The 72,089-nt window shown below is 34.6% G+C and overlaps 4 protein-coding genes across 5 annotated transcripts; all 4 read right to left on the bottom strand.

The window, feature by feature from the left end:
* Positions 1-24,486: 24,486 nt before the first annotated feature.
* Positions 24,487-26,434, bottom strand: LOC111900385 (glutathione S-transferase T1-like). Its single transcript, XM_052764545.1, has 7 exons — positions 26,201-26,434; positions 25,768-25,841; positions 25,633-25,693; positions 25,487-25,540; positions 25,302-25,381; positions 24,919-25,121; positions 24,487-24,832 (listed from the first exon to the last, which is right to left on the bottom strand). Exons 1-7 carry the CDS (start codon positions 26,263-26,265, stop codon positions 24,653-24,655), a joined length of 717 nt encoding a protein of 238 aa, XP_052620505.1. The 5' UTR covers positions 26,266-26,434; the 3' UTR covers positions 24,487-24,652.
* Positions 26,435-29,645: 3,211 nt separating this feature from the next.
* Positions 29,646-31,599, bottom strand: LOC111900388 (glutathione S-transferase T1). The gene is made up of 7 exons (XM_023896274.3): positions 31,466-31,599; positions 31,029-31,102; positions 30,854-30,914; positions 30,710-30,763; positions 30,378-30,457; positions 30,077-30,279; positions 29,646-29,958 (listed from the first exon to the last, which is right to left on the bottom strand). Exons 1-7 carry the CDS (start codon positions 31,528-31,530, stop codon positions 29,782-29,784), a joined length of 714 nt encoding a protein of 237 aa, XP_023752042.1. The 5' UTR covers positions 31,531-31,599; the 3' UTR covers positions 29,646-29,781.
* On the bottom strand, positions 31,466-33,669 carry LOC111900387 (glutathione S-transferase T1). 2 transcript variants are annotated; one of them, XM_023896273.3, is made up of 8 exons: positions 33,602-33,669; positions 33,094-33,167; positions 32,897-32,957; positions 32,731-32,784; positions 32,567-32,646; positions 32,245-32,447; positions 31,939-32,153; positions 31,466-31,599 (listed from the first exon to the last, which is right to left on the bottom strand). In XM_023896273.3, the coding sequence occupies exons 1-7, from the start codon at positions 33,664-33,666 to the stop codon at positions 31,962-31,964; spliced, it is 729 nt and encodes a 242-aa protein (XP_023752041.1). In that variant the 5' UTR covers positions 33,667-33,669; the 3' UTR covers positions 31,466-31,599; positions 31,939-31,961. The 2 variants fall into 2 exon arrangements, with proteins under 2 accessions (XP_023752041.1, XP_023752040.1); XM_023896272.3 differs by having other exon boundaries at positions 31,466-32,153.
* Positions 33,670-33,814: 145 nt separating this feature from the next.
* LOC111900386 (glutathione S-transferase T1) lies at positions 33,815-36,718 on the bottom strand. The gene is made up of 8 exons (XM_023896271.3): positions 36,547-36,718; positions 35,762-36,347; positions 35,186-35,259; positions 34,921-34,981; positions 34,770-34,823; positions 34,567-34,646; positions 34,246-34,448; positions 33,815-34,146 (listed from the first exon to the last, which is right to left on the bottom strand). The coding sequence occupies exons 2-8, from the start codon at positions 35,824-35,826 to the stop codon at positions 33,952-33,954; spliced, it is 732 nt and encodes a 243-aa protein (XP_023752039.1). The 5' UTR covers positions 35,827-36,347; positions 36,547-36,718; the 3' UTR covers positions 33,815-33,951.
* Positions 36,719-72,089: the final 35,371 nt, after the last annotated feature.

Genomic DNA, 72,089 nt, shown 5'->3' with positions numbered 1-72,089 from the left:
ATAGTATGCAAATATGAGTCTTCAGCCTGACTGGATCGCCTCACAGGGCCTACAACTTATTTGGACCGCTCTACGGGCCTTCGACATGACTGGACTGCCTCACAGGGCCTACGGCCTCTCCGGACCGCTCGAGGTGTCTTGGCCTTCAGCACAAAGCAGAACCACCTCAACCAACCACCATATGTCGACATATGTAACATATAAACATAAACACAGAATTAGCAAATACAGATAATCATACATATCTACTAATCAGTCATAAACTAGCATAGCATACATAATCTAGTGTTTCGGCATTGTGCCTTAAACTCACGAGTACAGTGAGGAAAAACCACCTCTTAGTCGGAAGAGCATCAAAAAAGTACGTAGCATCGAGTAAAACTCCAACACCAACTCTACCGATCACCTAAACGAAACCGGTGACCTAAGCTTTGTTAATAATCCCAAAAGACCTAAAATACCTAAACTACCCTTAGGTCAAACTTGGTCAAAAGGTCAAGGTCAATAAACCAGCTTAGTCAATCTAGTCGAGTACGTTGGGCGTACTCAACTCTATGTCGGGCGTACTCCTCTTGACCAAGAAGCCAGGGATTTGACCGCATACGCGCAGCATACGCACCTAGTCGCCTCAACTTCTTATTAAGAGCTTAATACACTAATTCCTTACGTCTAAATCCAGATTTAAGTCCAAAATATCATTATGAGTCATAAAGTTTCCAACTTTATGACTTTGTATGACTAGAAGTGCGTAATACCAACAAACCCTAACTTCTTAATCAATTAGGACATCCTAGCACATGCATGGGGAAGAACTAGGAGCCAATATCATATTTCATGCTTCTAGACCTCTCAAAATGTCTGAAATGACAACTTATATGGGCTGGAGCATGCCATGCTCATAAAGTTCAAGACTTGGGACCAAAATGCTTCATGAATCAAGAACTAACAAGATCTAAAGAAATGCAAGCCAAGTTCAGAAGTTTATACCTCTTAGAGGTTACTAGGTAGATGAGAATTCCAGATCCAGAGCTTCTTCAAGCTTCCAAAGTGATTCTACTTCCTTCCCTCTCCTTCAAGGTTACTAAAATGCACACCAAAGGTCAAGAATGCTTAAACAAGGGACTAGGGTTTTCTAAGGTCGAATGAGGTGATGGAGGCTGATGAGAGAAGAGACTTGGAGGCCATAAGGATGCTTAAAGAAGGTCCAAACCCTAAAAATTGGGAAGTGATTCTACTTCCTTCCCCCTCCTTCAAGTTCACCGAAATACACACCAAATGTCAAGTGTAACATCCTAAAAACTTCAACAAATTTTGACTTTTCAAAACAACCTATTTACTAAAGAGGTGTTTACAAAAACCATTGTTTCAAAAACATTATTTAAAATCAGAATTGGTTACAACATAGTTTTCAAAACATCTCCATTATCAAATTTTTCCCAGAAGTCATAAGTTCCAAAAGCACGAGGATGTGTACGGTCACGCCTTCACCTTGTCATGGTCCACTGAGTACGTGAAACCATACACCAAAACTATAAGCACGAAGTTTAGTGAGTTCCCCCAAAGTACCAACACCCAATCAAATAGCGCGAGCACACACACACACACACACACACACACACACACATATATATATATATATATCAACATTAGTCTGGCTTACCCCCGGGGCCCACAGCTTATGTCTGGATTGCCCTCGGGGCCCACATCTTATGTCTGGCTTGCTCCCTAGCCCAATGAATTATTAGAATGGCCTACAAATGTTTAGCCCTCAGTACGATTCTGGCATACTAAACGGTCCTCAACTCGTATCTGGAATGCTACTGAGCCTTCAGTATGAGTCTGGCATGCCCTACTCGACCCTCATCTCATATCTGGAATGCTAATGAGTCCTCAGTATGAGTCTAGCATGCTCTCCCTTGGCCCTCAACTCATATTTGGTATGCTCTATGGTTTATTGGCTACATCACCAAGCAGTACAGCCTCAACCCAACTCACACAATATGTCGGCATATATCAGATAATATCATATACAGATAAATGGTCAGTATCACAGGTAGTCCTACAGATCTACCAAACTAGCATGCATATCTACTCCATACTCAACATGTTCACAATAACAAGTTATCAAACCAATGGATCGACCTTGGTGCATTCGACCTGAAAATACAGTGAGGAAAACTCACCTTTCGATCTGATCCACAGCTAATGAGGTCCTAACTCTAAATCTCAACTCCAACCAATACCTATCTATCCAAGTGACCAATATCCATCACAGTCCCAAAATAAAAAATACCTAAAATACCCTTAAGGTCAAAATTCAAAGTCAACAGTCCATGTTGACTCCAACACACCGTGTTGACTTGCAAACGTGTCGTGTTCCTCCCACACCCAACCAGTCGGGAAAACCCCAGGCAGAACGACGTGTTTGCCAGAGTTCCTGCAGCTTAACCCATCTAGCTGCTTCCTTCAATTTCGAGAGCTCCCAAGCTCATATCTAGACCAAAATGATACTAAGAAGGATAAAGTTTTCAACTTTATCCTCTGGGACTACTGTAACGCCCATAGATCCTGGTTGTTCAATTTAGAGACGATAAGCATCAAAAATGACTTTTTTATGGAAGATTATTTAGAAGGGGTAATCTTAACTAAGTTGTAGTATATGTTACAAGGATTCCGTACATATAAAGAACGCCGAAATCCAAGTTATAACGAAGAAGTTATGACCTGTCGAAGTTTCGCGACAGAACCGGCACGACACAGCGCGACGTAAATAGTGAATTTACGTTGGAGCAATATTTGGCCTTAGCGATCTAAATGAAAGTCATAGAATACGTTAAACCGAGAGCGTGCATAAAAAGAATGTCTAAATCTGACTTCGTATGAGGAAGTTATGATTTTTCGAAGTTTCAGCATTAGCAATATGCAGCCCGAATCCTCGATTTGAGATCAAGTGATTTTTAGCCGAAACAATCTAAATGATAATCGAAGATCGCATCTATAGTATTGAAACGATAAAAAGATAGGCGGAAACGAACGTCAGATGAAGACGCTATGAATTTATAACATAGTTTTCTTATCCCGACCTACTAAAAATAATATAAAAAGTAATATATTATAAATAAAGTCAAAATTAGCTAACGGAGTCTAAACGAGAGTTGTAGAGCATAATCTCACCTTCGCGTCGATATAAAGAACGTCGAAAACGGAGTTTGTATGCGAAAGTTATGAATTTCTGAAGTTCGGGGCACGAAATCTGATCCTTTGTCAGAACTCACGACGTGAACACTGTGTTCACGACGTGAACTCAGAAAAATGTCACCTCGGCTCTGTCATACCCCACTTGTGATAATGCATGCAGTGATGATCAAGCCCCACGACGTGAGCACTTAAAACTCAAGACGTGAGACCTAAAAATGGCCCTATAAATAGAAATCGAGGGGTCAGCCGAGTTTGGGTTGCTCCAGCTCCTCTCTCTCACTCCCGATACCCTCTATAGCCATCCCGAAGTACCCCCGAAGCCCCGGTTTCATCCTGAGACCCGAATCAAGTCCCGAAGCCCGAAGATCCCGAGAAGAAAAGAGTTTATGAGCCGAAGCTCTGCCTGCGAGAAGCCCGGTGTGTGAAGATCTTCTAGTTTCACCGAGGAAATACTATTTGAAGAGTCGTAGTGTTGTCCGATCATCGACTAATCAAGTGAGTGTATAGTCCCTTTCATAAACACGATTTTAATACAAGTATTGTTTGAATGTATTAAGTATATGTTTGGTGTGAGTGTGTGGTTACTTTCTTCTAACACATAAATATGAAGTATTTGTTATGAAATACGTGTTATGTGTTTATATATTGTTTTTTATTTGAGATGAGTGTGGAATGGATGTTTTATATAGTTTTTAAATGACTTAAACTGTATATGTATTTTATATCTACAAATACGTTGGGTAGAACATGGGTAGATGAGATAGTTGGCGTGTGATAAAAGGATGAGTTGGATAATGAGATCAAGAGGTTAGTTTTAGATCCGTGAGTAGGGATCAGATCAAGAGGCTAGTTTTAGATCTGTGAGTATGGATTAGACCAAGAGGTTAGTTTTAGATCCGGGAGTATGGATCAGGTAAAGAGATAAAACTTGTTATTAGTCCGGGAGTATGGATTAAGACTAAGTTAATTGTCCCTAGTCCGGGAGTATGGATTGGGCACAGTTATTGATCCGGGAGTATGGATCAGATCAGGATTAAGGTATAGTTAATTGTCCCTATTCCTAGAGTATGGATTGGGTACAATTATTGATCCGGGAGTATGGATCAGATCAGGAGGTTAGTTTTAGATCCGTGAGTATGGATCAGGTAGTTTTAGATTCATGAGTATGGATCAGGTGAAAAGGTTAGTTTTAGATCCGTGAGTATGGATTGGGTGAAGAGGATAGTTGTAGATCCACGAGTAGGGATCAGGTAAAGAGGAAAATTTTAGATACGACACTTTAAATCGTGTCGTTGTGAGGATCGATGGGGTGGGATAAGAGTTGCCTTTATATGGTGAAATTGTACAAGTTTGAATGTTCTATATTTATAAGTATATGATATAACATTGTGGGATGAAAACCCTATATGCTCACCAGGCTCCCAAGCCTGACCCACTCAATTTTCTTTGTATCATAGGTATCGATACGAAGACATATTTCACAGAGGGATTTAAAGGAGATATAAATCATTAGTGTAATTGAATGTAAGTTCTGTTTATGCTTGTATGTATGTATCGGAACATGACATCCCGAGGTTTTATTATTAAATGAAAATACATTCTCTTTGAGAAATATTTTGATAAGTTATTATCATATCTTGTTTTGGGAACAAATTCCGCAACCGCTTTCTTTAAAAGATTACTCTAATTTTAAAAACAAAACATAAATAAATCGGTCTTTTCTGGCCGTGAAATTGGGGATGTCACAACTACTCCAAAGGGTCCAAAACCCATCTACAAGTCTTGAAGATGCAAGGACTTAACCAATAAGCACTTAATCCTTAAAGTTGAAGCCCACTACTTCCTAGAAGAGGTTCTATCACTAAAACCATCCCAAAGGTCGGTGCTTTATAGACATGCATGTCTAATGCATGTTTTGAACCCAAATTAGGCCAACACATGGGATTACGAACTAATCTTTATGCATGGCATCAAAACTCAACTATAAGCCAGATCTAACACTCTACAAGTTCACTTTGACCTGGAGATTCATAAAGTTGAAAACTTTATGAGATCTAACCATTCCAACTTTCAAGAACAAGAAGCAAAAGGGAAAAAAACCCAAGATCTAGCAACATGGAATGATAAAAATTGGATCTTGGACACTTACAAAGGTCTAGAAGAAAGCCAAACTGAAGGATAAGGGAATTGTTTGTTGGATCTTGCTTCCTTCTTCCAACTTCTTCCTTCTTTGGCTCCAAAAACACCACACTAGCTCAAAAATGAGAGGGAAAGATGATTAGGGTTTCCTCAGGGATTGGGGGCTAAGGGTGAAGAAACCATAGCCTCCACTTTCCTTTAAATAGGGAGCAAAACCCGAAAATTAGGGTTTCATATCCAGCGACCAACACGCTGTGTTCCAGGAGGCAGCACGTTGTGTTGCTATTTATGAGACATGCGCCTTTCTTATCTCCACACGCTGTGTTGGTGCCTCCAACACGACGTGTCTAATTCCAAAAAGGAGATTTATACCAAAGTCGATCCTCAAATTTTGGATGTTACATCTGTTGGATTAATGTCTAAGTCCATAACTATAATTGGTAAGACTTGACCCGACCCGGCATGGTTCATTTGGGTTGCATGGCATCATGCACTTGGATAGACTAAATGAGAGAAATAAGACACTTATGGTTATTAATATATTATAAGTTCTAGTATATTAATAATAAGAATAATAATATTTAATTAGTATTGATCAAGAGTTAATTTAGAATTAATTATGTGATCAAAAGAAGACTAATTAAATATATGGGTTGATTGTGTAAAACATCCATACTTGTATAGTGGGCTAATGCTTTATGGATTGTCAAGTTGGGTTAAACCCATAGGATACTCCATGGATGCTCCATGGAGGTTACATAACCCATGGGTCATGAAAATGAAAGGTCATGACAATTAGGGCTTACATGGTGTAACCCTAATTGTAACACACTATATAAGCATCATATTATTCTCCAAAATCGGCCACTAGTGTGTGTAAAAGAAGGGCTAGCCGATTTCATGAGTTGTGGATTTCTCTCAATTTATTCCAAGTGTATTTGGTGTTGTGTGAACCATTTGAGGTGTCACACTTGAGGCACTAGGCACTCAAGCTTCATGAAGACATTATACATTAAAGAGGTATGTATTCTATCTTGTTATATCCATTGTTTTATATGCTATATTAGGATAATACCTTGGATGTTCATATTTGCATGCATAATAGAGAAAACATAGATCCAAGGTATTTAGGGTTGCATGTACACTTAGGAGTGTTAGAATGCTCAAAACCCAACAGTGGTATCAGAGCCTAGGCTTGCTTTCTCTTATACTTGATGCAAATAGATTTTTCGAAGCCAAGAAACTATCAGAGCCTAAAACTCGATTAGTTCTGGTAGAAAACTCGACGAGTTCATGTATTAGAGCATGAACTCGACGAGTTCCATGAAGAACTCGACGAGTTTGGCCTCCAGACAGCATGTCTTCGTGTTTCTTGGCTAGAATTGGACTAGGAACATTACCCTAAGTTGTTTTGTACTTATAAACTTGTTTTTGATGTGGTAATGTTCATGCTAATCCAATTTCAAAGATAACTGTCAATAGATTCATGTTTTGTATTAGTTTAAGGTTTAGACTAATTACATGAAAAAGTTTGATTTGAATTATCTTATTCTTATGAGTTGCTTAGATTAATAGGAAGTTATGTGAAATTGTTGTTTTCAATCAAATTAATCTAAGAGTTGTTTCTAAAATGTGTTTTTGTAACTTCTCCTCAAGTTATATGAAAAGTCACATTTAAGTTTCATAAAACTCATAAAAGTTGGCAATGGTTACAACAAAATGAAGAGTCTTGTCCTCAAGTTATGGAGGTTTAAGAGTCACTTCATTAAGTAATAAAATATGTAACCTTAATTAATTCCATAAGTTACAAAATAAAGAAAAGTTACATTCTTTAATAATTTAAAGTCTTCCATAACTTGTCCTCAAGTTATGGAACTTGAAGAGTTTTTGGATTAAAACTACTTTAAACACATAGGTTATGGAATTAATTAGTTTTGAATAGTTTCAAAACTTGCCATCAAGTTTTGGAATTTGAAAAAGTTTTCACTTATGAATACTTTAATTCCAAGTTAGCCCTTAGAATTTTAAAAGTTAAAAAATTCAACCCTTATACTTTATAATATTATAAGTTAATAATATATATATATATATATATATATATATATATATATATATATATATAAGAGTAAAGTCAGTCTTACCGTTAGTAGGCCTCATTCACGAAGCCAATCTATAAGGGGGGTATAAGGTTACTGCCTATAAAATGGCAGTTTAATGGGTGTCCACTCTCACCCACTGCTTCCTTGACCGGTGGAGGGTCGTTAGCCGAACGGGTTTGACAAGACTATAATTCTCCCTTCATTAAAAGTATTAATGATAAATACTAAGTAACTAAATCTTTTATTAATACCCAATCTTAGTTACTTAGGAAAATGTGAATAAGGTGCTAATCCATGAAATTACACTTTGCACTTTGTTTAATTCGGTTAGTGGAGCGTGTGTGGTTAACCGGCACACTAACTCGTATTTAACAAGGTAGGCAAAGGGTAACTTAATGTTTATCATAGTATCGATGGAGCGTGTGTGGTTAACCGACACATCGATTGAGGGGTAAACACTTAAGGGTACCAAGTAATTTGCATGGTTACTTCACACCTTGTTTTGTGATCCTCGGCATCCTAGTCACAAAACCTGAAGGGCACACTTGAGATTGAAACATGCCATTGAATATTTCAATGAATCTCAAAGATCTAGGAGTTTCAAAACCAATTAAAACCTAATAATACATTTCGTTTATCTTGGTGGAAATTGGTGAATCGTCATTCACCTACCTTCAAATATTTTATAGCTTGGATTACGACATCCCTCTTCTAAGTTATAAAATAGTTTGTTGGGTCCTAGCCTTAATATTTCATATTGGGTGTCATATTAAGGACTTTAGATCAACTATCTTGAATATCTCCCAAAAGATATCTGGTTTAGACATCTATGATCTTCCCAAATCTCTTGAAACAAGCTTTCCTAAATGAAGATGATGTCCCATGGAAATCATACTTCTTTCACCTCCTCCAATTATTCTCCCTAACCCACAAGTTCTTGAAAAGTTTAAGGTCACTCAAGCCCTATTGGCAAGTAAAGGTCTATGTGTGGTCACATCTTGGAGATATAGTCACATATTGACAAGCCGGGAGAGTTGGGTGTCAAAGTCTTGAGAAAGTTGGTGGCTCAATCACTTTCTAAGTCACATAGTGAGTTCCATTGGGACACCTATGAAATAGACTATGACAAGACCCTTAATGATCTTATCTATTTGCTAAGATCAACTTCCTAAAACTTTATGGACATTGACAATGATGACATTGGATATCCAGTAAAGCTCTCTCTTCCTAATGGAAAGAGATCGGCCATAGTCAACTAGGTTGACCAAATGGTAAAGAGAGAGGCTAAGTCTCAGATAGTCCCATTATCAAGGGTCCATTGCCAAAGGAAGGGGCATTAGTTGCGAAGCTGCCAAATTTATCTAAGGATGTTAACGTCAACAAGTTTGACTCTACTTCAGGTAAAGTCCACTATCTAACTCTGCTAAGTTTCTGTTCTGAGATTCTTGATACATGATGTGACTGGGTCACATGTTGATGTTTTATGAATCAAAGAGAACTGAAGAAACTTAAAGAAAGAATATGTTGAATCTGATCGCGTAGATGGATTTCTATCGCATAGTTTGAAGATCGTATTCTTGAGCTACTTCTTAGGAGTTATGATATATTGCTTAGGAATATATAACAACGAAGTTTTCATGTGCTTTTGCACTGTAAGGATAGTTTTTCCGCAAAGTTTTAAAATTAAAAAAAAAATTTGATTTTATTTATTTTAAAATATCCTTACAATGGCATTTGTGGAAATTTTTGTTGCTTATAAGATTCCATTAAGAGAAAGAGTGGAAATATGAATTTGATTCTTTCATTTGTGGTAGTGTCTAAATTTACCAAATAAGGAAGATTCTCATCACCCAAGTTTCAATTGGATAGAAACTTGGAATCATGCAAGTTCTATAGCATGATGGATGAGAACTTTCAAGCATTGGAAAAATTAAGACTAACTACTTGTTCACATGGATGTGTGAGTCAAGTAACGGACTAAGGGATCGAGTGCACATTCTTGTGCACTGATTAAGTCCACCACAAAATATAGATAAGACTATTCGTCATAATTTACTATAGCTCAATAATATGGTTATACTTACAAGGTTAAGTATAATTCTGAAACATTGGAAAAGTTTCAATGTAAGGCAGAGCGAATAAGAAGAATCAACTTAGACATAATGATAAAAGTTTCTCAAATCTGAAAAGATGGGAGAGTACTTTAGTATCAGTTTTTGTGATCATCTTAATGATTAAGAAACCATATCAAAATTAGTTCTCTAAGGAAATCTTAGTGCATTCTTATGACTAAGAAGAGGAACTTGAATTGTTGAAATGGTTAAATCAAGAAGATGAGTCATACTTCGTTCCGATACAAGTCTTAGAGTCATACTCCAAGATTATAACTTGAGTGACATGTCTTAAAGAAGGTTTAAAACACTTATCAAATGTAAGAGTAAAAGTTTTCTACTCTTGTACATTTGAAATTGCTAAGTTGTGATGTTTTGGATAAAACAAAGACCAACTGAAGTGTTTGTCTTGATTAGAATCCACACTATCTCTTGAATATCTGACAAGGAAGTCTTATATGTCAAGAGGACAGTGGGAGTCTTAAAGGTCTTGAAAGTCTCAAGAACTAATCAAGAATAAAACCTGAAGTTCTTCACTAACACACGACTTGAGGTACATAACCTATCATGTTGACATATTCTGTGCTCATTCCAATTAAAGTTGGTTTGCATATGAGTTCTTAGAGTTCTCAATTGGGTGCACAACAACTTGGAAGCAATGGCATGCCCTTGGGATGCCAGGTGGCAAGAAATTAAGATTGACTTCAGTCCATATGAGTTTGGATTTGTCATTATCCTTGTCTTGTGACTATGGTTTTGACAATTCACATGGATAAGAACACATACACCATTAAATCTAAGTGTCATAAGGTTTCTCTCCGATTCATGAAAATGATGGTGAGGAAACACTTTCACTAAGTAGATTTTAGTTAGATAGCAATTCTGATATTTGCATTCTCTAAGTCGTTAGTGGAGTTGTGTGGTTAACCGGCACACTAACATGGACTTGTGAGAAGTGGCAAAATGGTCTAAACAATTGAGACTATGATTACAACATCCCTTTTCATAGTTCTGAACACTACTAGAAAAAAGGCCTTTTACGACGCGCAAATTATGACACTCATTAATTTATGTTACGCAAACGAGAGTGACATTAAAAGAGTGTCATCTCTTCAGAAAATTTAAGGATTTAGGTCACGCATTATTGCGTGCCTTTAAATTAGTGTCAAAAGAAAAAAAATTAAAAACACGGAGGGCGCTGTACCTTAAATGGGCGCCCTCTATATGTGTCGCTGTATAATTTTAATGAACGCGCGTTCCTTAGTTACAAGCGGGAAAAGAAAAGCCAAAAAATTAGAAAAGCCCGCTACCCTCCTTACCCTAAGCATTATCACGCATCTTTCATTCTCCTCACACTGTTGTGCAACTTCTCAATCAAAGATCGAAGGTTACGATTTCATCTCCATCTCTCGACTTCATCATCTCAATCAAGAAAAAGGGCTTCTGATTTCCATTCATCTACTTCATCGTTGCTGTAATTTCACCTTCTTCATCTCTCTGCTGTTATTGAGAATACTCGCCAATAGTTTTCTTGCACTATTCCTTGACCTGCTTCCTTCTAGATACGCTTCTGATCGAGAGATTCAGGTTAGGGCTTTCAAGGCGCCGTGGAAACTGTAATGGTGTTCATTGTGGCGGAGGGATTAGGGTTTCTAGAGTGAGAGACGAAAGAGTAAATTGGGGTAAATGTCCGCAGAAGGAAGCATGTAATGTTGTTCTCTATTAACTGATGACTTAGGGTTTTAACTGATGACTTAGGATTTCGTATTTATGGAATCCAAGTTCTTGATTCCTGAATTTGATTTCCCTTGACCCTCCTTACAGATCCGTAGAAAATTCAGAAGAGCCGCCACATATCTCAAGCACACGGTACCATCTCTCTCTCTCTCTCACGCACCTTCTATCTGATTTTATTTTTGCTCATCTATTCTGGATTATATTGCTTTCGAAAATAGTGGTTACTTATTAACGGGCATTTTGGTCAGCTTGTTAATTTTGATAGAATTCGGTATTACTGGGAAAAAAAATGGGTGCACCCCTGTTCCTTTTTATCGCAGTAGCCTCTTCTTTGATATTTTTTTTCTTCTAATCTCCTTGGTTTGAGAAGCAGGGGCTGCTTGATCAAAAGTTTTTTTTGTTATTGGTCCATGATTGACAAATTTATGGAAGGGTTTCTTGTTCTTCGCTGATTTTGATCCTAGTCAAGACTATTGAGTTCATTGTTATGTCATATACAAAGGGCAATACTGGAATCTTCTTGTTTGGTTTGCGGTTGATCAAAATATTTTTTTTTCCTTTTGAAAATGTTGCTGCTGAGTTTGATTCTTGCCATGGCTGCTGGGTTAACTTTAATTTTGAAAGGGGCAATTTTGGAATTTTAAGAGGGTAAAATGGGATAAACCCCAAATCTCATAGAGTTGACATCACAGATGCAGTGGAACTAGCTGTTTCAACATCAGAAGCATTAACAATCCACACATGTATGTCTATTTTTAGTTTCATGGATCAGCTTCAAAATGTGGCCTTTAAATTTGCACGCTAAGTGTTTGTGAAAAGTCCTTATCAATGATTTGGCATTTAGAGGCACCTTTTGGGATTGAGAAAGATGGGCCTTCTTGAGTTGATCTATTATAATGTTAGAAAGGGTTAGAATTTAGAAGAATGAACTCAATTTATATGAATGTTTGATTTTATAAAAAAATATGAATGTTTTAGCTTTGTTGTTTCTCTCTCAATTTCAGATGATTCATTATGTAAAAAAAAAGATAGAAATTAAGTTTACAACAAAACTGTTCCTTTTTTTTGCTTTTATGTTTATCTGGTTTTACATAGAAGTTTCAATTATATCGTATAAACTTGCCATACGAATGGCTCCTAATATATTTCCTCTTGATATAACATAAGAATAAAATTAATTTTTTATATTATTTGATATGCTTATTTTGCTTACATAATTTTTTTATTTTTTATTTTTGGTATTGCAACGTGTTGGATATGCATTCCAGCAAATTTACTGGAGTGGGTTGGGCGCTTGGGCTGACGGAGTTCTTGGGAGGGAGGTCATGTTAAAATTATTTTCTAAAGAAAGAGATGAAAGATTGATACACCATCTCATGGCTTCAAAGGAGCTTCATCCATCCTTAATATCTACCCAGAGTGAATATAAGGTGTAAGATGAGAGTTCTGATGAAGATTATCACAATCTTCATTGATGTTTTGTGAATACTTTCATTAATGGTTCTTATCTTGTGGTTTGTTAAGCAGATTATGAGTAATCGAACAGTTGTTGATAAATCTAATTACCTTTCATCTGTGCAGATTGATTCCTGTGAGGCAGAGTAACTTCTCATTAATTAAACGAGTTACTTTACTCAGCAAAGATGAGCGTAGTTGGATTTGATCTTGGGAATGAGAGTTGTGTTGTGGCAGTTGCTAGACAAAGGGGAATTGATGTTGTTCTTAATGATGAGTCAAAACGTGAGACTCCTGCTCTTGTGTGTTTTGGTGATAAACAGCGTTTTCTTGGAACAGCTGGTGCTACAACCAGTATGATGAACCCAAAAAACACCATTTCCCAAATTAAGCGGTTAATAGGGCGTCCTTTTTCTGATCCTGAATTGCAACAAGATCTCAAGGCTTTGCCTTTTTCAGTTACTGAGGGACCCGATGGTTTCCCATTGATCAATGCAAGGTATCTTGGGGAAACAAAGTCATTCACCCCAACACAAGTTATGGGAATGGTTTTCTCAAACATGAAGACAATAGCTGAAAAGAATTTGAATGCAGCAGTTGTGGATTGCTATATTGGGGTACCTATCTACTTCACTGATCTTCAAAGAAGAGCTGTAATGGATGCAGCTACTATTGTCGGTTTGCATCCTCTACGGTTGATGCATGAGACAACAGCCACTGCTTTAGCTTATGGAATATACAAAACTGACTTACCTGAAAATGAGCAGCTCAATGTAGCCTTCATTGACATTGGACATGCTAGCATGCAGGTATGCAGTGAAGCTCAATGCCCTTTAGTTCAATACATTACAGAGAGCTTTTAACATGCTTAATAATGGAACATGTAATAAGATTCGCAAGCCCCGAGTGAGTATTCAATTGCTTTTTTATTATTCGGGTAATTAATATCTCTACCTTTTTTTATTTAGTTCACTAATCTATACATATACATCTATATAAAAAACCTTTTTTTCTATATTTTGAAGGTATGCACCTGTTCGTAGCGATTCGGTTATTGGTGAGTTGAAGTTGTCAGAGCCAACTGATGTAATTCTCCTAGGTATTACTTTTGTATTTTTCAAGATTTATTTTATATACTTTTCTTAAAATGCAAATTTGTTAAATATTATGTTACATTTAAGAGATTACAAGAATTGAGATGCTTGCGGTTACTGGTAAGGATTTTAATCCTTCTACATTATAAAACTTACTTTGTTTCATATTTTCAAATATTAAATACTTATTTTATCATACCGTATTAAAAAATAAAAAAGATAGGTACATTTGTTCAGAAGAGAACAAATCCTTTAAGCCATTACAATCATAATGTTCTTGCCCATATAAGTTGTGATTTGATAACATTGGTAATTTCTTCAGATGTGAATTCATTGTAACAGATACATTTGGAAGATCGAGTGAAACTGCATATCTGAAACTGCCCTGTTTCCCCTGGTCTTGTCTTCTAGACTTGACCTTATTTCTCTTCTTATCTATCATTTTTGTTACTTTGTAATTTCAATTAATATATAAACAGGTTTCTTGGATTTTTTTTTCAGGAATTCCTAAAATAGAGAAGCTAGAAATTGAAGGGAAAGCTTTCCATACAAACTTATATGCAGTTCGTTGTAATTATAGTGGAGGAAAAGAGGGTAAGAGTAAAATCATGTGGCTTAGATCAATGGTTGGAAGTCCAAATCTTATTTCCATTCCCGATATCTTTTTTCTTTTAAAAAATTTTACCACTTTATGAGAAACAAAGTGAAATGTGGGTCTATAAATTGTTTTTTTTTTATTGTAGGTGAAACAGAAAGGATCATCAAACATATGATCAACCTATTTGGGCTAGTATTATCTGTGGCTCCTTCTCCTGCTCCTGCTCTTCCCCCATCATTTTCTTCCATTATGCAAAGATTTAAATCTTACTAGCTTTTAATCTTTCCATCATGACAAGAAATTTGTATTCTTATCTTGCTGATAGGTCCAAAGAAACTTGAATGGGATTGAACCATTGTGCTTCCTGATTTGCTGCTATCAATGGATGTTGTGTGAATCCTCATTGAAGTCTTCATTTTGGTTTAAGAGAACAAGATGGAGAGTCTAAAAAGAGACAAGTTAGCAACAGAGAATCTCCTCCAAGAAACAAGTTACAACAGAGAATCTTCTTCCCCTTTGTTCACACTTTACATAATCACTTTCAATAATATTATCTTCAGTCTTCCTATAGTTTCTTCATTATTAATTTTTCTGGAATCTTTTCTAGGTAGTCTTTGGTAATGGAACCGTGGACGTCGTGGTGGTGGTGGATATCGTGGTGGTGCCCCAGTCAACCAAATCCAAACCTTAATTTAGCTGCTGCTGGGCTTACCCCTGGGTAAATGAGAGTCAAAAAGACGTTTTTGCCCCTCTGTTGCTAGGTAACCTTTTCAACAACAACATTCTACTTAAGCAGGTGAGTAATCAAGATTAAGGGAGACTTTTTAATCATGTTTGGCATTCCTTTCTAGTAAGAAACAGAGTTGTATGATTATTTGTTAGTTTTATAGGAATGTATAACACATGTTAGCAATGTATTATTTTTGTTTAACATTTGAATGATTCTTTGTATGACATTATAATTTGTGCAATTTATTTTATTTTTTGAGTATGAAATTTTATTTTATATTATGCAATGGATTGTATTTTTTGTATATTGTATTTTATTTATATTATAAGAAATTAAATGCAAATTTAATTTAAAAATTAATAAATATACAATTTTTTTTTAAACATTTAAATTTACGATACGCAAAAATGTGTGTCATCTTCATTTATGACATGACCTTTCTTGACAGGGGCTTTCTTGATACGCATTGCGTGTCATTAACACGCGCGTCGTAAGGTTACGACACACGAATGCGTGTCGTCTTCCTTTATGACAGGGCCTTCCTTGATACGCATTACGTGTCGTAAATGCGCGTCATCTATAGACGACGCGCAAAAGCGCGTCGTCTCTCTTTATGACAGGGCCTTCCTTGACGCGCATTTGCGCGTCGTCTGAGCCTTTTACGACGCGCAATGAGCGTCGTAAAAGGCCTTTTTTCTAGTAGTGGAAATTGTTTAGACACACCTGTGAGCTATCTAAGATAAGGTGTATGATTATGATAAAGTTTTATCAAAGCAATCTAGTATCAGAAATTTGAACTTTGGTAAGAAAGTCAATAAAGTATTGATTTCTAGAAGTCCAGCTGATTTCTGGGTACATGTCAAAGCTAGTGGGAGCATAAGTGTTATGCTAATAATCATCATGTTAGTGGGAGCATGACAATTATGATAAGTATTGCAAGTTAGCAATGTTAATTATAGAAAACAAAAGGTTTTAATTGGGAAAAAGTTGTTTTGCTATAATTAAGGGAGAGGAAATTATACTTCATCTCAAATCTATAAGCTTAGATCGTGAGGTTTTAATCATTTAGTCAAGGATATATATATATATATATATATATATATATATATATATATGAATTTCATGTTGGAATGGCTCAACATAAGGAAATTCTATATATGGGTCCATTATTTGCGTTCTAAAATTCGATTATGATTACGGCATCCCTTTTCATAATCTGAATTATGAGAACTTGGCAAATTGAAATGGAAATATTATAGCAAAAGACTGGTTTAGTCTTTATGTGAGACATCATGAATCGTGTCCCATATGCTTCGGATATATGATCGATTCCATGTGCTATATTCATCCTTTCTAAAATTTTCCAAATGTCTGGGGCATTAAGAAGGGAAAAGGTCTAGAATTAGATATGACTAAAAGGATTAAGCAATTGTCGAGGACAATCTAAGGTTTACCAAAGATTGGTTGCTCAAGGACAGTTGGAAGTATAGTGATAATTCTAGAAGGACCATATTGACATAATCTGTAAGGAGGCAACTCTTGTTCAGAAGTGATAGTCAAAATGGAATATGGAAATGTTTCAAAGTTAGAAATTATTCAATATGTGTAAGATTAGGAAACTTAATGCAAGAAGGATGTTTCCAAGGAGTTGATCTCCGTTGGAATGCTCTGTAATGGTTGTTGTCAAGTCTTGCTGACTTTGTGCATAATCATTACAAGAGGATCAATGCATATAAGTTTAGAATCTAACAGATTTCAGTAAATGGCATGAATTTGGAATTCTTGCATTTGCAGTAAAGATTTGGGACTGTGAAATGAGAATCATTAGAGTTATGTTCAATTGATCTATTTCACAAAGTAAAGATCATAGACAAACATAGTATGCATACTTGGTGTGTGGCATGACTAGTGTTTAGAAAAACATAGTGTACATGCTTGGAGCATGGGACAACTATTGTTTTAATTCAAGAATAAAGTTGATAGATGAAACAGTATATAATGAATAATGTGTAATCATATGGTGATAAATAAAAGGTGTTTTATTTATATTCATAAGTTCTGAGACCATATTAGATTTCATTATTATTGTGTTTCATTTTGCATGTTTTGACTTCCAGAATAAACTAGGTCATTGTTCTGGATGACTAAGTTATTCAAACCATCCACATTCGGTCATATGTTGGAAGTAGATATGAATCAAGACTGTCATGGGTTGAGCTTGTAGAGGTCTAAGATGTTGGACAAGGTGGTGCTACAACACTCATGAGTGCTCATAAGTTCTGAGTATTGGATTCAACCCGTGCTCATAGGAATCACTTCATGGATTTTATCACGAGTGATCATGAGACGATAATATCTTATATTCTTCAAACCTAGATATATGAGTTGTTACTATGAGTTGGTTATACATTGATTGCACGAAAACACATTGGTAACTCGATGTTATAAAACGTGCCTTTGTGTATGATTCAACAAGTAGTAGAACAAGCCATATGAGTCGAAGTTTATCCATTCCTTTTACCTTTGGGATAAAAGCGATATCTGTGGGCCCCTCGATGATTTGATGAATGGAAGTGCTCGGCCGGGCCAGGACTGATTTGATTTGTTCAATTAGTCAGTCGTCATAAATCGAAAATCGGGAAACAACAAATGGACAAAGAGAAGGATTATAATCCATGTCTCAGTCCATATGATATCTAGAATGGAGGAATATATGATCCCTTATCTAATGGACAAATCATTGACAAAGGTCAGAGTTCATCTACAAGGTCAGAGTTCAACAGAAGCTTTTGAGAGCTACGATTGTCAGTCGGTTCTTGAAGTCATACGCAATAATAGTTTTAGACTTATCCAAGTGGGAGACTGTTGGATTAATGTCTAGGTCCATAACTATAATTGGTAAGACTTGACCCGACCCAGCATGGTCCATTTAGGTTGCATGGCATAATGCACTTGGATAGACTAAATGAGAGAAATAAGACACTTATGGTTATTAATATATTATAAGTTCTAGTATATTAATAATAAGAATAATAATATTTAATTAGTATTGATAAAGAATTAATTTAGAATTAATTATGTGATCAAAAGAAGACTAATTAAATATATGGGTTGATTGTGTAAAACATCCATACTTGTATAGTGGGCTAATGCTTCATGGATTGTCAAGTTGGGTTAAACCCATAGGATACTCCATGGATGCTCCATAGAGGTTACATAACCCATGGGTCATGGAAATGTAAGGTCATGACAATTAGGTTTTACATGGTGTAACCCTAATTGTAACACATTATATAAGCATCATATTATTCACCAAAATCGGCCACTAGTGTGTGTAAAAGAAGGGCTAGCCGATTTCATGAGTTGTGGATTTCTCTCAAGTTATTCCAAGTGTATTTGGTGTTGTGTGAACCATTTGAGATGTCACACTTGAGGCACTAGGCACTCAAGCTTCATGAAGACATTATACATCAAAGAGGTATGTATTCTATCTTGTTATATCCATTGTTTTATATGCTAGATTAGGATAATACCTTGGATGTTCATATTTGCATGTATAATAGAGAAAACATAGATCCAAGGTATTTAGGGTTTCATGTACACTTAGGAGTGTTAGAATGCTCAAAACCCAACAACATCAAGAATGCTCAAACAAGGGACTAAGGTTTGCTAAGGTCGAATAAGGTGATGGAGGCTAATGAGAGAAAAGACTTGGAGGACATAAGGATTCTTAAAGAGGGTCCTATCCCTAAAAATTAGGGTTTGGGATCTCACCACGTACGCCCGGTGTACAATATGTACGCCTAGCGTATGTGCCTATGCCTCATAATTCACAAAAAAAATGCCACTATGGGCCATTTTGCAACATTTCTCATACAAAAGGGCTAAAATGCAATAATCTTCATACTTAGGGTTAAAATTTGGAATTACCTCAACTTCAGGATGTTACAGTTCTCCTCCACTTGAACTAGATTTCGTCCTCGAAATCAACTGTCGTGAACAAGTCAGGGTAATGCTCCCGCATCTCAGACTCGGGTTCCTACGTCCATTCAAAACCTTTCTGGTGTTGTCACTGCACCTTGACCAAAGACACCACTTTTTGCGCAAGGCCTTCGTCTTCCGATCCAAGATCGCAACTGATCTCTCCACATAATTAAGGTGATCATCAACCTGAATATCCTCCAAATGAAACAACCATTGAATCATCAACCACACACTTCTGAAGTTGCAAAACATGGAAAGTGTTTTGGATCTGGTTGAGCTCCTCAGGCAAATCCAATATGTACACTACCTTGCCAGTCGTAGCTATCATCCTAAATGGCCCAATATTTCAGGGCCCCAACTTGCCCTTCTTCCTGAAGCATATTACACCCTTCCAAGGTGATACGTTAAACAAGACCATATCCCCGACTTGGAACTCCAACTCAGATCGACACTTGTCGGCGTAACTCTTCTGTCGACTCTGATATGTCTGAAGTCTTTGCCTAATCTGCTAAATGAGCTTTGTCTTCTGAAGAACTATCTCAGTCCTTCCCATGACTAAAACATCAAAGTGAAACTTTATATAATGATGCTCACAAGTTGTTCGATCTAATGTCTCAAAGAAACCATTTCCTAAAAAAAGAGAATTCTTGAACATTTTTTTATTATTTTCATGTATTTATATGTTATAGTTACTGATGTAGTTGTTTATAACAATGATCAATGTTTTTTTCTTGACATTAAATTGTTAGACATTTTTTGCCATTGAATATTTTCTTTAATTTTGTTACTATAAGGTTTTATGTTTTGATGTTGTTTGGTTTTAAATGCATGTTACTATATAAACTCATGATTGTTATGTGGATTATATGTAAAATTTGTGATCATAGTTCGTTTAAAGAATTCTGATAATTTTGTTTTCGTTACTTCATGATATTAATAAATTACAAGTTTTGGTTTGTCTGTTTATGATTTGATCATATGCTTATTGTGGATCATATGTAATTTTGTTAAAATTAGTTCATAAAATTAGATATGTGTGTTTTGTTTTCTTACTAGATCATATGATTAAGTTTTTATTTTCAGAATCATAGACTGATGCTTGTGTCTTATGGTTATTTGTATCATAAACTAATTATTGATCATTTACTTATTGTGGATCATATGAAACTTGTTATTTCTAGTTCATTTAATAAGTTCTGATAAATTATTTTGTTACTGGATGAGTTTCATACACTTTTTTTTATTGTAGATCATATGTTGATTGGTGTATCATATTGTTAATTTGGTTATTTTATATCATATTCAGATTGTTTATTTTGGATCTTATGTTGACATTGTTTTGCCTATGTACAAATTCTTCAAAGAAAAGGCAGAGATTTTGTGACAACTACATTTTTTTTTGTAAGAAAGTAAGTTGTTATAATCGGAACACCATTACAAATCTTTTGTAAAAGTTTATTAAATGGGACTTAAGCTTCCTTTAAACTCTGAAATATTATGAACTAAATATATGGTATAGTGGTGTTGAAAAAGTGGTGTGTTACAAATTTTTTCTACCAAAAGAACCAACACATATATACAAAGAACTTTCCTATGGTTTGAAACTTTATGCCACTCCCATGAAAAATAATCATATTGACTATGTTTTGTTTCTTATGAAGTATATCATGGTAACGGAGCTGATAATGTTGAGGTTGATTTAGAACATGAGTCTTATGCTTAAGCCCTATAATTGGATGAGATACTGAAGAAATATGTTGCAAAGATGTTTTCTTATTTTATTCTATAAACACCTATCTTTCTGACAACTTTGGAGTGTTTTGATAATTTGTGAAGTTAAAAGCACAAGATTTATAGTGAAGCGCATTTGAAAAAGTTCAAGTTAGGATTACAGGCATTAGAGTTTTATGATTGTTGGTCAGGGTGTATTTGAAGACATGTTGTTCTTTTGGTTGTTAAATAATGGCATATATGTTTGTTTTTGGTTTCCATTTCCATTTTTAATGGTTTTCATGTCGGGTTCTTTAAGAAAACAATGTTAGGGGCTGTTTGGCAGGATCTGGATTTTTAAGATCCGAATTTTTAAGAGGTATGAATTTCTAAAAGGGTCTGAATTTTTAAGATCTGAATTTTTAAAATGTTGTTTGTTTAGAACATCTGAATTTCTGTGTCAAATGATAAAAATGACCATTTTACCCTCCTAACAAAAACAACTTGAAATACATATAAAATTGACATGTTCTGAAATCTAATAATATATATAAGCAATTTTTGTCAATTGAAACTAAAAACAATATCAAAGCACACACAAAAATCATATCCATATGTAAAGTTATAATTTCTTCAACCATAACATAAATAACTTCTCTCGAGCATTCCATCGAACACCTCATGTGAAGAATTCATTGTATAAAATTCAATAGTCCTGCATACACAATCAACACGCCAAATACCTTCAAACAATTATGTGAACGCTAAACACCTTTATAAAAAACACTTTAGAGATTCTATCCTTTAATCTTTGGATAATGGAAACAATAAACGAATGAAATCAATATGAATGAATGAAATCATCATAAACTGTTATATGTTAAAACTGGTTCCACGTTTTTGTAGAATAAACAATAAAAATTTCACTGTCATAGAAATTTTAGATCATATTTTTTTGCATGGTAATGATGAAAAATTTATGATAAATATTTTACAAACCATTTATGATAAATAATCAAAAATGTATGAATCGTATTATTATGGATCACGTTAAGTTATGTATCAAATCATCATCTAAAAAATTATTCATATCATATTTTTGGGTCATATAAATTGTGTCATATATTTTCTAAACCAAATACCTTTTAAAAGATAAATGTTCTTTATCCATGCATTACAATGGACAAAATCTACATAACATAATATTATACTTCCACTGTTTTGATGAAAATAATCAACTATAATCCAAACATGTATAAACTATGTAGTGTACTTTTCTCGAGTTATGCATTGTAAAATCTATACACATTTTATGTCATATTATTCAACCTTCATATTTAATTATTATGAACCAAAACTTGTTATGATCCAAAAGTTGTTATGATTCAAAACTTGTGATGAACCAAACATGTTGTGAACCGATACTAATGTGAAAAATCTGACACGAGTTAAAATTTTATGATTCAAATTTAATATTATTTTAAATGATATGATTCAAAGCATGCAACTATTTAGTATGTATTCAAGTTTGTTTCATAACATATTGAAAAACATGATAGAAACAAAAGTTATGTAACACATGATATAATTCAAAGTATAAAACTATTTGCATCATAACAAATTAATAAGTGGCTATCTAAAATCTATTAGAAAATCAAAAATTGTTTATGAACAATAACTTATGTGAAAATTTTAACTTGATTAAAAATGATATTATTTAAAACATATGATCCAAAAGATATGATCTATAATCGGATTATTCAAAATTGATATGACTAAAAATGATAGATATGATTTAAAATTATATGATTAAAAATATTACGATCCAAAATGATATGATTTTAAGAATATGATTATAGTTATAAAAAAAAATTGTTTCCAAAAATCTGTTATATGATTTAAAATGACATGATCCAAAATGTTATGATACAAAATGATATGATTCAAAATATTATAATTTCAATTATATGATATAAAATGTTAGGATCCAAAAATTTATGATTTCAATTATACGATTCAAGTTACGAAGAGTTGTTTCCAAAAGTTTCTTATATGACTGAAAAATATTATAATCCAATGTATTATGATACAAAAAAAATTATGATAGAAAAACTAGATGTCAACCCAATTTTGTATGGACAACCAGAACCAACCTTGTGTGGAATTTTGTGCATAATATTACAACATATAACTAGTTGGAGAAGTACAAATACAAAAAGAAAAAGTAAGAAAAAAAGAAGAAGATAAACATCACAAAACTAACAAGATTACATAATATCACTAGTTATATGTGTAAAGATCAGCAACAACTTGATCAAGGATAAATATAATTGGATCATAATTTAAGAAACCTATGAGAGGCCAACTCAACCAATAAGATTGATCATAATTGAAACAGCAGGAAAAAAAAACCTTTTAAAAGGAACTGTTTATCAGAAACCACAGTTTGTTTATATACTTGTTCTGAATTTTATGTGAAAGAAATCCAATAGCTACATCAATGTACCTTATTAAGAAACAAATTAGATGCGACACCCCTTTTTAGGAAAGAAATCCAACAACACCAACACTCAAAAACTCTAACCATATAAAAAATACCAAAATCCAGAGCGGTTAGTCAAAGCCTCCACACAAGCTGAGTCGATAAAACAATAAAACACAATTAACATCCTCCATAAAATAGGTCTTTTATCAACTAATCTGAGAAAAAACAAGCACAATAAGGTCTTTTTAGATTTAACTCAAGTTCACCACCCGGAGAAAAAACAAGCACAATAAGGTCTCTTTAGATTTAACTCAAGTTGACCACATGGTCATTGAGAAATAAATTAAATCCAATTGATTTCTAATATAAAGAATGGAAAATTAAAATGGTAGGAAAACAATTGATCCACCCTTTTGAAAAATGAGTGTCTTCACCTCTGAAATAACTTTGTTTTAAAACGTATGTTTTTGTGTTCACATTCCTTGGCCCGAAAATGTTTAAAGTCTATGCAAATTGCTACATATAACTACTTTAATTTTCTCTTAAATAATCCCCAACTTACCTTTGTTTGCATGAGAACATGAACTCTTTTAGGCATTTCATCCAACACTTGGTAGGCATCAATAACCATAAGTTCACAACCATTTTATAATTTAATTCATTCCCTCTAAATCTTCCTACCATACTGATATGGCTTCAAATATTAACGAATCTAACTATAATTCATCATTTTTAATAGAAAATATAGATAAATATGTCAATTTCTTAAAGGATTTCATTATGATAGAAGCTGATTTTGTATAATTTGAAACACATGATGATGATAACCTGTAAAATATCTTTTCATGTTCAAATCTAACATGAGTTTACGTTATTTGAATCGTATGTTGAAGCTTTCACTAGAAACAATGATGATTTCAATGTCTTTGAGGTTTTCTTCTTCGATGGATGAACGAAGAAGAAGACGATGAACAGTGAGCGCCTGATTTGGTATAATTTGAAACAGATGATGAGGTTTTCAAAATACAAGTATTGACTTATTAGTAATTTGCATGGACAGTTTCAGAGGAATAGTAATCTGCATGAACTTGACAACTAATTAAAATTTTCAAAATATGACATATGAATGTTTGAATTCAAGAGGCATAATTGAAGAAGTCCATTTGTATTAAAATGCAACAATGATATTGCATAATCTTATAACAGTTTATTGCAAGTTACAACATATGATATAGCAATATTACAACCTATATTATACACAAATCAAACGGATTTATTCTTTAAAATAGACAAAGATTAAATGATCTTGACATTACAACTTTGACTTCAATTCATCTTTCCCAGATTCTGTTCGAATCCTTTTCTGGGCTCTAAACAGAATCCCATGAACTTCATCAAAATGAGGAGCAGTCGCTTTCTTTGTATCTTCAATCCACTCAACAACTTTCTTGAAAGGGCTTAATATTCGTTCGCATTCCTTCTCACTCAAAAGCTAAACACATGAAATTTTATCTTTTTAATTAAGGAATTAGCCAAAAACATGAAGATCATAAACATATTAAATAACATGTTGATTACCTGAAGTTGCATGATTTCACATACTAAACTGATATCTGCAATTGAAGGTTGAGAGCTTCCAACCAAAAATCTTCCATCTTTTAGCCAAAAAGTTTCTAATTTATTCAAAGATTTCATGAGTATCCCCTCAGCTTGATTGACTACTTGAGGGTATGCATGGTGGGCATCATTATGTGCCAAGATAGTGTTGAAAACAAGTCCAGCTGAAAGTATAAAACCAATCAATTTTCAGGGTTTAAGATCTTATTAATTTATTATTTTATTTAATAGTATATAGCTAAAGTGTAATACAGCTACATATATATATATATATATATATATATATATATATATATATATATATATATATATATATATATATATATATATATATGTATTATTACCTGAACCACGGCGTAAATTGGAATGATGCCAGTCTAGAACAGAGTGGATCTTAGCTCTTTTGGATAAATCACCAGGATACCTATGGATGTGATTAAGCTTTTATATATAAATGTGATAAATCCATGGAGTTTAATGAAGTTTGGAATTTGTATAAAGATATGGAAGATGAAGAAAATTGACTCACCAATGACTAGCTACTCCTGGAAATGCACTACAGATGTAGATAAGAATTGCATGACTGAAAATAACAAGAGTTCATTTACAACATTTATGAATATTAATAGCATAAGGAGTAAGGATGTTGGATAAGAATTAAGAAACAGAAAGAACCTCTCAAACAGCTTGAAGCGTCCATCAACTATAGCTGGAACTTGATGCATGGGATTTATTGCTGCATAAAACATAAGCAGTTAAAAGTTGTTAACTAAATATTGCAGAGAATTTGATACAAAATCAGTATCAAACCTTTATATTCAGGGCTGAATTGCTGGTTTTTCAAGACATCTACTCGGATTTCCTCGAAATCTATCCCATTTATCCTTCAAATAACATCCAAATAAGCCATAAGAAAGACAAGTTTAGACAATCATCAGATAGACTTATGGATAAAGAAAGAACACAAGCGCAACCCTAACTGCAATAAGTAACAGACCAACAATAACCCCAAGTCCCAACTGAATTTCCACAAATTAAAAGAAAATGGGTAGAAATGTTACTGTAAGTGACGAAAGAAACCCTAGAATGTACATTCGAAGAACAAATTTCAATTCAACAAGAATCTGAGCAATCAACTAATCGTTTAAATTGGGTGCACTCAGTCAAAAGTCAATAAAAGGCAAAGAAAAGGCATTTGTAACTAATTTAGTAAATTATCGAAAAGGGGAAGAAATTCATATACTTGCAGAAGATGAGAACAGCACGAGATGGCTGGGACATCCGATCAGCATATACCTTCAGCGCCATGATTCTCGAGGAGCTCAAATCGAAATCGAATCCTGGGAATGTGAAGACTCAAACACCAAGATTTTCAAGTATAGACACCATCTTTGACCTTTTTGAAATGAAAAATCCAATTGTCACTTTGTCACCATGGCCTCAGCCAACCTCATCTTTTCTTTTTGTTTTTGTTTTTCTCAAGTAGGTATTTTACAGGAGGGTATTTGGTTGATTATTTAAAAACTTCATATCAACTTATTTACTTCTTCAAAAATCGATAAGTTATAAATGTTAGGCAAAAGAAAAAGATTTTTTTAAACAACTCCTTTTTAAAAAGTTAGGATTTGTAATTTTTGTAAATTCTTTATGATTTTTTAGTTAACAGTTTCTCCTTGACCCTTTTAAAAAGAGCCCAACATTTTTTAAAAAAACAAATTATTGATTTTTGTCATTATAAAACTAATCTAACTGTTTTTCTAACCTTCATAAATCAATAATTGAGTAAATTAAACCAATCGTCCTCATGTATATGTCAAAAAGCGTGTTTAGTCCTTATTTTCAAAAATTAACTCAGATTATCCATCGCTTGTTTAAAAATTGAACATTTCATCCCTCCAAGCATAAAAAGACCATTTTGCCCTTATTTATTTCTTTTTTGATTTATTTATTAGTTATTAACTATTAGTCTATTAAATCAAATGGTTTAATTAAATATATGGTTCTTTCACTATTTCCATTGACCAACACAACCATTACTATCGTCGGGTACAAGCACTGCCACCAGGGTTTGATTTTTTATGTTTATAGGAAGAAGCCACCAACTCCAATACTCCGGCGAGTGGAAGTCATCTCCAACGACACTCTTAAGATTCTAACAACCCTCTATCTCATCTCATTTGCTCTCTTGTACCCCTTTCTCTCTCAAATCTCCAACTTTTCTGGTGAATCTAGACTGAAAAGGAAGAACAGATCGGCGAACCCCAAATTGAAAAGGAATAAATTTTTTGACGTAGCCCTAAATCATCGGCGCCATATGAAGTGTCAAAAACAAACCCTGGATACTCGTATCCCTTCATCTTTTATGATGTACATCTGGAAGAGTCATAGCCACCGCCATCGTAGAAATACATAACCACTACCTCATATCTATATGCTTTCGAATAGAGATGGCGATAGTTAGGGTTTCAGACAACATTAGGGTTTCAGTGTAGATCTATAATGGCGATGACAGCTCACACCACAAGTGATTTCGATGCCAATCTACTGTGGTGAAGGTGGCTATGGGAAGCCAACCTTCTTTGGCGAGGTGATGGCCTCAATTGTTGTTGGAAGTGAGGGAGTTGGTTGGACATGATGATAGATGAAGAGATAAGGTTCGTCGGAGGATGGAGGCAGTGATGATGGTTGTGACTTGTTGTTGACATGCTGACGAGCTTTGTCTCATTTTTCCCTTTCATCGAGTGTGTGCATGTGTGTTTCCGATTAGTAAAAATGTGAGGGTGGAGAAAGTGATGAGAGGATGGTATAATGGGCCCTATTTTTTTTAAATTTTGAAAATAATAATAATAATAATATCAAATTAATTGAAAAAATAAAAAGACAAGGGTATTATTGTCATTTTAGTTTTGGCATGGACTAAGTTTGCAACAAAATCGTCTTTCTGGGATGAAGCATGCAAGGTTAAACTAAACGATGGACGGTCCGAGTTATTTTTTGAAAATAGGGTAAACGTGTTTTTTGGCACCTGCACGAGGGACGATTCCTGTAATTTACCCTCAATAATTTTTTGGGTAAAAATCACTTTTAACTTCAAAATAAAAACGTTTTTTTGTTAAGTGTATCCTTATAGTGTTCGACTCTTCATCATGTTTGATTTTTTATCTAAGAATATATATATATATATATATATATATATATATATATATATATATATATATATATATATATATATATATATATATATATATAATCGTTTATTTACGTCTTTACAAGAAAGTTGCAGTTGCAAAAAAAAAATAATAAATAAAAAAAAAGTCTAGATATTGTATTAATTGATTGTATAAACAATACTAAACCACAATAATCATAGATGATACTAAACAAACAAATCAGATAGTAGTGGTAAAAGCTAAGGTGCAAGTGTTAGTGGTGATGATAATGGCAGTTGCTAGATCTAGCAAACGTGTTGTGTCATATCAAAACATTAAACGGGTTAAGAGGGTTTGACCTTAACCCGATCTATTTAATTATTAGATTGGGTTGGGTCAACCTGTTTATTTTTGTATTGAGTTTTGGGTTAAGGTTTAGACCTTGTAAATATGTTCTGTCATATTGGTTTGAAACATTTTAAAAGGTTGGAAAGTAGGAGATGTGAAGGTGAAAAGGAAAAAATGAAACACTAGAGTTAGGAGGTAGAATGACAAAATTCATAAAAAGTTTAGAAAGCAAAATTAAAAGAGTTAGAATTTTGGAGCAGAGCAAATGGGATTGATGGTGAGGAATGAGGATAAGTAAAAGTAAGTCATTTTGAAAGCTTGAATTTTACTTTTGATTATTGAATCTGGCCCACTACAAGTTTATAATATATAATATATTTATAAAATTATGAAATTTATAAAAAATGATATATAATTAAACGAGTCATATTCAAGTCATCTTGGAGTTGAAAGTCGTAACCCTAACTTTACCTGTTTAATTATCGTGTCGTGTCGTGTCAACATGTTTATATAAACGTGTCAAAATCTCTTACCCAAACCCACTAATTTCGTATCGGGTTTTGTCAGGTATAACAATGGCAATGGTGGCAGAAGTATCATAAGTTTTTTATTATTTTTTTTTTCTAAAAGATGTCACTTACACATATACGTCTGCAGCCTTTTAAAAAATAAACGGACTTTTATTTTAATGTGTGTCCGACCGAAAACATAAAGATGACAAGTGGTGTTTGGTTTGCATTGTATACACTTTTCTTAAAAGCAAATGAATTTTGTGAAAGAACTGAAATATAAGAGAATTGTGAAACAATGATTCTTAAATTTTCATTTATAAGTAAATCATAATATGTATAGAGCAACAGAGGTAATGCTCACTTTTGAAAACAAAGCCTACATTGTATGTCATGTCAAGAAAGCTGGTTTGTGTGAGATTTATCTTTGTATCAAATAATAATAATAATAACCATGTTTTACATAAAGAAAACAATTTGTATAACACTAATAATATATTCTCCTAAACGTTCTCTTATACATTGGACAAAAATTTCTAAACCAAAAATAACATCACTTGTTTTATTTTTTATTTTTTGTCAAATGTCGGTTGGGAAGAAGTGTAAGAATATATATATAAGAGTAGTCTTTTAAAATAACACCATCACCTGTATTCTTCAATAATTTATGAAATCCAGCTAATTAAAATGCAACAACGATTACATACTTTATTTCAACTTAATACTACAGTTCATATAGCAGCAACATTTTATACAGAAATCAAACTGAATTTAGTCTTTACCAAAAGAAGATTATGTTTAATTTTACAACTTGGACTTCAATCTTTCCCAAAAGATTCTTTTGCTGTCTGCTCTCGAATTCTTTTCTGGGCTTCAAAGAGAAACTCATGAACTTCATCAAAATGAGGTGCAGTTGCTTTCTTTGTATCTTCCATCCACTCAACAACTCTCTTGTAAGGGCTTAATATCCGATTACAATCCGTCTCACTCAGAAGCTAAACACATAATATATATATATATATATATATATATATATATAGATATATTTTAATTAAGGATTAGCCAAAAGGATGAATGTAATGAAATACTACTACTTTGATTTAATATGGTTACCTGAAGTTGCATGATTTCACATACTAAACTTAGATCTGCTATTGATGGTTGAGAGCTTCCAACCAAAAAGCTTCCATCTTTTAGCCAAAAAGTTTCTAATTTATTCAAAGATTTCATGAGTAACTTCTCAGATTCCTTGGCTGTTTGAAGATTTGAAGGGAGGCCAAATAATGGTGCCAAGATAGTGTTGAAAACAAGTCCAACTGAAAGTAGAAAAGTATGATATATGATAAGATCATTCTCCAACAAATCTGTTGTTTAAAAATAAAAATAAAAAATAAAAACAACATATAATTATCACCTGTCCCTCGGCGTAAATTTGAATGATGCCAATCCAAAACAGAATGGATTTTAGCTCTTAGGGTTAAATCACCAGGATACCTATACATCTAATAAGTTAATAACCTTATAATCTTATATATATATATATATATATATATATATATATATATATATATATATATATATATATATATATATATATATTTCAAATAAAGTTAAGAATTTGTATGTATATATATATATATATATATATATATATATATATATATATATATATATATATATATATATATATATATATATATTTCAAATAAAGTTAAGAATTTGTATGAAAATATGGAACTGACTCACCAATGACTAGCTACTCCTGGAAATGCACAAGATAAGTAGATAAGAATCGCATGACTGAAAATCACAACATTTTGAGTTTATTTACAGCATAAAATAAATGAATCCAAATAGAATAAGGACTTTCAAATCATAAACAGAAACAACCTTTCAAACAGCTTGAAACCTCCATCAACTATTGCTGGAACTTGAGACATTGGATTTATTGCTGCATAAAAATTAAAATAAGAGCAATGTATTTACATTCTTTTAGTAATAATATCAATATGTCTACTTTTTTGACTAAATATGCAGGATTTGATACAAAATCAGAAACAATTACCTTTGTATTCAGGGGTGAATTGCTCGTTCCTCAAGACATCTACTCGGATTTCCTCAAAATCTATCCCATTTTTTCTTCGGAAAAAGCCATAATAAGAATGATGAATTTAGACAAGCATAATCAGATAGAATATAACTTGTGCATAAAAAGAAACACAAAACACAACCCGAATAGGATTAAGTATCAATTTAACAATAAACCAACTCAATTTGCACAGATTAATAGAAAAGGGGTTTATCCTTTGAAGGACGAATTTCAATTCAACAACCAGAGAATCCGATTAAAGATCACAGTAAGCCTGAGCAATCAAGTAATCGCTTCAATACTTGCAGTCGATCACAAAAGCGGTTGGTATTTATTTAGAATCCGATCAAAAAGCATGAATTTGTAAGTAATTTACTAAATTATGGAAACGAGGAAGAAGATAATTAACATACTTGCAGAAGATGAGAACTGCACGAGATGGTTGGGACATCCGATCAGCATATACCTTCAGCGCCATGTTTTTCGAGCACAGACTGAATCTTCGGAGTTGCAAAAAATTTCAACTCCAATAAACAATCTTTCACCTCTTTATGATTAACAAAGTAATCGTCAGCATGAGTTTAAATTAGTATTTAATGCTCCACACCACTTGTACGATACTAATAATGTATTCTCCTAAACCTAAAATAACATCACTTTTTTTTATTCTTATTTTTATCAAATGTGGGTTAGGAAAAAGTGTAGGAATATATAACACCATCACCTGTATTCTTCGATACTTTATATGAAATCCAGGTAATTAAAATGTAACGATGATTACATTACATAATCTCTCATTAATGGTTTATTTCAACTTAATACAGTTCACATAACAACATTACGTGGTGAATTAATTATACAGAAATAAAACGATTTTAGTCTTTACCAAGATAAAGATTATGTTTAATTTTACAACTTGGACTTCAATTCATCTTTCTCAGATTCTTTTGATGTCTGCTCTCGAAATCTTTTCTGGGCTTTAAAGAGAAACTCATGAACTTCATCAAAATGAGGTGCAGTTGCCTTCTTTGTATCTGCCATCCACTGAACAACTTTCTTGTAAGGGCTTAATATCCGATTACAATCTGTCTCACTCAGAAGCTAAACACATGAAAAAATTTATGTTTTTAGTTAAGAATTAGCCAAAAAGATGAACGTGATGAAATATTTTGACTCTACAATATATGATTACCTCAAGTTGCATGATTTCACATACTAAACTAAGATCTGCTATTGATAGTTGAGAACTTCCAACCAAAAAGCTTCCATCTTTTAGCCAAAAGTTTTCTAATTTAGTCAGCGATTTCATGAGTAACTTCTCGGATTCCTTGGCTGTTTGAAGGTTTGAAGGGAGGCCAATTTGTGGTGCCAAGATAGTGTTGAAAACAAGTCCAACTGAAAGTAGAAAAGGAGCATATATGATAAGATCATTGTCCGATAAATCTGTTGTTTAAAATGTTATGATTTAGGTTAAAATATATTTTTTAAAAATAAATAAATAAACTACATATCACCTGTCCCACGGCGTAAATTGGAATGATGCCAATCCAAAACAGAATGGATTTTAGCTCTTTTGGATACATCACCAGGATACCTATTCATCTAATAAGTTAATAATCATTTAAAATAAAGTTTAGAATTTGTATCAAGATACAGAAGGAGAAAAAAACTGATTTACCAATGACTAGCAACTCCTGGAAATGCACAAGATAAGTAGATAAGAATTGCATGACTGAAAATCACAACATTTCACATTGTTAAAGTGAAACAAACGAGTTTATTTACAGCATAAAATAAATGAGTCCAAATAGAATAAGGACTTTTAATTCATAAACAGAAACAACCTTTCAAACAGCTTGAAACGTCCATTAACTATTGCTGGAACTTGAGACATAGGATTTATTGCTGCATAAAAGAGCAATGTATTTACATTCTTTTAGTAATAATATCAATACGTAACCTTATACTTTGCCATTGGTAGATGTTGACTAAATATGCAGAGGATTTGATACAAAATCAGTGCAGATGGTATCAAACAGACCTTTGTATTCAGGGGTGAATTGCTGGTTTTTGAAGACATCTACTCGGATTTCCTCAAAATCTATCCCATTTTTTCTTCAGATAACATCGATAAAAGCCACAAGAATGATGAATTTAGAGAAGCATAATCAGAGAGAATATAAGTTGTGCATAAAAAGAAACACATAACACAACGCTAATATAGGATTATTAAGTATCAATTTAACAATAAACCCAAAGTAAAAGACAAAGTAGAACATAAAGATCGCTTTAACAGTAATACTAATAGAAAAGCAACTCAATTTGTACAGATTAATAGAATCCTTGCTGATGAAAGAAACCCTCGAGTATAGAATTGGAAGGACAAATTCAATTCAACAGCCAGCGAACCCTATTAAAGATCAATACTTGCAGTCGATCACAAGTCAATGACCAAAGCGGTTGGTATTTATTTACAATCCGATCAAAGAGAAGGAATTTGTAAGTAATTTACTAAACTAACGAAACGAGGAAGAAGATAATAAATATACTTGCAGAAGATGAGAATTGCACGAGATGGTTGGGAAATCCGATCAGCAAAGACCTTCAGCACCATGTTAATCTTGGGAGTTGTAAAAAATTTCAACTCAAATAAACAATATTTCACCTCTTTATGATTAACAACGCAATCGTCAGCATGAGTTTAAATTAGTATTTAATGCGTTGACTACTTACTTGTACAATAATACCATTGATCCATATACTTTATATGAAATCCAGGTAATTAAAATGTAACGATGATTACATTACATAATCTCTGTAATGGTTTATTTCAACTTAATACACTTCATATAGCAACATTATACAGAAATCAAACGACTTTCGAAGATTATGTTTGATTTTACAGCTTTGACTTAAATTCGTTTTTCCCAGATTCTTTTTTTGATGTCTGCTCTCGAAATCTTTTCTGGGCTTTAAAGAGAAACTCATGAACTTCATCAAAATGAGGTGCAGTTGCCTTCTTTGTACCTTCCATCCACTCAACAACTTTCTTGTAAGGACTTAATATCCGATGACACTCCTCCTCACTCAGAAGCTAAACACATGAAGAAAAAAAATATATGTTTTTAGTTAAGAATTAGCCAAAAAGATGAATGGGATGAAATATTTTGATTCTATAATAGTATATGATTACCTCAAGTTGCATGAGTTCACATACTAAACTGAGATCTGCAATTGAAGGCTGAGAGCTTCCAACCAAAAATCTTCCATCTTTTAGCCAAAAGTTTTCCAATTTAGACAACGATCTCATGAGTATCTTCTCGGCTTCTTTGGCTGCTTGAGGGCTTGAGGGGATGCCATTTAGTGGGGCCAAGATAGTGTTGAAAACAACTCCAGCTGAAAGTAGATATAAAAAACCAAACATATGTTATTGTTAATACCCCAAAACCAATCAAACTTGTGGTTTAAAATCCAATCATTGAATTTAAAGAAGAAAAAAAAAACTAGATATCACCTGCTCCACGACGTAGGTTTGAATGATGCCAGTCTAAAACAGAGTGGATTTTAGCTCTTTTGGATACATCACCAGGATACCTATGGATGTGATTAAGCTTTTTATATATAAATGATAAATCCATGGAGTTTATTGGAGTTTGGGATTTGTATGCCTCTAGAGATTTTGTCATATTCAAGGAGAGAAGAAAACCAGACTCTTACCAATGACTAGAAACTCCAGGAAATGAACAAGACAAGTAGATAAGAATCGCATGACTACAAACAAACCACAACAAATTCACCTTATGAAAAACCAACAATTTATATTGTGCAATAAACTGAAATTTCTTTAAAAAAGAGGAGAAAAAAAAACCTCTCAAACAGCTTAAAGCGTCCATCAACTATTGCTGGAACCTGAGACATGGGATTTATTGCTGCGTAAAACATACAACACACAACAATCCTTTATCTTCAAATTCATATAGCATGTTGTTACATGTCTATAATGTTGAATAAACTGTTGAACTTTATCTTTTTGAAAAAATGAAAACTTTGCCCTTAGTAGATGTGTACGTGTACAACAGAGAGAATTGTGATTAACCAAATATGCAGAATTTGATACAAAATCAGAGACAAACCTTTATATTCAGGGGAGAATTGCTGGTTTTTCAAGACATCTACTCGGATTTCCTCAAAATCTATCCCATTTATCCTTCAAATAACATCCAAATAAGCCATAAGAAACACAAATTTAGGCAAGCATAATCAGATACATTATAACTTGTGCATAAAAAGAAACACAACCCTAATAGGATTAATAAGCCCAACTGAATTCACCCATGAAACAACATATACATACACATCAATATACGAAACTCAAGTATCATTGCAAGAAATTGCTGTAGGCCAGAAGCTAATGAAGGAAAGACAAGTAGAACATATAACAGTAATAATAGAAAACCGACTCAATTTGCACAGATTAGTAGAAAAAGGGGCTTATCGTTGTAGAAATGTTACCGACTAATTTCAATTCAACAGCCAGAGAACCCAATTTAAAGATCATGGTAAGCCTGAGCAACCAAGTAATCGCAACAATACGTGTACTCGGGTCACAGATCAATAATCAAACCCTTGGTATTTATTTACTACGGATGAAAGAGAAGGAATTTGAACTAATTTACTAAATTATCGAAACGAGGAAGAAGATAACATACTTGCAGAAGATGAGAACTGCACGAGATGGTTGGGACATTCGATCAGCAAATACCTTCAACGCCATGCTTTTCGAGCACAGACTGAATCTTGGGACTTCTAAAGTCCACCACCAAAAAATTTCAATTCTTTATGATTAACAACAACGCAGTCGTCAGGATGAGCTCAACGTCATCCTGTTTGTTTGTGGAAGAAACTTACAAGTCCTAACGCTTGACACGTAGATTTTGGACTTTGGATACCCTTAGGTTTTCAAAATTTTGTCGGTGTTACCCTTGATGATTTTTTATGTCAATTAAAGCCTCATATTTTGCACTAACTTTTTCATTTAAAACTTTTAACAGGTTTGCCTCGTAACAGCCGGTTACCATGGCCACCTGAATGCTACCCACATCTCCTTCCTTTATAAGCCTTCATCATCTTTTAGGAAAACATGACGCCAAACATCTTTCTTTCTCTCAACATTCACAAACAAACGCAAACCACTTCAAACCCTTTAAAATCACAGCCCCCTCCCCTTCATTTGAATCTAGGCGTTGAATCGACTACATTTTATACATCTTCAGTGTGTATTTTGTGGACCTCTATCTATATTTGCAAATGTGTCAAAAAATTTGAAGGTCAATAAGTAGTATATTCAAAATTGAAGAAATCCACAGCAACCATGTTGTGTTCTTCGAGAACTCATAGAGGTGCTTTGTCAAAATTGATTTTAGATAAAGAACTGAAAAATCGGTATGCAGACCCGACAATCATCAAGAGTAATTATAGATGAAGGAGGTGGTACCTGGTACATTTCACTGCAAGAGTAATTTTGTTTTCATGGGTGAGATGTGTACAATCGGCGACAGGGGATGTGTCTTCTCCGGTGACACCTCTGTCTCCATTAATGGGACATGAATGGCAAATCTTACAGACTTCTTCTTCATAACCTAACATCACAATCCCTTTCTCTATGTATCTCTAATCTGTGTGTATCTCCTCACATGTCTAATTTTAACAAGGAAAACACACAAAGACATAGAAATCTACCTAATAAATAATAATAAATAAAATTGATTTTGTCATATGTCTTTCTTTCATTCAATTTTGTCATATATTTATTTTTTATTTGTCATTTATTTCATTTTCCATTTTTAATATATTATTAATTAGTTTCCATAAATTAAACCTACCATAACGATATTAATTTCAAATTTTAAATTTTAAATTTCAATTTCAATTTCAAATAAATTTACAGTTTAAACCTTTGTGTTTAACATTTTGTTATAATTAACCTGTTTAGTATACGGGTATGATTATACGGGTATGATAACTAAACAATAATTTTAATTTATTTATTTTTTACATGTTTTTTTTCTCATGATTTTTATTTATTTCAAATTCAAATAAACTTCTCATTTAATCGTTTCTGTTTAACATTTTGTTTTAATCAACCCGTATAATATACGGGTTTCACAACTAGTACACAATAAACGGAGAAAAAAGATAGCATTGTTTGTGATTTTGGAACAATCGGAAGAAAAACAAAAACACGCACATACACTGTGTGCAATGCTCGATCCGGAGAAGTATTAGGGGCCAACAATCAATCCAAACCAAATCCAAATAAGCAATTCATCCCTATCTTTCAATTTTTCCATTTGATCAACTGTGTGTGCAGGTGCTCGATTACATGGATGCTGCTTTGTTGTTGCTTTTCAATTTAAAGGATTGCGGGGGTATTAGGTGAGTTAAGGCGACGTTGCATACACTTTGGAAATGGTAACTAGATAGCCTATTAGAAACCTGATAAAAGTTAATTATGATAAAACTTATTCAAATGTTAGGCTTTAATTGACATAAAAAATAATCAAGAGTAAAACCGATAAAATTTTGAAAATTTGAGGGTTTTCGTTGCATTTTCTCTTGGATCGACACATAATTTCATTAAGAAGATGCAGTGAAGTTTATAGCGTTCAAATGGATTGTGACGTCATCTTTTTATAATCCATACAACTTTATCATTTTTTCCTACAATGCATCTAAAGTTCAATACAATGTTATAAAATGTAAGTTAAAGTAAATATTTAAAAACTAAAAATTTTCATTTTTCCCATTGAAGAGTTCAATGGTCATTGAACTCCAAATCCATTGAATGTCAGTATGACATCTCATAATTATATGGTTTCATTCATTGAATGACACATAGACTTGTCACCTCATTCAACTCTCTGATTAAACTCATCATTATGGATGTTCTTAGCATTTGGTAGGAAGTGATAACATTCTATATTTTTTATTTTCTTTTTCTAATTTAATTAAACTATTTTATTTAATATAAAAACATTTTTATGTTTTTAGCTAGAAAAGACTGATTTGTTTATGCTTATTTGAAAATCAGAGTATTCATTTTAAAGAATGATATTGCGGAATTTGTTCCCAGAAAACATGATAAATATATTATCAAAGCATTTCTGAAGAAATGTAATTTGTTTATATTAAAACTTGGGGATTTCATCGTTAATACAGAAACATAAGCATAAACAGACCTTACATTCATTTACACTAGTAATTTACATCTCCTTTTAATCTCTCAATGTATTGTAGTTTCGTATCGACACTCGTGATACAAAGAAACTGAGTGGTCAGGTTGGGAAACCTAGTGAGTAGATAGGGTTTTCAACCCACAACAATAAAGTTATTATGCTTCATCATCAAACAATTAACCCAATTACCCATCCTCATTGTCTTCTTTATTCCTTAAGGTTCTACCCTAAGAATCAACTATCATTCCCTCATTCATTCCTAAGGATTGTCCTAAGGAATAGGCACAAAGTTCATCGTTTCCTATGACATAGCTGCCAACGTTATCTATTAGGCACAACTGCCAATATTATCATTTAGGCGTAACTGCCAGGATTATGATGTTCTCTATTAGGTGCAACTGCTGACAATATCCTTTAGGTGCAGCTGCTAGGATGTTTAGAGTACATTGTAGTTCAAAAACATCTACAGGTTGTGGCGCAACTACCAATAGTATTATTTATAGGGCACTAAGTTCATAGCTGCCAATGTTCATCTATATCATCTTTCATCCCTCATCATTCGATACCTATCTTTACCCAATATTTTTATAAGTATAAAATGCATATACAATTTAAATCAAAATAAAACATGTATATTCAGTTCATCCAGCATAAATATCAAGAACACAGATAATATGTACATACAACACGTAATTTATATTAAATACTTCATATCTATGTGTAAGATGAAAGTAACTATGCACTCACTTGATTAGTCGTGTATCAACTTGACTAATAGAATCTGAAAGATTGTGAGTGTAACCTCGATGCTTAAAGTTTTCTAATAAAAGATTCTCCAACGCTCTAATGCTTCTACGTTTCACTAACGACACTTGAGAAAAAGAAACCAATTCACAATAACTGAGATCTCGAAGCAAAGAGATTTGAGAGAGAAAGGTGTGACAAAATGAAGAGGCTTGATCCCCTATTCACAATAACCTCTAAGTCACCTTCTCAAACTGATGTACCCAATGATCGTTAAACAGTGCAACCAAACCCACTGAAGCATTTTCTAGGCTCTCCTAGGTTCCCGACCCCACTCTACCCTCAGTTGTTGAAAGACTCCCACCAATGTCAACCAACTACCTCATGAATATAGTCACACGCAACAGAGATCAGATAATCCTTCGAGTAAAAGACTCAACCCTAGAACGGTTGGACATAAACAAGAGTTATGCAATAGGGACAAATCCATCACTTTGAGATTATTTAACCTGTGCCACATATGACTTAACATATTCACTTAGTAGCTGATCCATATCACTAAGAGTCCCACAAAGCACAAAGCAAGCACCATTCAGGCAACGAGAAATCTAACCAACATACACTAATCAAGCCATTATATCCACTAATCTGAAAACCATACTAAAATACAATTTTATAAGCTCATACAATCAGGCATATAAAGGCATCTCTCCTATCATAAAATCCTGAGCAGATCCTTAGACCTAATCTAGCATGCGATTTTCATATACATCTCATATATCATAATAAACATGTATTGGTATTTTGGGAACCACTTGCTTGAGCTCGGCCGATTGCACGCATCACACCCCTTTCTTTGATTACAAACTTTTTTTAATAAAACATTTATTTTATGAAAATTTTCACCAAACCCTTAGTTTGAGTCCAGACATACCCAAGAGTATGCCCGAATCCCTCAAACCAAGGCTCTGATACCAACTTGTAACGTCCCAAAATACGAATGTAAAAATTTTATTTTTAAAATAACCAAAACTCCCATTTATCATTTACTAAACACTTAAAAGCATTTTATATTAAAAACAGTTATCAGAGTACAATCTCAAAATCACACAATTGCGGAAAAGTATGGGTGTATGCGTTGCGATCAAGCCAGGCCTACCTGAGACCATAAACAACAACTATAAGCACAAAGCTTAATGAGTTCCCCAAATACCACATACCATACATAACATATGAGGCAACATAACATACATATCCAACATTCAATAAGAGGTGTTATGTGCCAACCATAGTCTTACCATTATGCCACGAGTCGTATCATAGTCTTTCCTTGCCAAGCCGGGGACCAAAACCATGGGACTTATAGACAAGTGCCAGGAGCCACCTCCTGGTCTTCCATGCAAGCATCACAAAGATAACTAGCATATAATCTACAACTACTTATCTACTTAACTGCCAAAGTCTAATTTTTAGTCTTGCATACAGATCTGTCATGAGCAACCTCTTGGTCTTTCATACAACTGCCAAGGCACACCTCCTGGTCTTCCTATAATACATAAACCAAGTGGGCTGGCAATCATGCCTTTGACCCATAGTACAATGAGGAGACTCACCTCGATAGCTGAACCTACGAATAAATCTCTGACTGTAGATCTGCTATAATCTCTATGCTAGCAAACATGAATAACATTCAATTAACATTTGGGTTCCAATTCAAATCTAATAATCCATATATAGAGGTAAAAGACCATTTTACCCCTCTCCTAGTTTAGTCCAGGACTAAGGCCCAAACTCCTAATCAAAAGGCCCAAAAACCAAATAATCATCCAAAGCCCACTTATGGCCTAATTTTCCAAATTGGGCCCAAACCCTTACATGAACCTTACACTAAATCCCATTAACTTTTCCCTAATCCAAAACACTTGTTCTCAGATGGCCCAACAATGCCCCAAGCAACCAAGCCTAGAAGATAGCCCAAACCCGAAATGACACCACAAGGCCCAAATATCCAAATTGGGCTCAAACCCATCATGGGACTAACCCGAGAAATCCCAATATCCTAAAAGGATGAAAATAATCAATGGTCAACACTGGTGAAACTGCTGGTGAATGATCCATGGACAACAAGTCAACAAAACAAGAAAAGTCCAACAGGTCGAGTACGCCCTGCGTACTCAGTTGGTATGCCTAACGCACACCCTTTTGAGCCAGTATGCACAACATACTAGATGGGTATGCCCAACGTACTCCCCAGAACTCCATACTTCTCCAATAAGCACTTAACCACTTAAGTCCTTGCTCCAAATTCTCAGATCTAATTCTCATGGATGACTTATCACGTAAAGTTCTCAACTTTACTTGCATGTATTGCTTAATAGGGCTCTAATGGTCAAAGAGCCTAATGAGGGGTCTTAACATATGCATGAGTCCAAATAAACCATAAAGATCACATTTTTATGCCTTTGGGACACCTAAAACGTCCAAATCTACAAGATCAAGCCTCTGAAACAATCTTAGTTCACAAGGACCACCAAAAGAGGCTAAAATGACCATAAACAACCCCAAAAGAAGATATATGAAATGAGTAGACAAGATCAAAGCTTTTTACCTTCAATAGATTACAAAACATAAGAAACTTTTGGATCTACAAACTCCCCTCCAGGTGATGATTCTTCAACAAGATCCAAATTCTTCAAAGTGCACAATAATACTCCAAGATTCTTCACAATGGATTAAAAGCTCCAAAATAAAGGCTAAGGGTCAACCATTAGGGTTAAGGAGACTTAGAGGCCAATAAAAGACAAGGCTCGTGAAGGAAATGAGGTTTAAATAGGGCCAAGGACCAAAAATTAGGGTTTCCTGGCCGAAAGGAGTACGCCCCGCGTACCCTTTAGTACGCTCGGCGTACTCAAATACCACCCGCGACCATCTTACTTGATATGCCCCGCGTACACATCTAGGATGCCCCACATACTAGATGGACCTCCAAAACTCTAAAACTTCATTCGGCCTTAACTCCTTTGACCTAAGTCTGTCTCCAACGAACTTTATATCCACGAAAAGGTGACGAGAAGCCCTAAGGTTCTATCAACTCAACCTCGCCTTAAAACTTCCCGAACAAGAACCCAAATTTCATAAAGGCCCAAACTAACAAATTATGATTATACCCTTGGGCTCCAAAACACCATCGAACACTCAGATCACTTAAACTATAACACCCACATCCAAAAAGGGCCAAATCTCATCTTCCCCAAGGCCCTAAGCCTTAAGATAACAAATGAATATGCCACACACCCGAATAATGAAGCAATCCGAACCCAAGTGTTACAATAAGGCCCAAGTTGGAGTTTGGGCCAAATTTGGAAAATTGGGCTAATTATGGTCCTTGAGTGATTACTTAGTTTTGGGCCTTTTGGATAAAGATTTGGGTAGGGGTCTTAGCCCAACTAGGGAAAGGGTAAAGTGACCTTTTACCCAAATGATGGACTATTAGAATTGCTTGTAATCCAATTAGTAATTGGATGATTATTTTGTTGTAATAGCGCGAGGATTTTAGTGAGCCAGTAGCCCGAGACTTTCAGTGTGATTTAGTAGTGTGAGGTGAGTTTTCATCACTGTACTTACGGGTCGAAGGCACCATGGTCAGCCCATTGGTTTGATAATCCGATATCCGTTGATATGTTGAGTATGGAATAGATATGCATGCTAGTTTTGTTATACTAGCCTGGTAGATCCATAGGACTACCTGTGATATTGTCTGTTTATATGTGTATGATATTATCAGTTACATGTCGACATATTGTGTGGTTTAGGTTAAGGTTGTACTGCTCCGTGCGGTAGCCAACAAACTCGGGAGCAAGCCAAATATGAGTTGACAGTCGAGGAGGGCATGTCAGACTCATACTAAGGGCTCACAAGCATTCCAGATACGGGCTGAGGGTCGGGAAGGGCATAAACTCGTACTGAGGGCTTTAGTGGTATTCAGTCCGAGGACTGCTGGTTGGGGAGCAAGTCACACATAAGTTCTGGTCGAGGGCCAGCCAGACTGATGTTGTGGGCTTAGGGGTAATCCAGTCTGTTAGTTGTGGACCCATTGCATGTTATTATTGTATATGTGCTATTTGTTTTTGTATTGATATTTTGGGCGAAATCACTAAGCTTTAGGCTTATAGTTTTGGATTATGTTTCAAGTACCTTAAAGGATCGCAAGAAGGCGAAGGCGTGATCGTGCACCTCCTTGTGTTTGGTTTTGTGATTATGGGCAAACTCTAATAATATATATGTTTTGAAAACTATTTTGTAAACAATGATGATTTTTGGGTTGTTTAAAAAGTTTAAATTTTTCATGAATTTTATGGATGTTATATTAGGGTTTAGGGTTTAGGTTTTAGGGTAAGGTTTAGGGGTTGGGGGATAAGGTTTAGGGTTTAGGGTTTAGGGTTGGGGTTAGGGTTTAGGGTTTAGCGTTTAGGGTTTAGCGTTTATGTTTAAGGTTTAGCATTTAGGGTTTAGGTTTCAGGGTATAAGGTCTAGGGTTTGTGTCTAGCATCTAGGATCTAGGATTTTGGGTTTAGGGGTTATGGTGTAAGTTTCAGGGTTTAGCGTTTAGGGTTTTTTTTTGGAAAAAGGGGGAAAACCTTTGGCAAATATTTAAAGACCTAAAATCGTCATCCCTGATCAATTGGATAAGAGATACGACCCCCATGAGAAGAGGTTGGTTGTACGTCAGAAGTTGGGTGATTATCTCTAGATAACATGAGCGATACGAGAATCCTCATCAATATCATCCACTCTTTGATGAAAAAGAGAACTAGATTCAACAATACCTTCTACTCCGTGGCAAGCAACAACAACACCTTGAATAATAGCAATTTCAACTTTATCTTTTTCATACTCAGATTTGTCTTCAACTGATTCTATAGAGTGGACAAGAGAATTAGAGAAGAAGAATGCTTTGTTGATGTGGTTGCTATTACAAGAAGCAGAGAAAGCACCATATCTCTTTACAACCTCAGGACCTCCGTGAACATTAAGAACTCCAAGCACATTATCTTCCCTGCAAGGACTATCTTTAAAATGGAATGCATCAAGAACAAGTTGACCACCATAACCATTTGAATATTTTCCTTTCTTTTTGGAGGGTCTGGAAACTCTACGATGTTGACCCATAAATTAAACACCAAATGACTATGGATTTGATAAATTTTAAGCACAACAAAGCCTAATATAAGAACAAGAACATTCAATCTCCAAATGAAGATCCTAGAGAAAATTTCTAGAGAAAGAAAGTATTCATGGAGATTTGGCTTGGGTTTACGGTTTATGGTTAGTGTTAGGGCTAGGTTTAGAGTTTTAGGGTTTAGGGTAGGGTTTAGGGGTCAGGGTTTAGAGTTTAGGGTTTAGGGTTGGGGTTGGGGTTTAGGGTTTAGGTTTTTTTTTGGAAATGGTGTAAAGCCTCGACAAAATTTTATAGCAAAGAAACAAAAAGATGGAAGTTTGATTCATTTTTGGACATACCCCAAAATGATGAAAATTCAACTGCCTTTAAGTACCCAAACCAAATACTAACTCTTATAACTATGTAAGAAAAAACATAACAAAATTTATTCATCCGATTCCACAAATCGGAGCGGTCTTCATTCTTCTAAGTCTTCAAATAATGCAACCTCTAATTTCTCTTATTTTTAATGTCATAAGTGAGTCTCTCAATCTTCAAACAATTACAAGAAATAATTGTAGCAAATAAAATCCCATAAGAACAAAGCATGCACAATCCACTTGAAATCATGTAGTCTTCCACATCTCCATTCTTCATCATAAAAATCTCTAAACAATTCCAAGTAAGCACAAAATGAAAGCCAAAAGCGTGACTTTCCCAAGTCCAAGAAATACGAAAAATAGCAACAAACTCTTCATTTCCCATTTCCCATATTCCATTTTTGCTTCTTCTTAATGACCATTAAAAGTAAATTGCTATAATGGTCCAAGTCTTCATCCTTCCACTTATCCAATGTACAAACTTCCAAACTTCAAAATAATCATTTCTTCTCATCTGAATAATAAAATAGTCTTCAAAAATCCAAAAAAGTCTTCACAAAAAACTCTTTTTTTCCTTCAAGATCTTCACAACAACAATCATCTCATGAAAACTCTATGAATAAGCAAGGTCTTCAACATAGCCATCCAAAAATCATCATCTTCAACAACAATCAAAAGAATCTTCAATGGGGCCTCAAACCTTGATTTTTTTTACAGAAAAAAATCGTCCAGCCAAACAACTAAAGTTTTCGAATTAGAACCGAGGAAACATCTTTTTTAGGAAAAAAGGGTAAAACCAACCAACTAAAGCACTTGGAATTAAATCAAGATTTAAGAACTTTGTATGGTTAAAGTTGGAAAACCAAACAACTAAAGTTTTTGGATTTGAATCGGGGGAAACATTTTTTTTTAGGAAAAAATGGTAAAACCAACCAACTAAAGTATCCGGATTTGAACCGAGATTTATTAACTTTTTATGGTAAAAGTTGGAAAACCAAACTACTAAAGCTTTCGGATTTGAACCAGTGGAAAAGATCTTATTTATCAAAAAAGGGTAAAACCAAACAACTAAAGTTTCCAAAGTTGGACCGGTGAAAAAGTGACATTTTGTAAAATAAAAAATGCCAAAACTAGTGTAGTACAGTCTAAGGATGGCATACTAAACCCGTGTATTGTCGGGTGAATATCCCACCACTTGCTGATAGAAACAACAGTGGCACTTAAAAAAGTGGAGAATCCCAAACGAATAGGATTGTAACAACTATCTTCGGGATTTGAACCCTTAGGCATGTGAATGCCAATTTTTTTGAGGAAAAAAAATATAAAACCGTTCGTCAATTCCTTTTTTATACTCTCGTTGTTTCCAAGGATAAAAACCACAATAATCGGGGATGTTGCCCATTTGCAAAATCTCAAAAACCACTTGGAAAGGTAAAAACCCATTTTGTTTTGCTTAATAGATTTTACTATATTGTTTGTGTTCATATATTGTAAACGTTGTAATTGTTAATTGTTTTGTTTTGTTATTTTTGAAGCTCGAAGAAAAGTATGAATACAAAGCAATGTGTTCATTGTAAAACCTCCGACACGAAGTTGTGGAGAAAGGGATCTACTGGTCCCAAGGTTTGATTCATAAATTACTTTCTATTTCAATTTTCTTTATCAAATTTCATATATAAATTTATTTTTGTTTTTGATTTTGTAATGCAGACGTTGTGCAATGTTTGTTGACTTATGTACAAGAAGAAGGGAATTCCGTTCCAAAAATTAATAACTGAAAAAGCCGCTAGATGGTGAGCAATCAAGAGCCTTCATAACTCAAAATCTTAAAAAAATAGCTCAAGCACAAATAAAAAGATTATAACTTATAAGTTTTGATTTAAATTTGTAGATTTTGATAATACTTATCACAATCTTTTTTTTTCGGACAAAATCACCCAAAGAGATCACAGCACAAGCGCAAACGAAAAGGTTATAATTTAAAAGTTTTGATTTAAATTTGTAGATTTTGATAATACTTATCACAAACCTTTTTTTTTCAGACAAAATAACCCAACAATATGTGCCAAAGTCTAAAAGATTACAACACAAACTTACAGCAATATAACATTAAGCTTCAAAGAGAGCTTACACAAACTAGATAAAAGCATTGGAAGGTTGAACGCGGAAAAACTTATATTTTAAGCAATTTACAAGGCTACCATGTTGTTGCAGAACAAGATGAGTTGACTAATACCAAAGTAAGTCAATCAAATTCTTAGACATTATTTCTTCTTTTAATATTTAAAATTAAAAGAAGAAATAATGTCTAAGAATTTGATTGACTTACTTTGGTATTAGTCAACTCATATTGTTGTGCAGCATAGTAGCCTTGTAAATTGTTTAATAGATAAGCTTTTTATTCAACCTCCCGATGTTTTTATCTGGTTTGTGTAAGCTCTCTTTATAGCTTAATGTTATATTGTTGTAAGTTTGTGTTGTAATCTTGTAGACTTTGGAACACATCGTTGGGTGATTTTGTCTGAAAAAAAAAAGGTTTGTGATAAGTATTATCAAAATCTACAAATTTAAATCAAAACTTATAAATTATAAGCTTTTCGTTTGCGATTGTGCTGTGATCTCATTGGGTTATTTTGTCTAGAAAAAAAAATTGAGATAAGTTATATCAAAATCTACATATTTAAATCAAAAAAAGTTATAATCTTTTCATTTGCGCTTGAGCTTTTTTTAAGATCTTGAGTTATGGAGGCTCTTGATCACTCGGCTCACCATCTAGCGGCTTTTTCAGTTATTAATTTTTGGAACGGAGTTCCCTTTTTTGTACATAAGCCCACAAGCGTTGCCCAACGTCTGCATTACAAAAATAAAAACAAAAATAAATTTATATATGAAATTTGATAAAGAAAAATGAAATAGAAAGTAATTTATTAATCAAACCTTGGGACCAGTAGGGCCCTTTCTCCACAACTTCATGTCGGAGGTTTTACAATAAACACATTGCTTTGTATTCATACTTTTCTTCGAGCTTCAAAAATAACAAAACAAAACAATTAACGATTACAACGTTTACAATATATGAACACAAACAATATAGTAAAATCTATTAAGCAAAACAAAATGGGTTTTTACCTTTCGAAGTGGTTTTTGAGATTTTGCAAATGGGTAAAATCCCCAGTTATTGTGGTTTTTATCCTTGGAAACAACGAGTGTATAAAAAAGGAATTAACGGATGGTTTTATATTTTTTTCCTCAAAAAGATTGGCATTCACATGCCTAAGGGTTCAAATCCCGAAGATAGTTGTTACAATCATATTCGTTTGAGATTCTCCACTTTTGTGAGTGCCACTGTTGTTTCTATCAGCAAGTGGTGGGATATTCACCCGACAATACACGGGCTTAGTACGCCATCCTTAGACTGTACTACACTAGTTTTGGCATTTTTTATTTTACAAAATGTCACTTTTTGATTGGTCCAACTCCGGAAACTTTAGTTGTTTCGTTTTACCATTTTTTCCTAAATAAGATGTTTTCCACCGGTTCCAATCCGAAAGCATTAGTCATTTGGTTTTCCAACTTTTACCATAAAAGGTTAATAAATCTTGGTTCAAATCCGGATACTTTAGTTGGTTGGTTTTACCATTTTTTTCCTAAAAAAATGTTTCCCCCCGATTCAATCCAAAAACTTTAGTTGTTTGGTTTTCCAACTTTAACCATATAAAGTTCTTAAATCTTGATTTAATTCCAAGTGCTTTAGTTGGTTGGTTTTACCCTTTTTTCCTAAAAAATATGTTTCCCCGGTTCTAATTCAGAAACTTTAGTTGTTTGGTTGGATGATTTTTTTTCCGTAAAAAATCAAGGTTTGAGGCCCGATTGAAGATTCTTTTGATTGTTGTTGAAGATGATGATTTTTGGATGGCTATGTTGAAGACCTTGCTTATTCATAGAGTTTTCATGAGATGATTGTTGTTGTGAAGATCTTGAAGGAAAAAAAGAGTTTTTTGTGAAGACTTTTTTGGATTTTTGAAGACTATTTTATTATTCAGATGAGAAGAAATGATTATTTTGAAGTTTGGAAGTTTGTACATTGGATAAGCGGAAGGATGAAGACTTGGACCATTATAGCAATTTACTTTTAATGGTCATTAAGAAGAAGCAAAAATGGAATATGGGAAATGGGAAATGAAGAGTTTGTTGCTATTTTTTGTATTTCTTGGACTTGTGAAAGTCACGCTTTTGGCTTTCGTTTTGTGCTTACTTGGAATTGTTTAGAGATTTTTATGATGAAGAATGGAGATGCGGAAGACTACATGATTTCAAGTGGACTATGCATGCTTTGTTCTTATGGGATTTTAATTGCTACAATTATTTCTTGTAATTGTTTGAAGATTGAGACACTCACTTATGACGATAGAAATAAGAGAAATTAGAGGTTGCATTATTTGAAGACTTAGAAGAATGAAGACTGCTCCGATTTGTGGAGTCGGATGAATAAGTTGTTTTGTTATGTTTTATCTTACATAGTTATAAGTGTTAGTATTTGGTTTCGGTACTTAATAGACGTTTGGATTTTCATCATTTTTGGGGCATGTCTAAAAATGACTCAAACTTTTATATTTTTGTTTCTTTGCTATAAAACCCCAACCCCAACCCCTAAACCCCTAAACCTTACCCTAAACCCCAAAACCCTAAACCCCTAAACCCTAAACCCAATCCAAATCTCCATGGAACACTTTCTCCCTCTAGAAATTTTCTCTAGGTCTTCATTTGGAGATTGGATGTTCTTGTTCTTATATTGGAATTTTTTGTGCTTAAAATTTATCAAATCAATAGTCATTTGGTGTTTAATTTATGGGTCAACATCGTAGGGTTTCCAGACCCTCCACAAAGCAAGGAAAATATTCAAATGGTTATGGTGGTCAGCATGTTCTTGATGCTTACAATTTTAAAGATAGTCCTTGTAGGGAATATAATGTGCTTGGAGTTCTTAACGTTGACGGAGGTCCTGAGGTTGTAAAGAGCTCTAGTGCTTCCTCTGCTTCTTGTAATAGCAACCACAACAACAAATCATTCTTCTTCTCTAATTCTCATGTCTACTCTATAGAATCAGTTGATGACAAATCTGAGTATGAAAAAGATAAAGCTGAAACTGCTATTATTCAAGGTGTTGTTGTTGATTGCGATACACCAAAAGGTGTTGTTGAATCTAGTTCTCTTTCTCATCAAAGAGTGAATGATATTGATGACGACTATCGTATCCCTCATGTTATCCAATCCATATATACTCACCCAATTTCTGACGTAAATCGAGCTCTTCTCATGGTGGTTGTATCTCTTCTCCAATTGATCAGGGATGATGATTTTAGGTCTTTATTTAGTTAGTTCCTTATTTTTCTTGTCGTTGCTTTAGGGCATCTCCCTTAGCTTGGCTTGTCTTTATATTTCTTGGATCAATCTTCATGTGAGATAAGTATCCCTTCTTGTTTGAGTGTGTCTTGTTCACTCGAGTTTCCCTTTTAGGCTTTATATTCTTCTTGATGTTATTACTCAGGACATATGATGTATGTGTACTTCCTTCTCTCTTGGGGCCTTTATGAAGCTTCATGGTTGAAAGAGTATAAGCCTTTGATTTAGGAAGTGAATTCCTAGTACCATGCGATAGTCGTCCATCGAAACCACTATCAAGTTAGTGTTCCCTTCCCATTATGTAATCTTCATGGGTATTCCACGAGAAACTCCAAGGATCGGATTGGATGGAGAGTTAACAACCTTCAAACATCCCGACTCCTTAGTGTAGTGAATACCCAACTTATTAGCTTCTTCTTTTGTGATGAAATTGTGTGTTGCTCCAGAATCTACCAACGCCTTAGTGTTCCTTCCACTCACCTTAGCTTCGACGAACATGAGATTCCCTCATTTAGTTTCATCTCTCTTTACCGATTTTATCCCGCCCTTTGTTACTGAGTTTTGGAGGCACATTGAGCTCATTTGTGCCTCTTCTTCTTCTTTTTGCAACACCATCGCATATAAGGTCTTCTTCTTCGGGTATTCTCGAATCAAGTGTGGACCATCACAAAGGTAACACTTGATCTCCTTTCGTTCTTCTTTTTGGTGTTTCCCTTTGATAGTTTTTCCTTTCGTATTTGAGGGTTGAGGTGTGTCTTGAGTTGGTTGTGGTTCTAATATTGATTGATCTCCCACAATATAATTCTTAACTGCGGTTTCTCTTCGACATTCCATTAGATCTTCTGCCACGGCGATAGCTTCGTCGATATCTCTAACATTTCTCCTATTAAGATCATTGAAAGCCCAAGATTGTAGTCCATCCATGAAATAGAAAAGTTTTTATTTCTCATGCATGTCGGGTAAATCTAGCATCAAGCTCGTGAACTTGACTATGTAGTCTCAGATGGATCCAATATGCTTTAGCCCACGAAGTTTCTTCATCACTATGTCTTATGCATTATGTGGGCAAAATTGTCTCTTAAGTTGCCTCTTGAATTCTTCCCATGTGTCTATTGTGTATAAGCCTTTTTCAATGTCTCCATGCTTCCTTCTCCACCATAGAGCTGCACTCTTGCATAGATAAAGGACGACAATATCTACCTTCGTATTATCGTCCTTCATTTCACTAGAATTGAAGTAGCATTCCATCGACCAAAAGAATTAGTCAAGTTCTATAGGGTCACGTTTGCCTCCATACTTCAATGGTTTGGGTGCTTCCGTGTGTGGCAACGTTTTCGCAATGGCTCCGCCGGCAATTGCTACCTTGCATAGTTTTACTTTAGCTTCTAACGCGGTTATCTTCTCACGGAACTCATTCCGGAAGGTGTTGATTAGTCCAAGGACTTCTTCCTTGATGACACTAATGGACTCCTTCATTCCATCACTAGTGTCATTTGTATCTCCCATAAATTGCTCGACGCTATCCTTCCACTCAAGGATCTCGTTAATCTCCACCTTTGTAAGCTTGTTTTCAAAGCTCGCCAAGACATCCTCCGATTGGTCCCTCTTCTTCGACTTCCTTCCCTTCTTCTCGACTACAGGGGGAATGTTTATTACTTCACTTGCTCCTTACATCGTTATGGTCTCTTGCTTGCTTGAACTTGGCTCCGATACCACGTGTCACAGGATGAATCTTACGCCTAGTCTATCTCGTGTGACACTTAGTTTTTATTCGACTAAGTCAGGCTACTTTGACGATCTTAAATGTATTAACGAAATCGGAAAGCAAGAGACTAACACTTCAAGAATACAAAGAGTGCTTGTTTTATAAGAACTCAAGAGATTACAACGACTTCTCGATAGCTTGCTACAAATAAACTCACCCCTGTTTATAGTATCTTACACCTCCTTAAATGGAAGGGTCTAGATCCCATAGTTTCTTGATTATTCTAGACTATTCCAATTATATCTACATGCCTTTTACATGACTCTAGAATGTACCATACTTATCTACAATGTCCTAGATATGTCTAGGATGTTCTAACATTATCTAATTTGTTCCTTCATGACCTAGCATGTTCTAGCTCATTCCAAAGTCTTTCGGCTCGTCTTAGATTCGTCTAGTGTCCTCTTGATTATTCCATATCGTTCCATCTTGTTCCATGAACATCTATAATTTTCTAGCATCTTCTAGGGCCTTGTAGAGTATTCTTGATCTCTCTAGAGACTCTTCGAGTATTCTTTATCATTCCAACGTTCTTTATACGATCTGGGGAACTTTCGGAAACTTGGTCCGTGACACTACGCTATCCCTTTTCCCAACCATCATTAAGAAGTGTTCTTCAAGCCTCATATCCAATTCTTATTATCGACTTTTGTTCTATGTTGAGATTCAAAAATTAATCTCATCTGCTTAATCGATTAAGCTAACAATCTTATTGTCATGAATCGATTTGTTCCATATGGTTGTATCAATTCATCATCTATCCCGTGTTCTTCATTCATGATTGGTTGTGTTCGATTCTTAAATTTAATTATTATTGTCGTTTTAGTCCTTGGATAAAAAAAACACTCGAAGTAATAAAATTTCGATTCCATACAATATTTTTCAAACCAAAATTTAATAATCCAAATCCGATGTCAATCTTTGTGGTTATATCGATTTCGAGATAATCTTATTTGCATTTTTTTCTTTTCGTCGATGATGCCCTGCACGCACAATATTCATCTGAAAATCTTTTTAGAGTGATGAAGTTTTGGATGATAATCAAAAAGTGGGTTTACCTGATTTCGATTTGGTTGAAGGGGATGTGTTCGTCAATGGGGATAAACAGGAATGGTGATGGGATAACTTTCGATTTGATTTGAAGATGGGATTGAACCAAAATTGATTTCTGATTTGGTTTAAATTCGTAGATGATGATGTTTGAATCAAAATGGAGCTTCAAAATAGTTCTGAAGACTTGGAATTCGATGTTGAAATATGGATAATTTTTGTTTTGATGCCATTTTACTGGATAATTTCGATAGATTTCGGGGAATTGATTTAAGGAATGATGCAGAAGAAAATGAGCTAGTATAAGAGAAGGGTATATGGTCTTCCTTAGGAGTGACCATTTGGACCTGTGGACCAGACAAGATTTTGGACCCGAGGCCGGTTCCAGGTTCTAGGATTTGATCAAAACCAGTTAGGTTATTTTACGGGCCTAGTCCCCCTTTTTTCCCACTTCTTTCTTGTTTAAAGTCGGATTGAGATGCGGTTTTTTCCAAGGTTTAATTTAGAGTTTGTAGATGATTTTACACTATAATTTTTTTGTATTTGATGTTATATTTCAAAGTTGGGATATCAAATATTTCAGATTTTCAGCAAGAAATGTAAATATTTGTATTATGTGAAATTCTTTAAACAACCATAACTCATTTATTTTCGGTTTTTCTCGAACGTCTAATTTAGAGTTTCTACATGATTTTAGACTATAAGTTTGTTGTTTTTGTTATTATATTTAATGAATTACAATCCTTCAAAGTTGAGATTTCAAAGTTTAACTTGATTTATATGTTAGTTACTTTTATTTGGAAAATTAATTTTGCAAGTTATAATACTAGTTATACTATTATAGATAAAGTTAGATTAGTTATAGATTATATGATAAAATGATTAACTCACTTGATTCAAAGGTCAAACAAATGGTATAAACAATCAAAGTTTAACCGTTCCAATGGGTACAAGAAATGAAACATATTCATTTTTACGAGTTGTATCGTATCAAACCCAAGAACATATTCATTTTAATGAGTTGTAAGGTATCCAACCCAACAACATATTTGTTTTAACAAGTTGTATCAAACCTAAAAACACGTTTTAACGAATTGTATTGTATGCATGTAATGTTCTACCGGTCCAACCGTGCCAAGAACCTGAAAAATCGGACCTGGACCCGATAAGTCTCATCTGGTCCAGGGTCGACAATATTCTCCGAAACCAGTCATGTCCATAAGTCTGTCGGTCCGGTTCGGTTTGGTCCATTTCAGTTCAGATTTGGATTATTAAATTTTTGGTTTGACAAATATTATATAGAATCGAAATTTTATTATTTCGAGTATTTTTTGATCCAGGGATTAAAATGACAATTATAATTAAATTAAGAATTGAACACAACAAATCGTGAATAAAGAAAAAGGGATAGATGATGAGCTGATACAACCGTAGGGAACAAATCGATTCATGACAATAAGATTGTTCGCTTAATCGATTGAGCAGATGAGATTGATTTTTGAATCTCAACATAGAACAAAAGATGATAAGAATAGGATACGAGGCTTGAAGAACACTTCCTGATGATGGTTAGGAAAAAGGGTAGCGTAGTGTCACAGACCAAGTTTCCGAAAGTTCCTCGGATCTAAAGAACGTTGGAACGATAAAGAGTCTCCGGAGAGATCAAGAATACTCTACAAGGCCCTGGAAGATGCAAGAAAATTATAGGCGTTCGTGGAACAAGATGGAACGATCCGGAATAATCAAGAGGACACTAGATGAAGCTAGACGAGCCGGAAGATTTTGGAATAACCTAGAACATGCTAGGTCATGAAGGAACAAGTTAGATAATGTTGGAATGTCCTAGAAATCTCTAGGACATCGTAGATAAGTATGGTACATTCTAGAGTCTTGTAAAACGCATGTAGATATAACTGGAATACTGTAGAATAATCAAGAAACTGCAGGATCTATTGTAACTCCCACAGATTCGGGCTAGTCAGTTTAGAGATAAAAAATGTTAAAAATGAATTTTTGATAGAATATTATTTAGAGTAAATAATCCTAACCAACTTATAGTATATGTCACAAGGATTCCGTACATATAAAGAACGCTGAAATCTGACTTATAACAAGGGGTTTTGACCCGTTGAAGTTTTACGGCCAAACCAACATGACACCGCGTAACGTAAAAAGTGAATTTTTGACAAATTATCTTTTATCCTTAGCGATCTAAACGAACGTTGTAGTATACGTTAAACCGAGAACGTGCATAAAAAAACGTCCATATCTGACTTCGTATGAGGAAGTTATGATTTTTCTATGATTTAACATAACAGTGCACAACCTGGAATTCGAATTTTAGATCGACCGATTTTTAGCCGAAATAACCTAAAAAAGAATCAAAGATCTTGTTAATAAGAGGTGAACGATAAAAAGACAGACGAAAACGAACGTCAGATGACAAAGTTATAAATTTTTAATGGACTTTACTTGTCCAGGTCTGTTAAAATATAACTTTAAAAATAAAGTCAAAATTAGCCAACAAAGTCAAAACGAAAGTTATAGATTACGTCGCCACCTACGCGTGGACATAAAGAACGTAAAAAACGGAGCTCGTATGCGAAAGTTATGAAATTTAGAATTCGGGATTATGTTGTTGCGAAGAGGGTGACGTGGCTTAATCTGGACAATTGCTTCCACCCCACGCCTTGCCACCAGATGTTGACACTTGACACTCAACTCGACGAGTTGGAGGCTTAGAACTCGCCAAGTTGGGCCATTTTTCAGCCTATAAATAGAGGTGTAAATCAGTCCATTCTTCACACCATTCTAACCCATTCTCTCCCAACACCCCCAAACCCACAATGCTTTTCCCTAACACTTCCTAAGTGTTTGAGGTGAGTCTCGGAGTGCTAGAAGGCCCCGAGAACAAGAGCTTTCGGCTCAGAAGTTCAGCCCGCGCAGAGCTTGGTCCTTCGCTAAACTCAATTATAAGTGAGTTATGCTTACCCTACTATAAGTATAGCTTATGTTTAAGTTCACTATCAGTATTATGAACCTATAAACAATATATGTATTATAAAATATAATATACAAAGTGTTATTATAATATCTTTTAACTACTTGCGGTATAGGAAATCCGGTTTGAAAGGCCACCTGGGTTGTTGGATTTCAGAAGTGCTTAAATGCCAAAATGGTCATGCCCTTCAGTGTTTCATGTCTGGCCCCTGTTTGTACATAGTGGCTGAAACGTATTGTTTAACACTTATAAAACGATATCGCTCATAAATAGTCGCAATAAATATTAGACTAAAATCTAGCGGTAATGATACTAGGTTTCGTCGAAGGAAAATAGAATTGTTAGAAGTGAAGCGTTGCCCAAGTTTGGAATCATCACTTTAACAAGTGAGTGCATAATTACTTTCATCTTACACATAAATATGAAGTATTTAATATAAATTACGTGCGAGTGTTAGTTTAAGTGGACATAGGTGGAATTAGGTGTTAGTTTAGGAGTAGATTAGTATATTTGTATTTGCCGGTTCAAAAAAATATAAATTACGTGCTATGTGTGCATAATATCTGTGTGTTCCTGATATCTATGCTAGATGAATGATTATTACATGTTTACGTGATTTAAACTGTATATGTATTTTTTTATATTTATAAATATATATTGGGTAGCGATGGGTGATTAGATATAGGTGATGATAGAAAGGTGATGATAATTAGGTAATGTAAGATGAGAGGAGATATCATAACCTTGACCGGCGATGTGGCGATGTAGTCATCTACCAGAGTATAGATGGAAACCACAGATTATTCTAGACATTCATGTGGAAACGCCAGCATGCTCATAACCTGTAGGTGATTAATTACGAGTTTAGGCGATGTTGTAACTACGTATTCATGCGATGATACTTTAACCCTTACTATGAATTACGAGTTCGGGCGATGTTGTAACTACGTATTCATGCGATGATACTCTAACCCTTACTAAACAAGTATTGAGGGAGTAACCCCCGAATCAGTACTGTCTATGCGATGTAGGCGATGATTCTTAGGAAAAGTCCTTAGGAACAAACATATAAGGAAATGCGATGTAAGGAGATGAGAGGTAAATATTATGTAAGATATGACCTTTTGGATGAGTCTTTAGGGAAGATCAAATGAAGAAAAATGGGGATGGGTAATCGGGTTAATTGTTTGACATGAATTATGTGAAGAAACAAATTAACTATGTTATTGTGGGTTGAAAACCCTATGTACTTACCAGGTTTCCCAACCTGACCCACTCAGTTTATTTGTATCACAGGTGTCAATACGAAGCTACATTACATTGGGAGATTAAAGGAGATATAAATCACGAGTATAAATGAATGTAAGGTCTGTTTATGCTTATGTTTCTGTATTGACGATGACATCCCAAAGTTTTAATATAAACAAAATACACTTCTTCGGAAATGTTTTGATAACATATTTATCATGTTTGCTAGGAACAAATTTCGCAATACTATTATTTAAAATGAATACTCTGATTTTTAAATAAGCATAAATAATTTTTTTTAAATGACCATGAATTTGGGGATATCACATGTAGACACTTCCATTTGAGGAGGTGTAAGATCTTATAAATAGGTGTGGGTTCATTTATAACAAACCATCGAGAAGTCGTTGTAATCTCTTGAGCTCTTATAATACAAGCACTCTTTGTATTCTTGAAGTGCTAGTCTCTTACTTTCCGATTTCGTTAATACATTTAAGATCGTCGAAGTAGCCTGACTTAGTCAAAGAAAAACTAAGTGGCACACGAGATAGACTAGTCGTAAGAGTCATCTCGTGCTAGTAGGGTGCTGGTAGGGGTTGGGGTGGGGTGGACGCATACTTTTGTTTTACTTTTTTTTTAATTATAAAATACTGATACTTGATATTTAAAAATAAAAAAAGAAATTAAAAGGTCAGGTTATTTTAGGGTTTTTAGAGACGATAATGGACCGCAATGAGGAGAAATTTCAGATTTTGGACAAACTTTTTGGATCCTATTTATAGTTTTTCATATAAACCAGGAGGACCAATTTTGCGTTTTTATATTTTTTTTGGAACCGGTAAATATTTATTAAAATAAACCCCAACTAGCAAGATGCTTGAAGAGACAAAGTTTATAGAAAGGAGGAATCAAAAACGATTACAGAGAAAGAAAATAAACAACTCATAACCAAGTATGTAGTCTCCAGGGTATTAAAGACAACAAAAAGACAAAATATGTCTAATCAAAAAGGGTATTAAAGAAAAACAAAAGAAAAAAAATGGGGGTAGATGGAGGGATTTCAAAAAATTTAGGGGTACATAAAACAACACCCTTTCAAAAGGGGTAAATATTCCAATCTGTCCATTTAATAGGGTAGTTTGAGGTGATGCATTTTTGTCTAACCATATTAATAGCGGTATTAATGCAACCACCAAAACACAACCAACCAATCAGAGATATATGTAAAGAAAAGAAAGTAAATTGCAAAACAGTTTAATCAAAATAGCTCTTTGATTAATGAGAAACTTGCTCAAAACTCAATTGTTTACAATTACTATCTCATACCCTAACACAGCTAAGACAATGTTTATATAGGATCTAATAACCAACTTTCTATTAGATTCGAATTAGGAAACATGACCAACTTGCCATATTATGATTGTTTGGTCTCCAAGGTCCTACGTGACTTAGGATTCCAACAATCACCCCCGAATCTCTAAGTCCTTCTAGAGAATTCTTCAACCCCAATCAAGCTCCGCATTTCCTTGAACTTGGTTCGAGCTAGAGGTTTTGTAAGAATATTCGCCCTTTGTTCTTTACCGGGAATATACTCCACCTCCACTTGTTCCTTTTCAACACAATTATGAATGAAGTGAAACCTCATGTGAATGTGTTTACTTCTTCCATGAAAGACGGGATTCTTTGTTAGTTCGACAGCCAACTTGTTATCCACTTTAAGAATCACTTTCTCTTGCGTTTTGTTCATGATTTATCCAAGAAAATGTTGAAGCCATATTGCTTGACATGCGGTCGTTGTGGCTGCCATGAACTCCGCCTCACAAGATGATAAAGCAACTATATCTTGCTTTTGCGAACACCATGTAATTGGAGATGACCCATAGTAGAAAATGTGATTGGTTGTGCTTCTTCCGTTATTCGGGTCAACATTGTGACTACTATCACTATAACCAATAAGCCGCCTTTGTCCCATTCTCTCGTACTTGATTCTATATCCAGTTGTTCCTCGTAAGTACCTTAGAATGTGTTTGATTGCACCACCATGTGATTCTCTTGGACTTTGCAAGTATCGACTAACAACTCCAACCACATATGCCATATCGTGTGTTGTTTGCAAGAGATATCTAAGACATCCTTCCACCTTTCGATATTGTGTCGGGTCGATTTCGAGTTCATTTGTGGCCTTTGACAATTTATTTCTTGGTTCCATTGGTATGTGGGTCGGATTGCAATCATGTAAATTGGCTTCTTTTAAAATGCGTTGAGCATATGCTTCTTGGTTTATAGTAATCCCCGATTCTTCTTGCTTAACTTCAATGCAAAGGTAATAAGTCAATCTTCCAAGATCTGACATCTCAAAGTTTTTGGACATCTCTAATTTGAACCTCTCGATCATGCTCAAATTTGTACCTGTGACAAATAAATCATCAACATAAATTGCTAAAATTAGCAAGTTATATCCTTCACTTTTCCGGTACACCGATGGTTCTTTCATGCACTTTTGAAATTTCATACTTTTCAAAATCCCATTAAGCTTCGTGTTCCATGCTTGAGGTACTTGTCTTAGACCATATAGTGCTTTTGTAAGGCGATATACTTTATTCCCATTGCCTTTCTTTATATAGCCTTCCGGTTGTGACATGTAAATAGTTTCTTTTAATTCTACATGTAAGAATGTCGTTTAACATCTAAGTGGTGAAGCTCCCACCTATGAGTAGCTGCTAAGGCTATAAGAAACCGAATGGTTTCAATTCAAGCTACTGGGGCAAATACTTCTTGAAAATTAATACCGGGTTGTTGCACTTAACCTTTAGCAACCAACCTTGCCTTGTATTTATTAATGGTGCCATTTGCATTTTTCTTCAATTTGAACACACACTTGAGTCCAATTGGCTTCACCCCCATAGGCTTGTTCACAAGTGTCCAAGTATTATTTTTGTTTATCAACTTGATTTCCGCATCCATGGCCTTGACTCACTCTGGTTCTTTCTTCGCTTCTTCAACCGATACCGGCTCGTCATTGGTTGTTAGAAGGAGTTCTTCTAGATTATCAAGATCAAGCTCATAATCTTGAAATCGTCTTGGAGGTACTCTTGTTCTTGAGGGTCTTTGATTTGCAGCTCCTTGTTGAACATTATTATTTACTGGACTTGGTTGTTCATTATCTTGTACTTCTGCTCCGTCTCCAATCTCATGATCTGATTCAATTGGTTCAATTGGATCATTGTTTACATCGTTTCCTTGGTTGTTGTTCGCATCTTCTCTTGGATAGTCCCATGGTATTATGAATGAGCTCGGTTCTTCATTTTTGGTTTCTGCTTCTTTAGCCCAATCCCACCCTTTGGTTTCATCAAAAATAATGTTTCGACTCACGATTATTTTTTGTGTTACCGGGTTAAAAAACCGATAAGCTTTCGTACCTAGTTCGGAACCAACATGCACTAGTGGCCTTGATCTTGCATCCAATTTCTTTAGATTAACCGGTTCAACTTTTTCATGTGCTAGACATCCAAATATACGAACATTTTCTAAATTCGGTTTTCTTTTATACAACTTTTCGTATGGATTTGTATCACCAAGGACTCTTGTGTAAACGCGATTAATTAGATTTGTACATTGATTTACCGCTTCTCCCCATAAGTAGTTTGGAACATGCATTGCATTCATTATACTTCATGTCATGTCCATTAATGTTCGGTTTCTTTGTTCCATTTCCGTTTTGTTGTGGAGAGTATGGGGTCGGTAAGGTGGTGTTTGACTCCGTTTTTTTCACAAAAAGAATTAAACTCGAGAGAAGTAAACTCACCTCCTCGATCACTTCTAAACACTTTCAAAGGCTTTCCAATTTCATTCTCCACCAAAGCTTTGAATTTTTTGAAGTGTGTGAACGCCTCACTCTTTTCTTTCATAAGATAAATCCACATAAATCGTGAAAAATTATCGATAAGTGTAAAAATATACAGATTTTTGACCCTTGGTTGCCGGCTTGATCGGACCGCATAAATTGCCGTGAACTAGCTCTAATGGTTGTTTTGCTTTGTATGTCGTCATAGTCGGGAATGACTTTCTTGTTTGCTTGCCGACCAAGCATGATTCACATAATTGATTCTCATGATCAAATTGAGGTAACCCTTTGACTAAACCCTTCTTGGACATCTTTTTCATTGACTCGAAATTGATGTGCCCAAGTCTTGCATGCCATCGCCACACATCTTCACCTAGTCTCGAATGAAGGCAAATAGGAACTCCAATTTGTAATTTTGTTTTATAAAGGTGATTTGGAGTTCTTTGTACTTTCATTAATAAGCAATTATCGGCATCATGCATGGTCAAATAGTTATCTTTCATTCGAATATCACACCCGGCTTCGGTTGCTTGTCCGAGACTTATAATGTTGTTCTTGAGATCTGGTATGTAATAAATCTCCGTCATCAACCTTTGTTGACCCTTCTTGCCTTGGAAAAGTATAGCACCTTTTCCCTTGATTTTTACACACGAATTATCTCCGAATTTAACCCTCCCGGTTATACCTTCATCAAGCTCGAAGAAAAATGACCGGTTTCTCGTCATGTGATTACTCGCCCCATTATCCAAATACCACACATCGTTGTCTTGTGAGTCGTATCGAGACGATATCACCTTCTCTTCATTCAAAAACATGGTCTCATGTAAAAATACGGCCTCGTCGGTATCGTCATATTCGGCAAAATTACTTTCTTGTAATTTTTTGATTCAGTCTGGGCATTGAGACGCAAAGTGGCCCGGATTATCGCACCGGTAACAAATAATTTTTGATCGGTCATTTTTCGATTTACGATTCGGATCTGAATTTGAATTAGGCCTGTTGTTGGACTGGTTATTATTGGATCGAGTGTTATTAGGCCTTCCACCTTGGGCCTGTTTTGGTTTAAACCTGTTTGGACCTGATCCACTTGACCTACCATTCGACACGGTTCCTTGGTTAAACCCACTTGACCCATCATTCCCTTTCCAGTTCCCTTTTCTTTTTTTTATCTTGTTGATGCCCCGATGATCCACCATAGCCAGATGACGCTGATTTCATGAACATCACTCTCGCCTGACCTCCTCCGTCGTCCTCTTCTTCTTTTATTCTTTCTTCGTACGCTTTGAGTTGTCCCACTACATCTTTAAAGCCAATAGATTTCAAGTCCAACACCTGTTCCAATGAGGCGACAATATGGGTGAATTTTGCCCTGGGTAGAAATTTCCAGAATTTATTCACCATCCTTGGTTCATCGATCGATTCACCGAGTGCGGCCGCCTTGGATGCGATTCCTGATAGTTTTCCCGTGAAAGAGTCGATCGACTCCGACTCAGTCATCTTCAATCGATCAAAATCAGACATTAAAATCTGCAATCGTGCCTCCTTCACACAGTCAGTCCCCATATGTCTTGATTTGATTGCTTCCCAAAGCCCCTTGGAAGATTGTGTTTGATTAATGTCTAAGTCCATAACTATAATTGGTGAGACTTGACCCGACCTGGCATGGTCCATTTGGGTTGCAAGGCATCATGCATTTGGATAGACTATAATGAGAGAAATAACACTTAAGGATTATTAATATATTATAAGTTCTAATATATTAATAGGATTATTTAATTAGTATTGATCAAGAATTAATCTAGGATTAATTAAGTGATCAAAAGAAGACTAATTAAATATATGGTTTGATTGTGTAAATCATCCATACTTGTATAATGGGCTAATGCTCCATGGATTATCAAGTTGGGATAAAACCCATAGGATGCTCCATGGTGTATTTGAACCTGTGGATCCAAGGAAATGGAAAGTCATGACAATTAAGGTTTACCCTAATTGTAACACTATATAAAGATCATACTCTTGGAAAAATCGGTGACTATGTAAGATAGAGAAGGGCTAGCCGATTTCAAGTGTTCTACATTTCTCTCAAGGTTATTCCAAAAGCATATGATGTTGTGTGAACCATTTGAGGTGTCACACTTGGGGCACTAGGCACTCAAGCTTCATGAAGATATTCTACATCAAAGAGGTATGTATTCTATCTTGTTATATTCATTGTTTTTGTATGCTAGATTAGGATAATACCTTGGAAGTTCATATTTGCATGTATAATAGAGAAAACATAGATCCAAGGTATTTAGGGTTGCATGTACACTTAGGAGTGTTAGAATGATCAAAACCCAACAGATTGTTGTTCACCGATTTGGATTATGAGTTCTTCAGGTATCGACTGATAAATTAAACCTATTGCTAAATCATATTTGTCTTGATTTTTTGTAGTTCCAGGTTCAATTATCTCCCAAGCCTTATGAATCTTTAATACCACTTTCATTTTCATTGACCACACCATGTAATTCGTTGATGTGAGCATAGGACATTGCACTGAAGTCGCTCCAGTCTCCTTCTCCATCACCGGAGCACCGCCTAAAGTCCCTTCATCTCCTGCCATGTCGACCCCTTTCTTCAACAGGTTAAGAAATCGATCTCAAAGCCTTTTCTTCTTGGCTCTGATACCAATTAAAGAAAAGAAAGTAAATTGCAAAACAGTATAATCAAAATATCTCCTTGATTAATGAGAAACTTGCTCAAAACTCAATTGTTTACAATTACTATCGCATACCCTAACACGGCTAAGACAATGTTTAATATAGGATCTAATAACCAACTTGCTACTAGATTGGAATTAGGGAGCATGACCAACTGTCCATATTATGATTGCTTGGTCTCCAAGGTCCTACGTGACTTAGGATTCCAACAATATGTACGTTGACATTGTGAAATAAGACAAGTTTAGTTTTAGTCCTTAAATATTTGTCACTTGACATTATTAAAGGCATATTTCCACACAAACTGTGAGAGAGTATCAAACATGAGAGATAGTATAAAGCACAAAGGTGAGGAAAAACATGTCATCTTCAACTGCTTTTTCACCGGACTACCACCTCTCTCCTCCATCCGAGCAGCTCTGTTATGTCTAATGCAACTTATGTGATAATAATCATCAATATAACACCTAAATGAAATATTAAGGCTAGGATCCAAGTAAATAATTCATAATTCATAAAATGGATGCCATAATCCAATTATACATTATTTAAAGGTAGGCAAATGACGATTCACCGATTTCACCACAAAAAACAAAATTTGAACGAATTAGGTTTTAAATGAAATTCCTAGATTTTTTAAGATTAATTGAACTATTCAATGGCATGTTTAATCTCGATTATGCAATATCCATTTGTGACTGGGATACCAAGGATCACAACAAGGTATGAATAACCATGCAAATTAGTTTAGTAATCTCGATGTCATTTATCACCTAATTATTGTGTCGGTTAGCCACACACGCTCCATTAACCAATGATAATTTATGAGACACCCATTGCCACCCTTTATTAGTCCATATTAATGTGTTGGTTAACCACACCCGCTCCACTAACGACTTATATAAAGTGCAATGTGAAATTTCATGGATTAGCATCAAATTCACATTTTCCTAAAGTAACTAAGATTGGGAATTTATAGAAAATGTTTAGTTACTTTATTAATTTCATTATACTTATTAATGAAATTAAGTGTCCTATCAAACCCGTTCGGCCAACGACCCTCCACCAACGAAGGAAGCAATGGGTGAGAGTGGACACCCATTTAATCGTCATTTTATAGACAATTTCCTTATCCCCCCTCTCTTATAGATTGGTTTCGTGAATGAAGCGTACTAGCAGTTCAACTGACTTGCCTTATACATATAGTAAATATTAGACTTTTAATTTTACATATAGTATAAGGTGTATTTTAAACATTTCAAAATACTAGAGTTTTTAAATCATTAAATTTTAAAAATTAAAAACAATTTTAGTTTAAATTTAAAATTCAAAAATTTTGATTTAATAATTATCTTATTAATTAAACTTGTAATTAATTTATTAAATCATTTGGGGATTATATATTAAATTAATCAAAATAATTTAACCTAATCCCTATCCCCTAAATTTTGAAAATTTGGGAGGGATAATTATAAAATCCTATAATTACCTAGTTAACCAATTAAGAAGATGATTACCAAATATAACAACCCTACCCTATCCCTAATTTTTTCAAAATTATCTTTGTGTTGGGGATGAAGGCAAGGTTTTCAATCCTTGCCTAATTTTCGAAAACCCTTAGGGTTACGAAACCCTAAATTTCGAATTTTGGTAGGCCAAAGGAAAGGGTTAAAACCGTTTTGCTAATATTCCAAAATAAGGGTTATGAAACCCTAATTTGCGGAAAATATTAGGGTTTAATTGCCATAAACCCTAATTTTGTCAAGTTCAACCAATTGAGTCATATTCAACTGAAAACAAAAACCAAAGTCGGATACACTGATGGGTTTTTAGCATAACAAACAATCATTATGTGTGCATGTAACCCTAGAAAGTTTGGATCTATGTTTTCTTTATTAAACACGTAAGTATTGAACACAAAACGAGAAACCCTAGGAGGCATCTATAATTTTCTAAAATAAGGGTTATAATACATACCTTAATTGCTATATTGTAATAACAATGAATTCCTTGATGATCTTGAAATTTGAGAGCAAGTGTCACAAGTGTAACACCTCTAATGGCTCACAAACACATTGAGCAAGAGGATGTTATGAGAGAGGAGGAGGAAGCTCAGAATTTCGGCTTTTCTTAAGGTTTAGGAGTGCATGGCCGAAATTGTGAAGGGTGTATCCCTTTATATAGTTGTTGGTAGCTTAGAGTCAAAGCTAGGGTTTTAAGGAGGAAACCCTAATTCCTTAGCTTAAGGCCTAAGCAGCCCATGGACTCTAATCCCTTAGGCCTTGGACAAAAACTTCTAGGGAGCCTTGGACGAAAATTCTAGGGTCTCCCTAGAAGTTTTCGTCCAACCCATCTAGGGTGGTCCAAGATCCTAAATCCACAACTATCAATAAATTGTAAAACAACCACTATACTTTTAATTAACTCCTTTAATCCCAAAATTAATTCCAAATTAATTTCAGATTAAATATTAATTAATAATATGATTTCTAATTAATGTATTATTTCCATAACATATTAATAAATCATTTATTTCAATATATTAATCAAATTAATAAATTTTTCCTCTTACTCAATTAATCAGCATGTCTAGTTGCTAGTATGAAGGCAACCCAAAATGGTTATGCTACTATCAATTCAAGCATATACCAATTATAGTTATGGTCTTAGACACCTAATCCAACACCAACTTTGTGTGGTATGCCTAGGGGCGGTCCAACATTATGTTGAAGGCCCATATGGAAATACAACTTTGTGTTGTAGGCGTTGTGTGCATGCATCGTATGCGTATTGTTGTCTGAGGTATTTTGGGGAACTCATTGAGTTTTGGCTTAGAGTTGTGGATCAAATGTTTTTCTACTACTTTATCCATTCGTGGAAAGGTGAAGGCGTGAATATACACACCCATCAGCAGTTTAATGAATCAAGATTTCACTATACTTTTCTTTATAACTCGGATTTTGAACTGCGGTTTACGAACAAAGGGTTTTTCCTTGAACATATCTTTTTGAAAATGTGTATTTATTCTAGTTTAAAAATGAAATTTTTATTATGAAAATTAAGACGTTACATGTAGGGCTGTAAATAATGAACCGAACGAAAATGAACGAGGGTTTGTTCATGTTCGTTCATTTAAGTTATCCGAACAAATAAACGAACACGAACAGATAAACGAATGATTTTTCTTGTTCATGTTCGTCTGTTTATATTAGTGAACATGTTAAATGAACATAAACGAACACAGATAAACAAACATAATTGAACATAAATTAACATATAATATAGTAATGTAATCAAACATAATAAGCATATATGAATATAAAAGGAACTTATATGAACGAACATAAACAAACATAAATGAAAAACGTAAGCGAACATTCACAAACATAATTAAACGAACGGAAATTTGTGTTCAAGTTCATTCATTTATTAAATAAACGAACTTCGTACCGAACGGTTCACGAACAGTTTTTTGAACTTTTAAGTCATTTAAAGCCCTAGATTTACATAGAATAAAATTATTAATGTCATCTCAAGCCATTCCCATAAAGTATTACATGTAGGGGTATGATGTGAGTGTATTTATGGAAAAACCCATAAGCAATAAGCAACTCCCCACACCACCTTTTGTGCCTTTGGGGTTTACAAGAAGAAAGGGGAAGCACTCTTCCTAATTTATATAAAAACATCTCAAATTTAATAAAAATTAATCTACTTTAGTTTATATAAAAAAAAACATATGGTTCATAGAATGATTTTAAGTGATTTTATTTGACACTTTTACCAGAATGATAATATTTTCAAAAAATAATTATTTTTCAGTTAATTACAAGAACTGTAAATATTTATCAAGAATCAAAATCCTTATATATATATATATATATATATATATATATATATATATATATATATATATATATATAGAGAGAGAGAGAGAGAGAGAGAACTAGGTTCAGGTGTTCAAAATAATTATTGTGCGATTGTATGCATAAATCTGGGCCAATCAAAATTAAATAAAAAATTAAATAATTAAATAAATAAATAAGGATAATAAAGTAATTTTATAAATAACATCTACAAATACCTCCTATAATTATGCTAGCTATTTTGACTTTGACCTGATTTCTTCTCATTCTTATATACGGTCGTTCACTATCAAAAACTTTATTCCACCATGAAAAAAAGCTTCCACCGACGACCACCCCCTCAATTTACAACAACGCCTCACCACTTCCACCGATCCCCATCAATAATCATCTTCGTACCCAAGATCATCATCGCGATCGTTCATAATCTCGAACCTGCAAATAAAAAAGGGGAAGCATCATTGTTATTTTTGCACAATCGTTGAACCACACACCAGAGACCCATCATCATGCGTCCTTAATGGCCATCACAACACAGTCGATTGTTCAACCCTCTAATTGAGATTGGATCCTTTATTAAAGGTACCTTAATTTCGATACTCATTTGATTTCTTCCTTCTTTCAAATAAAAAACCGCAACCACCACCATCGTAACGGTGGTGACAGCCACCTCCGGTCACCACTTCCATGATGACAGTGGGTGATGATGTTTCCAGCTTCAATTTCGAGTTTCCAGGGGCCCACATCTAGTAGAAAAACTAGCCTTGTTCAGTATCTTGTTGAGATCACTGGGCATGAGTGTGACTGAATTAACAACCATGAACACACTGATTTACATAAGTATTTGGGTTCTTATATAACTGATGCAAGTGGGAAACTTGTTTTCCAAGAAGGGGTGTTGGCTAAAGCAGTTAGAAATTGTCACATCCCCGAACCAGACGGCGGAAACGTCCGGGGGCTTGTGCGGGACTTCATCTTGAAATATCATTACAGTGAATATAAATGAAACATAACATCATCATCATCACACATGTAATATAACAACATTCATTGTTTACATCGAGTATTGTATTTGGATATTACATGCCAAAATAGTCAGAGTATGATGAAACAAAATATAACACAATATCCATTAGTTTGTTTCGTTCATCCTGCTTCAACGGTTTCCTGAGAATACAGGTTAATTTAAAAATGTCAACATAAAAATGTTGGTGAGTTCATAAGCATGTTTGTGAAAATGATTAGTATAACTTTGAAACCACCAGAAAATCCTATATTTTCTGCAAACTGTTTAGTATGTTTGTGTCAGATCTTGTATTAATGCATGTATGTTATTGTTTATTTGACTGAAAGGGTAAATAGAATGTAGAGGGGATGTAAAGAGCATGTAAAGAGAATGTTCCCATATAACTTGATGTTGTCTGTAAAAGAGAAAGCTGCCATACCAACCCCCGAGGTTGAGTACCAGTACGAGTATGTTTCCGAGTAATCCAAGAGAGAAGAGAATGGTCTTCCGCAAACTTCATAACGTTAATTCCTCTAAGGGAGCCATCATAACCATACTAAATAATGACAATCTCGCAATTCTTGGCGATATTGGACGCTGGTTTTGATTATAAGGTTTTCGTCACCCTAGACTGAGTTAGTCTAACTGTAGCGAGCAACTCAGGTGTGGGGTGTCATCCCCGTATAGATCTATACACAAATCCCTGCTCTTCCTCTAAGAGACTATGGTTATAACTACAGGCTACGATGATACACTTAATAGGTGCCAACCGACAAAACTCACTAGATCCTTAATCGAATTTACACGAAGAAAAAGTATAAACTCATTCCAGGCCCAATGAACCATGTAAGTGAACCATTAAGGCATCACTAAACATGTAGGTCATTTTAAGGCCCAATGGGAATGAGATTATATAACATGGGCCCAAAATATATGTAAAAGGGACAACGAAGGCCCATTTCACATGTAACGTATTTATAGGCTCAAATAGTATGCAATTAGTATCCAAGGTCCGTCGCGCATGTTAATGGGTCAATGTGGTCCAATAAACATATAAATAGTATTCAGGACCTATCAAACATGTTAATGGGTCGTTAAGGCCCAATTAGAACGCAACTAGTATCCAAGGTCCGCCGCACATGTTAATAGGTCAATGAGGCCCAATAAACATACAGATAGTATTCAGGACCCATCAAACATATACATGGGCCACTAAGGCCCAATAATATGAAAATGGAAAAATTAGTCCGCTTATTATTGTATTGATAGTTTTAGCCAAAATATTTACCAAAATAGCATAAATAGCCCACTCGTTGTAAAAATGACATTCTTGGCCTAATAAGCCAAAAATTTACAATTATGGCCAAATCTTAGTAAATATAATACTTTAGTCCCTATTTTGTTCAAAACTTGTATTTATGGTTAGTTTTTTGGTAAAAATAACATTTTTAACCCATTTTTGTCAAAAATATCATTTTTGGCTTGATTTTTTTGTGAAAACACACATTTTTCAGATTTTTGACTTTTCTGTCGTAGTTGTTGGAAAATTTGTAGAAAAATCATCGTAAGTCGAAATTTGGATCCGTAAATTCTGAAAGTTTGGAAATTTTGTCTACTTTGTTCACAATATTTATCATAATTTTTAATGGCTTCTAACAAGTGTGAAATTGCTCACCTTCACAGGCTGGTCCGAAATTATTTCAAATCTGATAGGCAGTTTTGTAAAATTTGCCAAAAATTTTAGAAAAAACGTATGAAAACGTGAGAGTAGTCGTTTTAAAGGTATAAACCTGAAGTTTTTGCATGTAAAACAGTTTTGAAAAATATTATCATTTAGGTGGTCAAAATAGTTCGAGATTGAACACAAACATTTTTGTGAAAGGCTGATTTTTGAGTTTAGTTTATAGATCTTGGAACACAACACTCATATTTACTATTTTAAGTGTATAATTCCCAGCTCTAGTAGTTTACATGTATTATATGTGATAGCACATACTTTCCTCAAGGTTTTCATGTAGATCTAGGTGATAAACTTCATGTTCTTAACATATTCTTAGGTTTATGAAGTAAACAACACATAACCATCAAATAAATCATGAAAAACACACATATTCATGCATACATACATAGATCTACACAACACAACTTGTATTCTCCCCCCAAAACAAAGTAAAAAATCGAAAATAGGGGGTATGAACTCACCTTGGGGTGATGGATCGGTTTTGATGAACAAGTGGAAGAAGATTTTTGATCCTAGCAAGCTTTCTTGAGTAGATCTTGAACTTAGATGGTTCTAAGAACATGATCCACAAAAATATGGATGTAAGGGGAGATATTTGAAGAGATCAAGAAGTTAAATCATATATCTAAGCAAAAACTTACCAAAGATGATGATCTAGGTGAAGATCCTCTTGAAACTACACCAAACCTCGAGAATTTAGAGGAAGGAGGACTAGTTCTTGAGAGCTTTCCTTGGAAGAAGAAGATTTCGACTTAGGTGGTTCAAGAGTGTGAAGATCTTGATGAAAAACTCTTGAAAACACTCACCAAGTCACGGAATTTTTGAAGAGTAAGGAGGTTTTTCTTGTGAGATTTGAGAGTGTTTGAAAATGAATCGTTTGTGTGTGTGTGTGTGTGTTTCATGCTCACGACCAAGGTATAAAGAGGAGAGGGGAAGAGAGAGAGAGAGTGCATGGAAACATGAGAAGTCTTAGTTACATGTTAGACATTTTGCCTTGCTAACCTTTAAACAAATGTGAGGTGTCATGGTGTGGATTAATTAGCCGTTTCTCTCTCTCTCTCTCTCTCTCTCTCTCTCTCTCTTTGTAACATCCTGAGTTCAGGAGTCCATGGGTGGACTCGACGAGTAGAGTCGCGATTCTGGTCGCGTGTTAAGTGGCCAACTCGGCGAGTCGGCGGCTGGACTCGGCAAGTTGGTGCTGGGTGAAGAAAACCCTAATCTTCGGGGTTTGCATCCTATTTAAAGAATGATATGCCTTCTTTTCAGCCTCTATTTCCCTGAGTGTTCCAGAGAAAACCCTAATCGTGAGAAACTCCATTATTGAGAGGATTGAAGTTTGGAAGAAGGAATTTGTGAAGAGAAGTTTGAGGAATTCGAGGATAGCACCAAGAGGGCTTGTGGATCTGAAGTCTACATCAGTTTAGGCTCATCTTTGGGGTAAGAATCCTTTGTCTTGAGCCCTTTTTCTCTTATTGTCACCCATGGTGGTTGTTTTGGGGTTTTTGGAGTATTTCATGAGTTATTTCGGGATTGGAAGATGGATCTGAGGATGCTACCTCAGATCTGGAGTAGTGATGATCCAAAAATGCATAAAGTCCCTGTTCATGAGTGATTGCTAAAGCTATCTTGTCCCAAACCCAAACCCTATAGTGTAAATGCCTAGATCTACTTGGATTCACGTAAAGTTTGCCACTTTACGTGATGGATAGCTTAAGGAAGGATAGATCTATGGTTTAGAACATCTGCATGGCTTGGAAAGCCTCTGTATGGATTCAGATCTGGTAGTACTCGGCGAGTCACAAAGGTGTACTCGACGAGTTGCTTGAAGATGGTCTGGAACTCTGCGAGTTGGAAGAACAACTCGGCGAGTAGGTTGAAGATAGCCTTGGAC

The sequence above is a fragment of the Lactuca sativa genome, chromosome 6 (assembly GCF_002870075.4).
Source record: "Lactuca sativa cultivar Salinas chromosome 6, Lsat_Salinas_v11, whole genome shotgun sequence".
Classification (NCBI taxonomy): domain Eukaryota; kingdom Viridiplantae; phylum Streptophyta; class Magnoliopsida; order Asterales; family Asteraceae; genus Lactuca; species Lactuca sativa.
Note: the sequence above shows the minus strand (reverse complement) of the source record. Positions and strands in the feature narration are given on the sequence as shown.

Excerpts from the sequence above, each read along its gene's own strand:
- LOC111900385 (XM_052764545.1), bottom strand. The coding sequence starts at position 26,265 with ATGGCGCTGAAGGTATATGCTGATCGGATGTCCCAGCCATCTCGTGCT. Across the intron at positions 25,382-25,486 it reads CCAGGAGTAGCTAGTCATTG|GTATCCTGGTGATTTATCCA; the intron begins GTGAGTCAATTT and ends TCACATCCATAG. Across the intron at positions 25,122-25,301 it reads CAATTTACGCCGTGGTTCAG|CTGGACTTGTTTTCAACACT; the intron begins GTAATAATACAT and ends TTATACTTTCAG.
- LOC111900386 (XM_023896271.3), bottom strand. The coding sequence starts at position 35,826 with ATGGCGTTGAAGGTATTTGCTGATCGAATGTCCCAACCATCTCGTGCA. Across the intron at positions 35,260-35,761 it reads GCAGTTCTCATCTTCTGCAA|GATAAATGGGATAGATTTTG; the intron begins GTATGTTATCTT and ends TGTTATTTGAAG. Across the intron at positions 34,449-34,566 it reads AAACCTACGTCGTGGAGCAG|CTGGAGTTGTTTTCAACACT; the intron begins GTGATATCTAGT and ends ATCTACTTTCAG.
- LOC111900387 (XM_023896272.3), bottom strand. The coding sequence starts at position 33,666 with ATGGTGCTGAAGGTCTTTGCTGATCGGATTTCCCAACCATCTCGTGCA. Across the intron at positions 32,785-32,896 it reads CGTTTCAAGCTGTTTGAAAG|TCATGCAATTCTTATCTACT; the intron begins GTTGTTTCTGTT and ends TGTGATTTTCAG. Across the intron at positions 32,154-32,244 it reads GTGAAATCATGCAACTTGAG|CTTCTGAGTGAGACAGATTG; the intron begins GTAATCATATAT and ends TCATGTGTTTAG.
- LOC111900388 (XM_023896274.3), bottom strand. The coding sequence starts at position 31,530 with ATGGCGCTGAAGGTATATGCTGATCGGATGTCCCAACCATCTCGTGCA. Across the intron at positions 30,764-30,853 it reads GGTTTCAAGCTGTTTGAAAG|TCATGCGATTCTTATCTACT; the intron begins GTTGTTTCTGTT and ends TGTGATTTTCAG. Across the intron at positions 29,959-30,076 it reads GTGAAATCATGCAACTTCAG|CTTCTGAGTGAGACGGATTG; the intron begins GTAACCATATTA and ends TTATGTGTTTAG.